The sequence below is a fragment of the Punica granatum genome, chromosome 1 (assembly GCF_007655135.1).
Source record: "Punica granatum isolate Tunisia-2019 chromosome 1, ASM765513v2, whole genome shotgun sequence".
NCBI classification, from domain to species: domain Eukaryota; kingdom Viridiplantae; phylum Streptophyta; class Magnoliopsida; order Myrtales; family Lythraceae; genus Punica; species Punica granatum.
In genome coordinates this window covers 10975852-11047940 of record NC_045127.1, presented here as the reverse complement: position 1 = coordinate 11047940, position 72089 = coordinate 10975852, and the positions used below count along the sequence as shown (strand labels likewise).

Below are 72089 nucleotides of genomic sequence, written 5' to 3'. Positions count from 1 at the left end.
ATGAAAAAACCAACAAAAAAGGAGCAAAAGCCACGAAAGGTCGGTTTTTGTATGCGGGAGGTAGGACAATCAGAGTGATGGCGCGATCGTGTGTCGTGGTGGGCGAGGATACTATTGTAGAGAGGAGACCGAGAGGCTGAGGGAACAATCAGTCACCAGAGGGAGGGGGAGAAGCCGATTGGTTAGGGAGATCGGGTTGGAGGAAGGCGCAGGCACTGTGCTCTTGCTGCCGCCACCGAAATGGGATAAGACAGAGCATATCAAGACTGCCAGTTTGGGCCGGTTGTGGCCAAGCGGGGTGCAAGGCCGCTGCCGCTATCGCTATCTTACCATTAATTTGACCAAAGAGGGAGAGGGCTTGATCACCGAAGGAAATGGGGAGACCGCCACTACATGAACCTTGCCAAAGACGAAAAGGAAGAGAAGAAAGGCTATTGCAACCTCCGAGACACCGTTAAACACTGTCTCCACCACTGATCAAGGGCAGAGATGTCAAAGACACAAAGGGAATGGCCATAGCCACGGGGATGACCCGATCATCGAGGAGCTTCGGGTTTGACAAGAACAGGGGTAATCACAATGACCTCAGCCACGATATTGACTTTAGAGAGGATGATTCGGCCGTCGTGGATCCAACGTGGTGCCGCCATCACTCGATTGAAAAGGAAGAGGAAGGAGAATAGAGGAGAAAGGAGAGGGTCGAAGGAAGTCATCACCACCGAGTCTAAAGGTGTGTTTGGTTTTATAGTTGAGTTGAGTTTTGGTTTTAATTGGATTGTAATGATTATTTTGTTGAATTATAAGAAAAAGTGTGAAAAAATAATGAATAGTTGAGAGAATTTAGTATTAAAAATTGAATTGAGTATAATGGAGGTGTATATTAATTTATGTATGGGTCTCACTTTTTTTACTTTGAAGAGTTGATTTTTGTTGTGTAGTGAATAAAGTTAAAGTTAGAGTTAAAATTTTAAAATTTGATTGCGAAATCAAACAGAGAGTAAGCTATCCACTAGTGGTGGCAGAGACGCTCGACGCACCTGATTGGAGCCGGACGCATCAGTGAGAGGGTCAGGACTTAGGATTTTACTGTCAGGGGCGGAGCTTTCTACCTAATTAGTTATTTTACTATTTTTATTATTTAAATTATTTTGTGAAAAAGTAACTTATTAAAGGGATTATATATGTGTTTTCACCCAAAAAATGTATTATACATATACTTTTATCAACGTTAATTGAATTGAATATAAAACAGATTAATAATTAAATTGTAGAATTCATGTATTAAATTTATAAATTAATAAAATTTTATTGATTAAAAACTCCTGCACGTACTGCGAGCACACGTCTAGAATATATACATATATATTTCTGTTACAAGGAATGCTCATGAAACTAATACAATAAAATATAAATTCTAAAAGTTGATAAAATGGCACAGTAATCTCACCTAAATTGAACCTCAACCTCTTGGTTAATAATCGAGGATGTGTATTACTGTGCCATAGTATCTTTCTCGAACTTGTGTTTAAAATAATAACCATGCGAATTGCACTAAAAAATAAAAAATATGTTACATTAACCATGTGAAAAGCACCACACACATATATGTGCCATTTGATCGGGACAGAGAATATTTAGATTAGATTGATATAGTCTATGGAGGAAGAATGCGCTCTTAAGGGGACTGAAGTTTGGATTTTAGGGTTTTAGGATTTTATTCACCAAAAATCGTCATTTCCTCATTTTCTCATGATTTGTTTGATATAGTTGTCCTGATCCTGTTTGGGCTGCATGACATTGACAGGGCACTGATTCTCCATTCCTTGTGCTTTCGAGGTTAAAACTGTGGATAATGGTGCGTAATGCCGAAGACAACACAATTCCATGTATCGGATTTTAGGGGAAAAAAAAAAGAGTGGTTTTTGGGCCTCAATTTGTCATATCATGAGTTTCGACTATAAAAAATTCTCCTTTTTTTTCAATTATAAGAAATATTTTATAGATTAATACAATGAAATAATTAATAAATTACATGAATAGTCCCACTATAAAAATCGAACTTGAAATATCTTAGTTACAAAATAACAACATATACTAAAATTCACCTTTTTCCTCTCTTGTCCTTGCATGACTGTTAAATCCGCATTAGGAGTGGGAATCAGTGTTGACTTGATAGCCAAGAGAATCAAAGGAATAACCCCCGTGTTAAATAAAGAACGATGAAAATTTTACAAAAGTTTGTTGTTACTCAATGTATATCAAGTAATTAAGTAGTCAAGTATATATAATTGCATAATAATATACAAAATATTTCCTTCTAAAATTAGACCTCTATCCACATAGCAATGGCCAAAGATAGACAATACAATAGCTAAAATTGACCAAAGACACAATCACACAAACTCAAATGTCAACATCGATCTCTCAACATCGATGGCGTGATCAGAGCCAAAATGAGGATTATATCTCTTCTTGTCCATAGGGAAATTACATTCATCAATGTAGTCCACAGCTTCAGGGATGTACTGGACCAATCATAACACGTGTAAAAATGTCGATCATTGATAATGAAAAAAAAATTAATCGGTACTGAGTATGTTTATCAGCCAACAATTGATGTAAGTCATCATTATATATTGGACTGAGTTTATGTAATAATTTTTCAGACCCATACCTAAAACCAGCTTCAGCTGACAGCAATAGGACTCTCTCCCTTAATTTATATGCAGAATATGAGGAATGGGCAATTTCCTTGGACATGATGAATAATGAAATCTCAGATGTATATGTACAAATATATATGTATTAATGAAATTCGACTTCTTCCCCACTATTTTTTTTAATTATGAGCGACATTATTATCAAAATTCTAACAAATTAAGTATTAAAGATTATTTTCCTCCTAATAAGTTTGTTTTCCGAGCTCAGACTTACATCATCCTCCTTACGGGAGTTGAAATTACTTACCACTCAACCAATATTTTGTCGTTTCTTTCCTCACTGGTGTTGATGGGCTCAAACTGCCACTTAAGCACGTGTTGTTGATAAGACACTCGCCCATGCATATGGCTGGACTTGAATGCACGCGATATGCATCTTATATGGAAAAACTTAAGAATTGTATAATATATATTACCATATATATATATACACACACCAATATCCTAATATTAATATATTAAAAACACAGCTCATTAACTCCCTTGTAATCGGAAAAAAAAAATTGTAATGTCGCTGAAAATTTGCAAAGTAAATAATCGAAGGGTAAATTACTGTGCTACGAATATCATCTTAGTGGAGGACTTTGCAAACTCTGCAAATGAACAAGTACTTTAAGATGCAAACCAGAAGACTCAGGGGCGGCCCAAGAAAGTTAGAGGCCTAAAACCAAAACTTTAACATGAATTTTTTAATTCATTTAATAAAATTAACTTGATTTTTTTTGTTTGTTTTCCCTTTTAGAGATGCGAAATTACTTATTAAATTTTTTTAAGTTAATATATTAAAATTATTATGAAAAATAACATAATATATATATATACAAGTTAAAAAATGTAAATTAAATTCAACCAAAAAAGATGTAAAAATTAAGACAATAGAAGAATCGAATAACGCAATATGAATATGAAAGTTGATTCACTTAATTGCAGAAGAGTACGAGTTCACTTTTATGTCAATGCTTCGAAGGAAATTTTATTGCTTGAATACTGTAAGTAAAAAATGGAATGGTTTTGCTTTCTTTATACTTATAACAATCAACAAAATAAGAGTTCAAATGATTAAAATATACTTATATTTTAAAGAAAAAGTAGTCGAACTTTTTAGATAAAATGAAAATTAAAGAGTGTCATCGGCAAGGAGAATAAAATTAGTCGCTATGGTGGGAATAAGAAGTAAATATGATGGTAGGCAAAGAGGAAAATAAGAACTCGGATTGTGGGAATGGTGGGAAATAAATTAGCTTTGTCTATAGAAAAAAAAATGGAGATTGTGGATAAGTAAGCAGAATGAGGTGAGCAATTGATAAAAAGGAGAAGAATGAGATTCTAATTAATGATTAAATTAGAAAAATTAATATTTGAGGACTTAACTTATTACATGATAATATAACAATTATATTAGTTATTATTATGATATGATATATAGTTAATTCTAGGACAACTAATTATGGCGCCTACAGCAAGGGCATTAGCCTTGCCCAAGGGCCTCCCCTGAAGACTCGGCAGATGAGACTAAAGATAGACTATTATGCATATGGGGAAGGGGTTTATTACAATGGTATAAGTTGCTGACTCGGAACTAAAAAGTCTAAATCTGATTGCTTACTCATGAGACTTCAATGGCCCTTTGTTTCACTTTTTTTTTTTACTTATCCTAAGAAAGAAAAAGAAAATCTATTGTACATGTGTTTCAGTCACATTCTTATGGATAAAACATGGTTTATGATCTCTGATCGTCCGGACAATCCAAAATCCTCGAGCTAGTGTAAACTTTGGGGATCTCTGATATCCGAAAACCTTACGGCCTCGACTAATTCAACTCGAGCCAAGTTAGCCTACTAAGGGATAAAAATCTCTCAATTAAGGATTTTCACCGTTCACAAAATACTCAAACTCGAAACCTTAATTAAGGGGAACAAGTGTTGAACCTTTTGAACTTATCCTTATTGATAAATGATTTTGGACATAATACATAGTGTTAAGATTAAGGATTTCTAAAAATGTATCCGAAGGTTACATATCATTCTAGAGTCTTATTTGGAGAGTCTAAAGTAGGCAAGAATCGAGATCTCGACCCGACATCTAGGTCTGGATCTGCTAACAATCGATCGAACTCTAGATCTGCTAACTCTTTTTTTTTTTGGGTAAGGTAGACCTGCTAACTTCTTGAGTTCCTGTCGGAGAGAATGCGATTATGTTTCCCATCTTATACCCTATCCACACAACATGATGACTCCCCAGACTCCAGGAAGGACCACAACGGAAGAAAACAAGTCATAGGAATATTAAATCGAATCAAGAAAAAGTATAATGCATTAGCGCACCTCTCGTCTGGTGACCAAGATGTCCAGATTCGATACTCACTGGGACTGCTCGTGCCCATTTATTAAATATTTAGGATTTATATTTCAATTTACTCGCCCCATGCACCTCCATTGTAATCGAAAAGAACAAATAGTGAAAAGAATAGCAATAAAACCCCGATAAAAGGGATAGTATAGATTCCGTAAAAATTGGATAGACCTGAACTTTCTATGGTGCCATTCACGCCTCTAATGTTGGATTGTCTTCCTTTCTCATAGATTTTTTTTTTTTAAATGGTCCTTGATTTGAAGGTTTTATCTTTTAATGGATCAACCAATGCTCGAACTGATTAGTCGGGGATTTAGTTGAGTTTTCGAATACCAGAATTCACACGGAAAAAACAGTGCCTTGATGACACTATAGAAAGTATAGAAATTTTTCCAAAAGACCGGGATTGACGATGTCGGGAAAGAAAAGAAATGTGCAGAGTCGATGGTTGAGAATCCTCATGAAAGACAAACCCCCAAGAATTTAAAGATGAAATTTTTTTATGGATGATCAGTCGCCCATCCACTCGTAGATGTGACTAGCTGAATAACAAACTGACTTGTCAACCGGACCCCATTTTAAATCCTATATTGGTTAGGCACAGTCACGACAGTGGATCCAGAAATTCGGTTGTCATGACAGCAAAATCGTACTATTATATATCAGAGGATGCCAAATACAAACTTGATAAATTCAAAGGAAATTTCGATTGATTTCGCTCGTAAACATACTTGTCAAAGGATTTTCACATAAACAATGAAAAGATAAAATAGAAGAGAAGATCATATAGCACATTGGTTATATCCACGTGAAAAAAGATCGACCGGATTTCTTATTACAGTTATAGTCGTTCTCTCTTTTCTCTTTCCAAAAAAAATTATATTTCAAGATCCCAAAAATATAGATCAAATCCAGCCAAATCCGAGCGATAAGTTAGGATTTATGTATAAAGTATACACAGAGTTCGAGTCCTACATCTTGGACATGTATTCTGAGCCACTCTCAACTATATCGAAAGAGGAAGATCTTATCAAAAGATTATAGGATTTACTACAAGAGGTTCCAAATTCAATTCTCATCCAAGGAGCTTTCAATGTTCTTTTATCTTGCTTTATTCTATGTTTCTTTTACTGAACTCGATTCTCTGTTGCAACCCGGAAAGGGAACCATCCCATCAGGAATGGTGAACTCACATCCACCGTCAACAACGTGATGTCATATGTTTTCATTTCATAATCACAAACCATTGCAGTAATTTACAGATAAACGATGACGACAATCATCAATAATGCATGCATGCAAAAATCTCTTTCTCAATCTCCACAAACCCCTAACATTAATTAAACTGAACTAAAACATGCAAGAATTCAAACTAATTAGCCACACACCAAGTCGATCATCAATGGAGATCAGAGACACACACATCAATCTTCCAGACAGAAACATCCAAACTTGGAACTCTGGTGATTCACATATCCCGGACTTCGAAGATGTTGCGGTTCTTCACGACGATGTCATACATGTGCATGGACTTCAACTTGTGGAACTCCTTCGGGAGAGAGATGAGGTGGACGGTGGATCTCTTGTGGAACTGGAGCAGACCCGGGTCGTCGTAGTACCTCTCCCACCCGAGCGAGTAGAGCATCCTCTCGAGTTCTGCATACGATGTGATAACCTCGTTGGTCGGGGTGTGGACTAAGACCTTCCGCTTCCCGCTTCCACCGTGCGGCTCAGCCCCGGGATTCTCCACGAGCCGCATCACTCCGTTGTTGTTGAAAACCCACACGCCCGACATTATTGATTAATTTTCCGGTGTGGTATCAATGAAAACCGGGGAAGATCAACCGGGGAAGATCAATGAAGAAGAGTTGTGTTCTTGGGAGAATGGGTATTGTTTGAGTGAAGATGGTGCTATGTGGGATTTGGCTTTGGCATTGAATATATATATAGGCAAATTTTGGGAGCTGCAAAGTTTCATAAAAGCCTTCTACGAAAAAAAAAGAAAAAAAAAAGAGTTTCATAAAAGCCAACTTTGGTAGAATATGGTAAATTGTTCGGGTATAGGTTTGGCTAACGTAGGACCCATGCATCTTAGGATAGGACAGGAAAAAAAAAGAAAAAAGGAAAAATCTCGGCTTATGTTGATTTCGTATGCGCCGCGCATCGGATTCAGTCGAGTTCAGATGGACTAAGAAATGTAGGATTGAATAGCTTGCAAGAGAATGTATGCATTGAGATTAATAATTTCTTACTTTAAACTCTTAATCACTTCAAAATGATGCATACCGATATAGTTATACAAAGCGGACTAGCCAATCGAAATTATAAACCGTGACTGGCTATAGTGGGCATGATAAGATTGAGGAGAATCCTGATTCTTGCCACACGGGGAATCTAAGTTGTTCCATGTAAACAAATAAAAAAATTGCTCAGATATTATTCTAGCATTAAAAAATCCAAAAAAGAAAAAAAGAGAGAGTAAAAGGAGAAGGGGTTCAAGAAAATGAATTTCGTGAGTATCTATATTACAAATATATCACCTTATTATTATGGTCTTAAATGTTTATATATATATATATATATATATATATATATTGTATTAGATGGGATGGTAAAGAAAAATTCGAATAAACATTCTGTTGTGGAAGTAATGGGTTGGATACAGAGATGGGGCATAAACATTGTATATATGATCTTTACAAATAATACATGCATACATGATTTCCTTTTGTAGAAAAGTAAATATTCTCGTTTATAGCATAATATATCATATATAAATATAATTAGAAAAGGTTCGATACTAGGGTTCAAGTCTCGTGAATAGAAAAATTTCATGAGTGGAAGAATTTTACTTTTTAGTGTATCGATCTATTCCGAACTGAATTAGTTAAAACCACTTGAATTTTTAGATATTATGATACGCACCGAAAAAGAGAAAAGAGAAGATCAATATATCTAGAATATTTTGGTGCATGGCTGGGGTCGAAAAATTGGAAGAGAGATTCTGATTTCTGGAATTTCTTTTTCCCTTTTCTCGCAGCAGGTTCATGGATGATAACTTGAGGCATTCATTAATTAATTACTTAATCAAATATCTATTCACGCTCTTGCCTAACTCATGTTGACTTTCCATCGGCCTAATTCCTTGTAGTTCGTTCTGATTTTAATTTAGAAATTTTTTACATAAATAAATGAAAAGAAGAGGAAAAAGATGACAACCTAGTAGAAGCACCTTTCATAATTTCTCCCTGGATTTTTTTAAGTGCCAATTACTTTGCTCATTCATCCAAAAACAAAAAAATAGCACCGACATTCACAAGAAGAATTATATAGAGAAATGTTTTCCATTCACGAAGGGAATGGCCACAATTTCAGTACATATTGGGAGAGGACGTCTAGGAAAAGGAATCAGTCATGAGCTGCTCCGAGAAATTTCTAAGACTATCTTACTTCATTCGGTTCTGTTGAATCGAGGCAAATATCACCTTACAGCATTTCGTGCGTTTTTAGTGCAATGATACTTGTTCTCGACTTAAATCAGGAGAGGTTCTCGATTAATTCATACTATTATATTTATATTAGTTTATAGATGTAAACTTTTGTTGGAATTATAAGCGACTGAGTCATTTTTCAACTAAAAAGCTCGAGTTAATAAGTGGCGGCAACCAAACCTTATATTAACCTATAGATTTTTCATTTTGTAATCGACGTGGGATTGTATTTATTTTTTTTATGTATGTATTGACTCTCAACACCCACTCTCAGGTGCAATGTGTGGCCTTTTTCTCTTTCATTTGCTTACACATTGTCACATGCCATCAAATACCCTCCCTCAACAACTAATCTCAAGCCAGGCTAGTGCTCGGACGGGGGGACCCTACACGAGGCGCACTCTTGGCTGCTCTCGGATATACTAGGCTTGGCATGATACGAGAGCACGGATGCGTGAAACCGTGGCTCTAACAGCATGTAAAATTCCGCTATGCCTATAATCGACTGGGCGAATCTCTAACCCAGAAACTCGAGCTGATAGGTTGTGAAACCCAATCACTTGTAAACTTACGGTCTACTATTTAATTTTTCCGAGTGAGACAATTCTTAACTCTCGACATTAGTTTAAATTGCTATGAAAATGATATCAGGTATCACTCAATGGTTTAAGCTATTTTGGTGAGGGTTTTCTCCCAAGACTTACTTTGAAAGCTCTTTCTGTCTCTATATAATGTAACGGTTCCTTCTAGGATAAGTCGAAATCATATTATTAGTTTTAGTTTAAGTGTTTAATATTTTAGTTTAAGTGTTTATTACTTTTAGTACTTGTAATTAGTACAAGTATTTATTGCTTTTATTTTCAGTTAAAGTATTTAGTATTTTAGTTCAAATATCTAGTATTTGGTAAAATTAATCAGAAATAGTAAAAATACTAAATACTTGAACTGAAATACTAAACATTTGAACTGATGTATTACATGTCACCATGACTCGAAGTCACGTTAGAATTCCCTATAATGTAAGAATTCACGTCATACGCTAACTCCCAAATCAACTTCCATCAAAATACGTCTATACACATTAGGCATTGCATCTTTGCTGCAACAGATGATTAGATATAACCATATTAAATACTGTGTATTTATCATTTTCTTGGACCACTATGAACCCGTCAAGGTTAGATTTCAGACAAAGGAGTTCAACAATTGTTATGGGAGTCCCATGTCTATCCAATGTGAGAACTCGTTCCGCTTACTCTACCAGCCACACGCAATCTAGACTTCACCATGAGGGCACATATTAGTCGGAACAATCCATTTAGAATCGCCTCGGATATCACTTATATCGATAAACTCTGTTCTAAATATATTGTTACCATATTACAGAAAGAATCATTCCTGCTGTGTATGGTCCCCGAACTTTCACCAATCCGAGGTCCTCGACACCAATAACTTGGAAATGGATAAAAAAGATGGACAAAGATTCGGAACTGGAGTGGGTATGTAGGCTTAAAGAGGCTGCAATACTTCTTGTTAGGGCTTTTATTGGTTATGTCTTTCTTCTTCTTCATGACCTTCCTCGTGACACACTGGTCCCTCCATGTCTTTGTATGGTCTGAGCCTGCTCTCTATATCCAAGCCGAAGGTAAGAGAGAGGTTGGGCCCTACCTCTCACTTCTGATCACGACAAAGATTTTGTGTGCTCTTATCATCATCTCCCTATCATTTTGTCACCTTCTACTAAAGATTCTTCTTAATCTTCGCAAAGGGTCGACCACCCAATTTTAGAATCTCCCCCTCGCGCTAGATATTTCTTTGCGTTCTCCATGAAACGTGACGCATAATATTTCTGAGTCAAAATCGAGTCAACTCTTGCTTTGTTGTGGAAAACATAATTTCCAGTTTCTTATACTCTTTATCCACACGAAACAAATTCTTATCCTCCTTTAGATCGCGATCGATTCTGCCCATTGTTGCCATGTGGCACAATGTATTTATTGATCGACAGGTTTTCTTAGACAGATTGATTGTCAAGTGAAGTAACATGATTCTAGAACTTCTTTTGGAAATCATTCTCTAGTACAGGATAGAGAGATTAGAATCAAATCGAAATCGAAATCGAACCGAGTAGAATATATTATGTGTGTTATACAGAGTACATGTACATGTTCTCACGGCAAGAATATTAATGTTGACTAAAAACTCTTGAATTTTCATGCTGATGTAACATGGTAACTATGTAATGACATCTTGGAATCGGTTTTGATGAACTTATATTCCGTTTTTCTGTTCTCAAGATGTCCTTATCTTATCAATGTTATTTAGGAAGGATGATAGTGAACTAATAAACTTTTGGCCGAACAACGTACGCGTTTCAACTTCTAAGAGCACACGTTTTTTAACATTAATTAGCGAATATATTGCCAAACCACATCCCAGATATTTTAAGAAAAAAGCAAGCGTCTTTTGCAGTCAGAATACTGTAGAGAACTAGAACTAATTAGAAGCTAAAACTACTTTTAGATATCAAACAATGTTGTTTCCATGATCATTAAGGCGTAACATTTTATGACATTAATGAAATATCTGTTGGTCCTTTTTAGGGTTAGGTTATCCTATGAAATTCCTAAACCGAGAATGGATTGATTCAGCCCGGTAATGTGTGGATCAGTCAAAAGTGTGTACAAACTGAACAACGAAGACATTAATTATCTAACAATCCAATAAAAACAATATTTCTTTATAGGTATGGTCTATCATTTATCAAATTGATCTGATTTGAAGGATGAAATACTTATATTGACACAACATGGGATCTTGAGGCCACTTCAACTTTTGCAGCCGAAGGGGATTGCTATATCCCTTCTGTTGGGGTTAGAAAGGCGAAAAGCAAAGGAAGGGAACCTATTTGTTAGGGCACAGCTTGCAATATCTCTTCTCATTCTTTAATCATCCAGATTTTGATTTCTGGTCCCAAAAATAAAGCAAGACCTTGTGACATTCACCTGAAAGTGGCGATGAAATGTGAAAGGATCCTACCATATACAATTCTAATTCCAACAAGCCCACGTGAGAGTGTCCCTTAAATAAGGCAATATTGCAGCTGCCTCAGCGCACCCACTTTGCCTCATTTCTTTAGGGGCATATTCCCTTTTCACGTTGGCCTCTTCTTTTCTTTAAAGGAATTACTAAAAGGATAAAACAAAAAGAAAAGAAAGAGGAAAAACAAAAATATGAAAAGAAAATGCTATACAATGACCCGTCGGGCCATATCGCATTCCTAATTAGACTTTTCTTTGTTCTGCTTTGCCCAAAAAGACCAAACTTCCTTTGGGGTGAATCCGACCAGAGGGATGTACCTAGCTAGGGAATTCCCTTTTGCTTCGTGTAATTGAGTTTCCGGACATTTTCGACCAAAGTATATATTCTTGTCATAATTCTATTGCCGAAATCCATATGTTTCAGCATTTGATTGCAGCGTGAGAATATATTTTTTTTCCTTACGATCATAGATTGACGTCAGTTATTGATGTGCCGAGGACATAATACATGGGTCGTAACTGCCCTTCATGTGCTACTGCATACTTTAGATGCTCTTCAGAAAGAACAATGTACATGCCCTAATGGAATGTGACTCCGTTCCATGGGTGGCTTCAATCGGACCTTTGATCATAAACATGCTTATTATATGAAATGAGTATTCATTTCGAGGATTAACTTAATTACTCTACATTCCTTCTTTTTCATTGGGTGCAGGAACAGACTCAGGATTTGAACTGAGGGAGGCGGGTTATCTAAGAGGGCGAATAGGAATTTCATTGTAATATAATTACACATCATTGATGTGCATTGAAGGTTTAAGGTCCGAAAATAATATCTAAAATGCATTTCGAAAGAGTATAATAGACCCTCATTTATACTCACTTTCATCTTCTCTACGTTAATCTTTTTCCTCTGTCTACAATCGAAATAGAGAAGAATGCAGCTCCTCCTACAAACTGAATCAAATGGAACACCAATGTAGCTTCACTAAACCGGCCAGTCCCTCGAGCATTGGGGTTATTCTTAGAAATTCTAATGGTTGTATTATCTGGATTCGTCTTTGGGCATAATTGATTGAATTAAGCAGAATTGCTAGCAATGAGAAAGCTCTTCAAATTTCATCATCAAGTCCTTCACTCTTTGGCTCTTCTCTCATCATTGAATTTGATTCTTAAAATGTGTTTTTTGTCAAAAATTTTATATCCCATATTGAATATATACAAAGATAATCTTGGATTTATAAGATGACTGAGTTCACAATCCTATTAGCTTCACCTTGCTCAAATTTGGTACTAGCACTCTCACAAAATTCAAATACCTTCACGGACTGTTTTGCTAAATCAAGGGTGGATTTCATTGCCTGGATATAACTCGACTCTTATTTTTTAGTATAATCCTCTGAGATTTTCTGATCTCCGCTTGTACTCTACGACTTTTCAAAATTGAGAAAAGGATAATGGTACCCCACCATTAACTACTTCATTTATGAATTTCATAGTAATAGAAATACATGTCCTACCAAAACAGCATTTGTTACTTGCTATCCTCTTGTCTAGCAGGCAAAGATTTACTGTGGACTTTCCATGAATTATTAAAAGAAAAAAATATATAGTCAGGATTATGATTTATAATGACGAATATTGGTGCTAGTTAGAGATGTTATGTGGATATTGTTCATTGCCATTAAGTTTTACCCTTCGTTAAGAATTTGGATCGAGAAAAACGAAAGGAAATGGAGGGAAGGACAGGAAAAATCTTATGGGAAGGAGAATTTTCCCTCCCCTCCCGTCTATTTTCCTCCATTTTCTTTCTACCCAAATAAGTTATTTAGTAATTTCTAGATACTTTTTCAATTAGATATGTTCATGTTTAAGGTTTTCCAAATATTTTTATCAAAGTTTCATCATTAATATCTAGCTTAATGAATGTGTCTACGAGTGTGTGTATATATGTATATATATATCATGAGATCTGAAATTTACTATTCTCAAATGATTGAAAATAATTAGCATGAGCTCTGGAATTTACGTGCCTCCATCAGAACTATTATATGCCCTAAATTAGTTGGCGTATTCACCCACTAATATCATGAGAATGTACCAAATTGTGTACAAAGAAAGTTCTCCAGGAAAGGTTTTATCGGAGAGCATTCAATTATATATAAATAAAACAACGATTTACAAATCAGAGAGAACTCTATTTTAAAAGTTACTTTCCCATAAGATTTTTTATTCTTTTATTTAATCCTAGATTTGTTTACTTAGCTTAATTGGGTACGGCTCCTCCTCTTCTTGTGAAAGCCATGATTGAATATATTCTCCAATATAATTATCTGCTAAATATATTTAAAACACAAATATTTATTCCATTGAGTTTTAAGAATTCTTAAATAGCGGGTAGGATGAAAAATGGGAATAATTTTCATATAGGGAAAATTGATTGTGGAGAGAATATCATTAATTTTTTATTCGGTTGTAGGGAAGGTTTTATTGCCCTGGATAGAAATGGGGAAGTGGAAATAAAGTAAACGCAGGGATGAATGGAGGGTGTTGTCGTTGCTCTTAAGATTTTTTTAGGTTTTAAGAAAGAAAGTTTGCGCATTATTTAAATTTTGATAAAATTCCTTATGACCCCTTTAATTCTAAAAAAGGTTATCAATCCCTTCAAAGACCTCATGGCCAAGTTCAAGTTTTGGATTCGTCGTTATTGTGTATGAGAAATTCCACTAATGAGAATCAGATACAAAACCTCTCTTTTATAAATAAGAGCATGTGTCGTTGTATTGCATCACCTCTTTCTTTCTTTTTTTTGGGCAAGCCTGGGTGTTTCTATGAACCCCCAATGACACACGTAGTAAGTAATCATTCCAAAGGTGTTTCGGTGGCTCCAACGGGTTCTGAACTCGAGTCGAGTTGATACTTGAGCTCATATCTTAACCGCTAAGTCAACCCCTTAGAGTTTAGTGCATCCTCTCTTCAGTATATTATTATTATTTGTAATAATATAATTAATGATATAAGAAACAATTTTTTTAGTAATTTAATCACTAAGAATAACATTGCTTTTGTTGGGTGAATAAGAATAACATTGCTTTGTACGTGGATATTATTTAGGTGCTTAACTTTGAGCTCTTTAAAAATTGAAAGAAAATAAGAGAAAAAGTTGAGAAAGGAATTTTCGTCGATAATGGGAATAAAGTAATGAAAAATATGGACTGAATAGGGTCAGTTCTTTCTTAAATTTAGAAACAGAAATTCGGGATTACATAAGAATATATGAAAATTCTGATTAAACATTTATTCTAAATGTCTCACTGAAAAGAGATCATTCATCGAATCAAAGGGAAGATGGGGACACAAAAAGAAAAAGGATGGGATACGTAAGACTCACGACGATCCAATCATTGAAAATGTTTCCTCTGCATTGAATCACATCACACACTATTTCTTTTTTTTTTATCTAGCAAAAAAAATGAAAATAATAATACGATAAATGAAATCTTCCCCATCATTTGGCTCTTTGTCTTTGGTGGAGCATTTTTCTAATACTTATTTATTCAAAAGCAATACGCATCAAAATCAAAAGCAGTCGCCATTCCTAAAATGTCATGTTTACGTATTATCCTTCGATTCTCGATAAAATTACATAAATCCGTTTTCTCTAATTATTCGAAAACTTCATACTCCTATATACCTTCTTAAATCCCCCAGTTCCAAATTCTACGACCATTTCTGACTGCATGCACTGTTAACATAGATATATCCAGCCAGCTAGATCACAAGACTTCATCTCACATTTCACGTAGTCATCATCACCGAAACATACTTCATTTGTATTCTAGATGAGTCAATCCATATCCATTTTATAACGATAAGTTTCATGACCTAGTTGTCTGGGTGGTTTGATTACCGTTACCTTATCGAAATGTTCGGTGGCTTGGTTACTATAACTCAAAGTTCCATCAATACTATCTGAGGCCCCGGCAACATGATCGAGATGTCCGGTGGCTTGATTAACATTACCACACTATGGGAGGCGATGGGCGTCTTAAAATAAATAAATAAATTTTTTTAAAAAAAAGTAGGGCATGAGAAATGTGACGAAATCTTTTACGTTTAGAATTGCTATTGACCAAACGACATAGCAACAAGCGCATCTGGTGTAGTGGTATCATAGTACCCTCCCACGGTACTGACCGGGGTTCGATTCCCCGGATGCGCATTTGTCATTTCCATATTCTTTTTCTTTCCCAAAATCTGATTTTTATTGTTATTAACAAAATGAAAATTAGCACTGCTATGTTCACTTCACTTCTTCAGGATCAAAAAAGGCTGATTCAGATAGTATGAAAGCTTTTTGTTTTTTTGCTAAGTAAAATGCAAGCTATCATCGAATCATGCGGGATCTCCTTCCTGCCTCGAGTTCAAGCCTCTTAATTTGATTTCGCTAAATTGTTGAAGCAAGGATAGCATTGGACGACACCCCATGTAGGACCATCTCTGATAGAGACCGACTTTCTGGTTGAAAGACAGCACGGGCCATATAATGCGCCGAAGTGGGAAAGGTCATACATTTCTCCGAGTCCGAGATTTTAGCTCGTTATGTCAACTGAATCCATTTCGATAATATTCATATTCGTTTCTTATAGTATGGAATAAGAATTGTTGCTGCAGAAAGCACCGTTGCTGTCCGGTTATGGACGGGGCTGCTGAACTGAAGCTGCGGCAAGGCCCACTAAGGCCCTGAATACTTCTCTTCTGCAAGCTCTTTATGCATCTTCAGGATTCGGGTGAAGGAATTCTTGAGTCTATTTTCGACATGGTTCGGTAATTTAAATGTAAGGAGCCAAAGTCAAGTCACAATTTAGTGACCGAACATGGCAGAATCAATTTCCTGCATTCTACTATCGTGGAAAGTCTGATTCGGCAAAAGAAGCAAATAATGCCAGACCAAACTTGAAAGAGCAACTTTTCCCGGTTTGTTTACTTCGGTTAGATATGAATAACTGCTACTCCATATCCTTGACAACAGCAACTGTAGTCTCGTCCCGTTCGATGAGACAGAAATACAGACTTCGCTTCTGCGATATTAAAGCTTCCACGGCATTGAGAACTCAATAGATGCCATCAAGCATTATCGAAACCAAAGGTTATTGATCATTCTTGGCAAGAGAATAGGAATCACCTCAATGTAAATAGGAGAGAAAAAATGCAATCAGATCTAACGTCATGTCCGATATTAAGGACTGGAAACGAATTTGAGAGTTCAGCAATGTATTGAAGAACTCTTGTTTTCCAGGATCAATTCCCCCCACAATTCCCTCCTCATTCCATTGTCCCCAATGTGACCCAAGAAACTGATTGTCCGATTGGTAAGGGCAAGTGAAACGAGGATGGAATTGGCTAACGTAAATATCATATTGTCTAATTGCATTTCTTTCGCAGTTCAGCAGTTCAGCGCATCAAACAAATCATAAAGCTTTACATGATTGACTTAACAGTAAATGCCAATGCAGTTGCACGCCAAGAAAGTACCCACTCGATTGCAGAAAGAAACAACATATTGGCAAAACAGGCAATGGCAAGATCAATTTGAATTGAATCAGAAACATATTCTTATATCTCGAGGTTTATAGTTTAAACAAGAGAAGACCCACTTACAAAACTGAATTCCACCAACATGAGGCCAATGGATCTAGTCCAGATCGTCTGGTAATTAATTTCGGCTCAACTTAAAGCTCATCTTCCATTCTCAAGTACTCTCCGATATCTGCCAGATGCAACACTACATTCGCATTTGGATCGACCTTCCTGCAATCCTGGGTAGATCTTGCAGCAATTCCAAAACCCAAGGGCACATCAGACATCGAGAAAACTACAACTCCATCCCCTGCACGTGAATTAACATCCACTCCATCAATTTACAAACTAAACAACTGAATGAACAGAGAATCAAAATAAAGTTTTTACATTTTAACCTCAAATCATTTACTAAGCACATGACACGAGGAATTACTGCGAAGCTAGATCAACAACCTGAGACCGGTAACTACACATCTTACAAACATTATTCCCAGCTTTGCCCTTCCAAGCTACATGATGTGGAAGCCCCAACAACATGAGACAGTACTTGTGACTGCTTTTGTGCAGCACGTAAGGGCATGTGAGAGATTTGCTCCTACTATTCTGATCATTTGGACAAGTTACTCATGATTTTGATCTTTAATTACACTCCCCAGCACTGTGAGAGCTTCCGAGGACAACCGGCCTCCTATATCACACTTAGCCCTCCCTCTATCATATCGTAAAGCAGACTATTGACACATCAAACATCATCCATCCACTTCCAAACAACAACACAACATATGAACGATCCAAAAGAATCGCACTTCATAATGGTTCTCAATCTGGGACAATTGCTTCACACTCATTCTCAGCCCAAGAAATCAACTTTACACGGCATATGACGTAAACCCGACATAGAAAAAAAATCCTAACAAATTAACGAGAATTTTCGGATTCACCTGGATTGATGCTATCGGTGATCCTCCCGACGCCGCCCTTGAGGACATGATTGCCGTACAGGAATGACATCTCCGAGGTGGGCTTGAGCCAAACCTTGTGCTTGGCGTTCCCCGCCAAGATGCCGAGGGCCTGGATGATGAGGTGGAATTTGCCGCTCTGGGTGAACTTGCCAATGCAGGTGCCGAGGGAGACAAGGTTCTCGCGGCCGACGTTGGTGGCGCGGCGGACGAGGGACTCGCTGACGTAGTAGACCCGGTTCTTGTTGAGGCGGAAGCAATAGCGGCCAGGCTCCCGGTCCGGGCCCTCGTGGGAGGGGCTCTCGACTATGTTCTTGAGGTTGTTGCCGGTGAACTTGAACAGCTTCTCGAACACCAGCGTCGTCTCGTTCTCGTCTAGGGTCCGCATCGTGAACTCGTTGGCGTGTCGGAGCTCTCTCTCTCTCTCGCTCGGGTCTGCTCTGTGCTTGCTCTGCTTCTCCTCTAGGGTTCCATGCTCTTAAAGACGCTGACTTTCGCAGGTTTTTCTTAAAGAGTAAATAGGCAATTTGGTCCCTGATTTTTACATGTCACGTCAATTGGGTCCCTAATTTATTTTTTACATCAATTTGGTCCTTATATTTGTTAATTTGCATCAATTTGGTCCTTCTACATCAATTACATCATCCATTAAAGAAAATTACATCCTCCGCTAAAAGAAATTACATCAATTAAATTATCGTACATCAATTGTGCCCTTTTTTACACAAAATACATAAAGAACTTCTTTTAATACATCAATTAGGTCCTTCCATCAGCATGGTGTTAAATATGACGTTAATTATGGAGCATGTTACATCGTTTAGGTCATTTATTTGTTTTTTTAAAAAAAATTCCTTCATTCCAGTCTAATTGAAAAAATTAAGAAAAAATGAAAAACGAGGGCTTCAGAAAGACGATAAAATGGCATCATTTTGATGAATGGACCCAAAACAACGTCGTTTTGTAGCTTTAAAAAGGTCGAAAATGATGTCATTTTGAGTCCATTACTTAAAATGATGTTGTTTCTTCATCTTTTTTTAATAAAATAAAAATTAAAGGGAGCCCTCACCAAAGCTCACCCTTGTTCCCTCTGTATTTTGAAATAGAGGAAAAACAGAAGGAACATAGGGGAAAGCTTCGGCGGGGTCTCTCTCACCAGCAACCTACTCATTGGGTACTAGACCCACCGATGACTTCCCCCTAGGACGAGGTCGCCAGCGGGGAGCCCCTATTAACCCCCACTGTTTTTTTCTGTTATAAAAAGAAGAAAAAAGATAATGGAAAAAAAAACAAAGTAAGGATCTAAACGATATAATATACTCCTTAGTTAACACTATCGAATGAATTTTAATGGAAGCACCTAATATATGTACCACAAAGGACCTACTTGATGTATATTACGTCATAAAGGACCCAACCTATTTAGTGGATGATGTAATTGATGTAACTTCCTTCAGCTGAGGATGTAATTGATGTAATTTCATTTAATGGAGGATGTAATTGATGTAAAAAGGACCTATTTGATGTAAATTGGAAAAGTAAGGGATCAAATTAATGCAAATCGACAAACTCAAGGACCAAATTGCTGTAAAAAAAATAAGTCAGCGATCCAATTGATGAACCTACGAAAGACACAACGTTGGTGGCGTGGCGGATGAAGGACTCGCTGATGCAATAAACCCAGTTCTTATTAAGGTGGAAGCAATAACGGCTAGGCTCCGAGTCCAGGCCCTCGTGGGAGGGGCTCTCGAAGATGTTCTTGAGGTTGTTGCCGGTGAACTTGAGCAGCTTCTCGAACACCAACGTCGTCTCGTTCTCGTTTAAGATCCCATCGTGAACCCATTGGCGTGTCAGAGCTCTCTCTCTCTCTCTGTGGCTCGAGTCTACTCTGTCCTTGCTCTGCTTCTCGTCTAGGGTTTTAGTGGGTTTTGTGTTCGATTGAATAAAACGAAAGGGTAAGAGTTGATTGCACCTAGTGCACATAGTGCTCTTGCCTACAATAGCTTTTCTTTCCTTCAGTATTTTCTTGGATAAATAAAATGCCCTCCATATTCTCGACGTTTTCTTAAAGAGTAAATACGCAATTTGGTCCTTGACTTTCGCAAGTTACACCAATCGGGTCCCTGATTTATTTTTTGCATCAATTTAGTCCTTTAGTTTGTCAATTTCCATCAATTTGGTCCTTATACATCAATTACATCCTTCATTGAAGTAAATTACATCAATTACATCTTCCACTAAAAGAAATTACATCAGTTAAGTTATCGTACATCAATTGTGCCCTCTTTTACACAAACTACATAAAGAGCTTCTTTTGGTACATCAATTAGGTCATTCCGTCATCATGGTGTTAAATATGACGTTAACTGTAGAGCATGTTACATCGTTTAGGTCATTTATTTATTTTTTAAATTTTCCTTTATTCCAGTATAATAGAAAACAAACTAAGAAAAAAAATGAAAGATGAGGGCTTTAGAAAGATGACAAAATAGCGTTATTTTGAAGGATAGACCCAAAACGATGTCGTTTTGTTGTTTTAAAAAGGTTGAAAAGACATCGTATTGAGTCCACCACTTAAAAATGATATCGTTTCGTCGTCTCTTTAAAAAAAAATTGAAAAGAGCTCTCACCAGAGCGAGCCCTTGTTACTTATGTTTTTCAAAATAGAGGAAAAACAGAGGGAACAGAAGGGAGAGCTTCATTAGGGTCTCCCTCGCCGACAACCTGCTCGTTGGGTAATGGACCCTCCGGTGACCTCCCCCTAGAGCGAGGTCGCCAACGAGGGAGCCTCTACCGGTCTCCATTGTTTCTTTTTTAATCTTCTATTGTAAAAAGAAGAAAAAATAATAATAAAAAAAAAACAAAGAATGATCTAAATGATGTAACATACTCCTTTGTTAACACTGTCGGACAAATTTTAATGGAAGCACCTAATATATGTACCACAAAGGATCGGCTTGATGTATATTGCGTCATAAAAGACCCAACTTATTTAGTAAATGATATAATTGATGTGACTTCCTTCAACTGAAGATGTAGTTGATGTAATTTCATTTAGTGGATGATGTAATTGATGTAATTTCATTCAATGGAGGATGTAATTAATGTAAAAATGACCTATTCGATGTAAATTAGAAAAGTAGGGGATCAAATTGATGCAAATCGACAAATTCAAGGACTAAATTGATGCAAAAAATAAGTCAGGGATCAGATTGACGAACCCACGAAAGGCACGACGGTGGTAGCGCGGGGGACGAGGGACTCACTGACGTAGTAGACCCGATTCTTGTTGAGGCGGAAGCAATAGTGACTAGGCTCCAGGTCCAAGCCCTCATGGGAGGGGCTCTCGATGATGTTCTTGAGGTTGTTGCAGATGAACTTGAACAACTTCTCAAGCACCAGCGTCGTCTCGTTCTCGTTTAGGGTCTCATCGTGAACTCGTTGGCGTGTCGGAGCTCTCTCTCTCTCTCTCTCTCTGTGGCTCGGGTCTGCTCTGTCCTTGCTCTGCTTCTCGTATAGGATTTTGGTTGGTTTTGTGTTCAATTGAATAGAACGGAAGGGTAAGAGTTGACTGTACCCGGTACACGAAGTGACCTTGCCTATAGTATCTTTTATTTCCTTCATTATTTTCTTGGATAAATAAAATGCCTCCATTCTCTCGACGTTTTTTTAAATGACGGTCGATACCAAAGTCGATCAAACTTGACATTGGCTCTAGTTGATCGAGTTGACTAACAAAACTGCTAATTGGGCTAACCAAAAAAGGTCTTTAACTATTCTTCCATACCTTGATAAATACAAAACATTCAAGAATTCAAAACCAAAATTGAGATAAGAATAATATATTAATAAATAAAATAAAATATTCAGGATTTATCTAGAAAATTCAAGAGTAAACTAGCAAATTGGTCCCTGAAATACGCAAATTGCATTAATCGAGTTTGTTGAACGAAATATATATCAACTTGGTCCTTGGTAATAATAAATTGGTCTGTCGGAACATCAAACTGCTCCCTCGTAATATGAAATTAGTCTCTCATAACATCAAATCAGTATTCACGACATCAATTTGATCTTTTATAACATTAATTGAATCCCCCACTTATTTCTATATAGTCCCTCCGTAAAAGGTTATTAGAGTTAACGGAAAATCAAGGTAACATCAAAATAGTCCTTTGACCCATTTTCCTTCCTAAATTTCTTATTTTGCCTGTTATTTTCTCTTTCCTTTTTGTTTTTTTTTACTTTTCTTAAATTTTTCCTTTCTTTTTTATTTTTCTCTCTTCTTTTTCTTCTCCCTCTTCCTCTCTCTCTCTATCTCCTCCGCAACCCGTCCTCTCTAACAACCTCTCCCCCTTTGGCTATCCTCACCTCTAATGACCCACCTTCTCCATTGACCTCACCATAGGATATTAGCCAATGAGCAACCGCGGCTACCGATTCATTTGAGAGAGAAAGAGAGAGCACGAAGAGAGAGAAAGAGAAAGAGCTTAGCTCAAATAAACCGAGTTGATTGAGGAAGAAAGCTAAGAAGGAGGGAAAATGAAGATGGCGAATCAATTACCTAGTGTAGCAGAGCCACGAAATGCCCTCGGAATCAGAGATTCCGAGAAACCCATCGTTGGACCAAATCAAGGAATGGGGGGAGTGTTCAATTGACGAAGAATTGAGAGAGAGAGGAGACACTGAGAGAAAAGGAAGGAAGGAAGGAAGGGGGATGATAAAGTTAGAGGCTGCTCAACTATTTTTATGGCGTGAGGTGAAGTCAATGTGATGATGGATTCCGATCCTTCCCTGGTCTAGGGTCTTGTTTGTTTTTATTTTTTCCCCAATTTTTTGTTGGAAAATTAATTACAACCCGTCCTCTCTGACAACCTCCCCCGATCTGGCTATTCTCACCTCTACTCAAATAACCCACCTTCTCCTCCGGTCTCACCAGAGGGTAGCAGCCAATGAGCAATCACAGCTACTAATTCATTTGAAGGAGAAAGCAAAAGCACGAAGAGAGAAAAAGAGAGAGAGAGAAAGAGCGCGAGGTGGCGTTCCAGTCCTTCCCTGCTCGTCATGGTGGCGTCGCTAATTGCTACCACTCACACCTGTGTGGTCTGATCGTAGTCTTTTCACGAAGAGATGGCTGCGGATGAGATTATTGTTTTATGTTTTTCCTTTTTTATGTAATTAAAATTTTAATTTTTAATTTTAAAGAAGAATTTCAACAAAAAAGGTAAGGAATGACGAAATTGATAATGATAAGTTTTTTTACTATTAATGGAGTTAGCTCCGTAAGGACCATTCTAATGTTATTGTGTGTTGGTTAAGGACATTCTGTATGGGGTACCAAATTGATGTTATTAAGGACTAATATGATGTTACAATGATCAATTTGATATTACAAAGGACCAATCCAATGTTATAAGGGACCAATTTGATGTTATAATTGTAAGACGTAAATTTAATTAGCCTTAATAAGTCATAAAATTGAACGATAATTCAAATAGCTATTCGGACAAATAGAATACTATCAAATTAACTTAATTTCATTAGTATAGGAACTTGGAAATTTAAACCGAAACAAAGGCGAAACCGAAAGATACGAGAGAGAGCCGAGTCCTGTGTTAGACACAAACCCCTTGAAACAGAATTGTCCCCTCCTGGGTGCTTGAGGTTACGTGGACAATCGTTTCCCAGGATAAAACGGCAACAAGCGAAGCAGCAGCACAAACAGCAACGCTTCCGCGAACTCGAAGAGAAGCGTGAACACTTTTAAGGTCGAATTTTCTTCTTGTTTTTCAATCGGCTATAGGAAGCAATGGAAGGCAGGAGACTTTTTCTCTTGTTTTCTCTTTCCTTTTTGCCGTGTGCCCCCTTTTATAGACTATGGGTTCCATCCGTTATATGACTCTTCCTATTCTCCATTTATGGGGAATAATTCACATATATTCAATATACATGTTAATGACATTTGATTATTCATGAATGCAATCCATTCATTTCTTGTAACCGCCAAGAAAATCAAGAGTCATTAGCTCGTGAGCAATTTCCTCATTCACCCATTAGCCATAATTTCCAACAATAATTTAATGTTATTAGGGACCAACTTGATACGGATTTCGTCCAACGAACTCAATTGATACAAATTGACTATCTGAGGGACCAACTTGCTAGTTTATTCAAAACTCAAAAGAATATTATGTTGCATTAACGTCTTATCTTAAAATATTTGTTTAATTTTAAATTTTAAAACCTCAAAATTTATTAATACTTTGTAACTAGCAACATCTCATCTGAGCATTAAAGTCTTCATGTAAAATACTTATCTAAAATAATTGTGAATTTATTAAAGTTATTGTTAAAAAACAAAAAACAATTAAAAGTTCGAGAAAACTACATTACATAATCTAAGTTGAGGCCATTATACCATACCTACTTCAGCTCGACTTATTTTATCTTATACTATCATTTAAGTGAAACTTTGATTTTGTGATTACCTTTTTATTTATTTATAGGATGTGATTAAAAAGTTAAAAGTATCACTTATTCTTAATTTAAAATGTGTTACGATTTAAAATAATGGAAAGAAGGTGAAGAATAATGTTGTGCCCTTAATATTGTTCTCCCCTCTCTTTCCTTCTGCGTGTTGACCTCATCTTATTTTCTTTCTCCTCTCAACTTCTCAATCACATATTTATCACATTATTTTTTCAAAATCCATCTCCAATTCTTACTTTTTATTTTTTTCACTCTTTATTTTTTTTCTTTGTCTTCCAATTAATTCATCCATGAGCGAATTACGAAAAATCATTATGGCTGAACTGCGGTATGTACGGATTGGGCCTTGCTATATGCATGGATAAATTTCTAGTGCATTTGAAGATAATGATCAAAGTTGTCTTGTCTTCATTCTTGATCATATAACCAAAATTTCAAAATATTCAAATAAATATTGAAATATTAACACATATTCAGTAGATAAATATATGATCATATTTCAAAAAATATCTGTAAATTATCACATCTAATCAATTCTATTTTTATAAGATTGAAACTAATAAAATTAAAGAATTAAAAAAATATTCGTTTGGATAAATATTGTTTAATAGTATTTAGACTCTGACCGGCCCGGCCCAGTTTCTTGATTCTATCTGATATTTGCCCGGCCCATGGGCTTGAGATGAAATTAAGCTGTAAGCTTATTAATGGACTTGGAAGTTGCAAATGATGAAAAATCACAGTGATGAGAATAAAATCCCAAAACGTCTTAATATAAATTTAGGGCGAATATCACTGTAATATATTTATTTAGTCGGGTTTATTCTGAAAAAGAAAAACCTATTGTTGTCTCTCATAATCAGAAACCATATCTTCGCTCTAATTTTTGCCTACGACACAGAGCTCAAGCTGGCATCATGCTTTCGATGACTTTCAAGGTCGCAGGTCGGGACGAGATATCTTCCCACCAGGCCTTCACCCTGGGTCGGGAGTTCACGATAATCGCCCGGTCGGTCCTCATCATGTACACCAGGTATGGGATGTGGTTAAGGTCAGCCATGGTGTAGTTCTCACCGGCCAGGTATTTGTGAGTGCCCAGCCTCTCCTCGTAAACGTCTAGGACCTTCCCTAGGTTCTGGGCTGCGGCTTCGACGACCTCCTCGACAATGGGCAGGCCATAAATAGGGTTCACGATCATCTGGCGGATGATCTTGTAGATCGGGCCGTTAAACTGGTGGGCTTCAACTTCCATCCATGTATCCACTACAGCAGACTCCACGAGGCTTCCCGATCGGAGGAGGTCTGTCCCGGCGGCCTCATATTTCCGCGCTAAGTAGCGGTTGATCGCCCTCGATTCTGGCCAGAATTGATTGAACATTACCACATCAGGTCCAAAGACTAAATAGCACCATCAATCTTCTGAAAATTGTTTACCTATGATCAAATTTAGCTTAACAATAAACTCATGCAAATAATATGATGATTAGAAGATCTCACCAAAGAGAGTGACATTTCCATCTTCGAACGCCGGGATCTGTCCAAACGGCTGTTAAATATAATTTGAGATCGAGTTAGATTCATAGGAGCATATGTAAAAAGAATGAAGTTTATATCTTGTTTGGTTTGGAAGGCTGAAATCAACTAAGACCCAAAAGGTTGTAGTTGTACAATGAAACCATCTTTAAACACACACATACGTTGAGGGAGAGATGAGGTTGTTGTTTGTGAGCCCCTGCGGTCAAATCGAGTGGGACGACCTCATAGTCGAGACCCTTCTCTTCTAGGCATAGCAGGACACGTGCGCAGCACGTGGACATCCCCATCCCATGGACCTTGATTTCCATGGCTTCCCCAAAGCCTAGACCCCCACTCAATAGAAAGCAAGCAAAGGCTAAACAAGAAAGAAATTTGTACACGGTGCTATCTCTCTCTCTCTCTCTCTCTCTCAGTGAATGATAAGAGAATGAACTAAGCTGAAGATATATTGTGTACGTATATATACAACATAGGTTGTGTCGTGTGTATTAATATTGTATATCCATAGGCCGGTGGCAAATTCTTTTTGGAGACACGTCCCATAGTTTTGCATTTGATCAACTCTGCATCTTGAGATTTACATGTCACCATTTTATGCTAAGAAGTTCTGTATCCAGTTCAGTTGTGTCCTAAAATTTTACTCTCTGCTAGTTTCTTGCCTAGTTTTGCAACACTTAAGATCAACCTTGGAGGTTTACTCAAACGGCTGTGGTGATCACTTTTGCAAATTTTTATTACTAAAGAGCACATTCGGGACTGAAATTTTGTTATTGATTTGTATCACTTCATTTTTTACAGTGTAAAGAAGCAAAATTTTTCACAAAGTCATAAGAATATTGCTGCTGGACCGTGGTTCTCATTTTGAGTTTTCGTAAACCATGAAAATCTCCAACGAAGTGAGTTCGACTAAAACATCGAAACAAGTCGGCGATGCGTAAACTTGAGGGCATCAACCATGCTGGTTGTGAAATTATGGGGTGGAAAAGGAAGATCTGTGAAATTTGGAGTCCGATCTGGATCATTAACAAAAAAACTCAGGGACGCAAAATGCAATTATCACTTGACGGAGTGAAGTCCAATGGCTGCGTGCATCGGTGTTATCTCTGACCCAGGGCTCTTGATTGTTCCATTCGTTATTACTGCACTATGCCGGCCATATTTTAACGTGTCATGTCATCTGTTTGAAAAGTTGATTGAGACACCGGATTAATCACAGTAATTTATCTTCGATAATTCAATTTAATATATTCGTGGTTCTCATTAATACTCTTCGAGAATCGTTGATCGACTAGTATTTGATCTTCAAACATTGTCCCTGTGGTTGCAAAACTACAGTGAAGGTGATGCGAACCCCACGAGACCTGCCGCAAGACCTGACAACAAAGACTGAAAATTGAACTCGGATCGCCAATAGAGATTAAGAGGGATGGAATACTGACCCGATAGTTATAGAAAACCAAGAACCAATATTATAAGTAGCCGAGAATTACAAGCATCAAAGCTTACAATCTCGGAAGGTTGCCGAAGAACAACTTAGAGGAAAATTCTCACCAGCGTAGTCTGAAAAGTCCCCCTAATCAACTATTCAACCTCCTTTATATAAGTCTAGGAGAATCTGAAAACTAATAAACTTGGCAACTGGAATATCTTTAGTTTCTTAAAACCGGAATTAATAGAGGAAACTAAATAAAGGCCCCCCCCTAGAATATTTGGCAGTCTTTTTATTCCTTCTTCAGCATCTCTTGGCTTTCCTTATGCGTCTACTCTAATCTTGGATGGGCTATTGACCATCTCAAGACAAGTTAATTGGGTAAGGCCTTTTAGGGACTCAATCGAATTAGTCTCCTCTTGGCCCAAAAAACCCGCAAACGAGCTCTCCACAGCTTGCTGGATTTGTCTTGCCTTCCCCCGTGTGATTGGTCCACTCGGAACATGCAAGCCTCCAAAATCTTGTGCATCAGCTCCCTCTTCACGAATCCAACTTCCGAGCTCGTGTACTTCAACCACATCATCGTGCCCACGATCCTCATCACGAAGTCCTTCCGACCTAAGCTCGTTGGTTTGACCCAGAGTCGTATTAGAAGGCATATGTAAAATGTTCGTGTTGGACATAACTTCTAACATGCATGGCCTGTTCTGTGGCCTTTCAACCAGCCGGTACGTAGCATGACAACTAACAGAAACCTAATGAAAGTCAAAAAGTGGATGTATAAAAGTTGCACTCACAAAAGATTGACTATTTCAATTTTTCCAATTAAAAAAAAAATCTACCATTAATAATTTTATTCTTTACTGAGACGATTTAATTGGAATTGAATTCGTTAAAACCAATTCAATTTTCGAATATTTTTGTACATACCGAAAAAATATTTTTCCTATTGAAGAATTCTCTGAATTTCGCACAACAAATGTTCCTTTTTATGTATTCTCCTCTTTTAGTTTGAACTAGAAAAGAAATTGTGCCTGTTGTCACATATTAATTTCATGATAAAATAATATCACAAACTCATTAATTATATTAAATTTGAAATTATTTTAACTTTCTTAAATATGTAATATTTGGTTATTCCTAATATGTTCTCCACTAATATTCCTCCAAAATTCAAATTACCGAATATGTGAAATGTATTATGGAAATCAAGGATTAAATGATGTTTCATGAATTAAAAGTAATTTTAAAAATAGATAGAAATTTAAAGAAAATATGGAAACAAAGAGCATTTAAGTTAATTTAGATGATACTTGTATAAAACTATAAGAATTGTTGAGTAAAATATTAAAATAGGTTCTTTTTTCATATTAATGGAGTTATGGGGAGATTTTTTGAAAGGAAAAATATTTGTTTGAAAGTTAGAAGAACTTATATGAGGATGAACAATGGGGAAGTTTTTGAAGAAAATAAAGGAAGAAATTGAACTAAATAATGATTTATTGACACATGTCAAGCAAATGACAATTGCCCCTTAAAGCATCAACAATAGTTGATTCCAAGTCCCATTTACTTACCCACCATGGTGCCACATAGGATAGAGCTAGGACCATCATCGTCCTCAAATAGGACTCACTCTCACAATGACTGGTCCCAATTCTCATCCCAATTGTGGCTTCATAATCTTATTTTCATATTAAAAAATGAAATTGATATATTTATTAAATATGTTAAGAATATTATTAATTATGCATTATTATTTTCGGTTCGATAAAAAATAATGTTTAATTTTTCTATTTATTTGTATCGAAAATAAATTTTAAAAATTAAGATTGCAAACATTATTTTGATTCCGATAAAAAATTAATATTTTAATTTTTGAATTATTTTAATTGAAAATTAAATCATTAATTGGATAAAAATATAGTAATATAAATTTTTGAGTTAAATTACAAAAATTAAAATAGTGTTGAGTTGAACAAAAATATTATCTTTATCGATTAACAACAACATTGCATAAACTTAAACATTACATTAGAAAATACTTGGCCAACAATATTGAATAATTGTAACATTACATAACTGTAATCGATAATCTTTGCGGAGGAATGTTGAAATTTTATATGTATTTGAGAAAATCTATAACATTAAATTGATTGATATCCATATTTTGAGTGGAAGAAGGGAAGAGAATGCTTGTAAGATTTCAATTGGAATAGAGGTGGAGTGGAATTTGTGTGAGAAATATGTTGAATTTTGGATGATATTTATTTATATAGTTTAATTAAAATTTTAAAATTTTTAAAAATATATAACTTTGTTCATTTCGGGACAGTCGTTGCTACCCCATGGGCTTTTTATAAAAAAAATAAAAAGAAAAAGAGGGAGAGTGTGGCAAGCGTGGGCCACACCTGTCACGCGCCGCTCCATCATTGGAGGGTCGGGATGGTTCCGGTTAGGGGTGTGGTCGGGATGGTTCAAGTTAGGGGTGTGTACATATACCGGGTATACCTGGAACCAGTCGGAACCTAGCCATTACGGTATGGTCCGGGTAGCTCGTATTAAAAATAAGGTAGGGTTCAAGTATTAAAATCAGTTCCTGATTGGTGTTACATGTTCCGGTTCCTACCACCATGGTACAAAACCGAAAAGGATGATACTTACTAATTAAAAAAAAAAGAGTAAAGTTGCATAGCAAAATGGATGAACCTTCAGTCTCAACTCTATTACTCTTAGTTTGAAACAATGTAAAATTTGAAATCTCTATTCTCCTTCCTCTAGCTAGGGAAAGCTTTGAGAGACAAAAATTTATAGGTTCTGTGCGCACCAGAATTTCATCTCGTCGGGGCACGCGTGCGCGCGCTTAAGCAATGCGGCTTGGGAGTGTCCACCTTCCCGGGGACGCGCGACGGACGCACGTGAGAAGGAGTTGCCACTTGCCATTTTACGACCCGAAGGTCGAGGGCCGGCAAGTTACCCGGGTCTAGGGGTACGGGGTACACCTAATTGCTAAGGCATATGGTCTGCGAAACCCGAGGTTCCGAATTCGGGGGTTCTGTTACATGCGAGCCTATATCTCGCATGCCCTATCGGTACTCTAGCTTGTCTAGACTTGCCATTTTAATTTAATTACCGCTTAATTAAGTTCCGCTCATCTTACGCGTTTTGACACCATAAATTCGAAGGAACACTCCGACCGTCCACTCTCAAACCGGGATTCTTACATGAATAAATGTACAACATAAATCCTTACATTGTTCTCTCAAATAAATAAAATACAAATTACAACAACTGAATCCCGGTCGGTTCGCGTTCGGTTATTATTCCGCTCGTGCTCACCGTGCGGTTTGAAAAGACCGAAATTGAAATTAAGATGCGCGCTCAGTGTTAGGGGAATTGGACCCCGTGATCTACGATTGGGGCGTTGGACCCCCTATGAATCGTGCCCTAAGGGATTGGGCTTGATCCGCATAACAAACAAGTACAAGAATGTTAACAAGCGGACATAAATAAACAAACAATGGGGTTTTGTTATTGCCGAATTTACGTGAATTAACCAATTATTAACCGGAGTATCTTGGTATACAAATCCTACCCTAAAGAAAACAAAGTGGGTACAAGGTGTGAATCGATCAAGGATCGCCTCGGGAAGGTATTTTGCATTTGGCATTATTTTACGACGACTTGACGCACGTGACGTCTGTTATCAAGTCTTGTGTTTGTGGGTTATTTTTAGGATTGTTCTATGTTGTGACACTACGGTTGTTACAGGTTATTACCGAATATTGATTCCGCTTGTACATCCTAGAACCTAGTGCCTATCCCGCTATTACCCATTTTTGTCATAGCCAAGTACACAATTAGTCCGGTATTTGTATTTTAAGCCAATCCACCCGAACTAACTACCCAAGACTATGCTAGAATAACAAAAACTTATCGATCGGATAGAGCGGGCTATGCAGATGAAGCTGCGCCTAGACAGGTAGCCCATCCCTACCCTGATACCGTAGTGTTTCTATTATTCTAACCCTAGGAGTGTCGCTAAGTTGCAAATAGACGATTTTGCCCTTGAGGTGGAAATTATTTTCGGAAAAGAGAGATTACGCGGTGCGGGCCGCCTCAGCCTGTGACCGGCGCTAACCGATCCCCTGGACCTTCCAGGGTTGTTAAGAACCCCAGAAAGCCAAAAGATCGGTTAATCTATTCGGAAGTGATCTAAGAAGAACTTCCACGTCCCGACCTGAGTTTCCTGAAATCAGGTGAGGCCTCGAGTCAAGACGCGCAAGTCCTTCCTAGACATCCATGTCACATCGAACTACGTGTCTCGGGTTTTATAAAATTTGCAAGTTTTGAGAAGGGCACCAACGCATGTTCGCAACCTTATCGACGCATGTTACCGATTTATTACCAATTCGTACAAAATTATTTGGGCCAAGTGAATTAATTAATCGCATCAACGTCCAATTACCCCGTTAGTGAAATTATTAATTAAATTAATTAATATTTTGCCAAATGCTCTAAATATTCGGGTTTCAGACCATCGAGTCGATCATTGATGGACCGTCCGATGGGAATCTTAATTCTCGATCACCTTAGGATTCAAAAATTAATTTTAGGTCGAGTTTGCATGATTAATCCGATTCGTGTGAGGTTTCGATTAAAATGAGAATAAAGCATTTTAAGCACGGATCAAGAGCATATTACCACATCAAGCATGACGAAATACAAATTTATATAACCGGTGCCGCCATGATCATGATAAACACATACAAACATACACACAAACACGATATCAACGAAATCGATAAAACGACACCGATTCATGGAAAGCGGAAAATCATGCAAAAGCACACACGTTGTCATGCCGTACACATAAAATTACAGGAATAAAATATTTAAACATGGCACATACGTTGTCGGTCGGTGATCCAAGTAGGAAAGGGCTGGATATCTTAAAAATGTCCAGGGACTGATTTGAAAATTCGGATAAAGTTTCGAGGACTGATTTGGATATTCTGAAAAATTGGGGACTGTGTAAGAATTATTGAAAATGTCCCAGGACTCCTTTGGAACGAATTTGAAAGTTCGGACTGATTTGAAAAGTAAAAAAATTCCCCAAGGACTGAACTGAAATGACACGAAAAGTTCCGGAACTGATTTAGAAAATTCTGAAAATTTCAAGGACTGATAAGGAAATATTAAAATGGCCGGGACTTGAGCAGAAATAATTTTAAAATTCGGGGCGGATCTGAAAAAGGCGAAAATGCCCCCGGGACTAAATTGAAACAACTCGAAAAGTTCCTTGGTACGATCAGCTGCACAAGGGAATAAAAGAGTCCCAAAAATCAAAAGTAAAACTGCATGACACAAATTCTTTTGGAAAAGATCCCCTTGGACCACGCGTGCTTGTGAATCGATAAAACGGAGTAGTGTCGCAGTTATTATCTCTGTACCGCCGGAATATGCGAGTTCGACCTACAGCGAAGACCTTTGCACCCCGAGTAGGCGCGAAACTAGTACTGGTCGAGTAGTTTGGAAATCAGGCTCCATAATTCCGTGAGTGATTGTGGTCCGGCCGATGAGGGTCCTATATTCCTCAATAGTGGGCGCGAGCTCAGTGCCCTGGATGTTGAAGACGGCGTGTGCTGGATCCCAAAACGTTACGGCAGCTCCGAGAAAATTCCAGTCTACCCGACGAGCGGACAATAGAGGCACATCTCCGACAAAGGTGGTGATGTAGTCCTGATCAATTCGGCGCAGACTTATCCATACGCGGTTGATTTCGTCCAGTGGCGGTGTGACCCTGTCGAGGCGCGGGAAGGAGGCCGGGCGCGACATCCCTTACCAAGATGAAAGGAAAATCAACTTAGGACTTATCAACGCGAATGACAACCTAATTTTGAAAGTTATATGATGCATGCATGCGGAAATGTAAATGCCCATGACTTAATTGAATTACAAGGTGTATGTACATGTCTCTCGAAATTGGAAAAGACTCAAATGGCGCGCAGGCCGACTCAATGGACTGTCGTTGAAGCCGAGTTGAAGGCTAGCATGGAGGTTCAGCACGATACATGGTTTCGGTAATACAAGGACCGTGTTATCTAGGGATGGGGGTTCCCGATTCAAGGGTGTCAATTCCTTGAAATCGAGCGGGATTCTTTTCAAAGCCTAAGCGGCAGTCGAACTGCGCGCCGTACCCCTACTTCGAACCCCTATCTAACCTATGCTCCTAATACCGGTCGTGGGACGCGACCCATAGGTACCTAGAAGCTAGTATGATATGCAATGCGTGTGCGGGAAATAAAAATGCGTAAAGTAGATAAACGGAAAATTGCGGAAAGTAGTAAATAAATAAGCAAACAAAGCAAGCGAGAACGAGCCCGAACCCTCTAAGTGTCCCCAGTAGAGTCGCCAAGCTGTGCGCACCCGAATTTCATCTCGTCGGGGCACGCGTGCGCGTGCCTAAGCAACGCGGCTTGGGAGTGTCCACCTTCCCGGGGATGCGCGACGGACGCACGTGAGAAGGAGTCGCCACTTGCCATTTTACGACCCGAAGGTCGAGGGCCGGCAAGTTACCCGAGTCTAGGGGTACGGGGTACACGTAATTGCTAATGCATATGGTCTGCGAAACCCGAGGTTCCGAATTCGGGGGTTCTATTACATGCGAGCCTATATCTCGCATGCCCTATCGGTACTCTAGCTTGTCTAGACTTGCCATTTTAATTTAATTACCGCTTAATTAAGTTCCGCTCATCTTACGCGTTTTGACACCGTAAATTCGAAGGAACACTCCGACCGTCCACTCTCAAACCGGGATTCTTACATGAATAAATGTACAACATAAATCCTTACATTGTTCTCTCAAATAAATAAAATACAAATTATAACAACTGAATCCCGGTCGGTTCCCGTTCGGTTATTATTCCGCTCGTGCTCACCGTGCGGTTTGAAAAGACCGAAATTGAAATTAAGATGCGTGCTCAGTGTTAGGGGAATTGGACCCCGTGATCTACGATTGGGGCGTTGGACCCCCTATGAATCGTGCCCTAAGGGATCGGGCTTGATCCGCATAACAAACAAGTACAAGAATGTTAACAAGCGAACATAAATAAACAAACAATGGGATTTTGTTATTGCCGAATTTACGTGAATTAACCAATTATTAACCGAGGTATCTTGGTATACAAATCCTACCCTAAAGAAAACAAAGTGGGTACAAGGTGTGAATCGATCAAGGATCGCCTCGGGAAGGTATTTTGCATTTGGCATTATTTTACGACGACTTGACGTACGTGACGTCTGTTGTCAAGTCTTGTGTTTGTGGGTTATTTTTAGGATTGTTCTATGTTGTGACACTACCGTTGTTACAGGTTATTACAGAATATTGATTCCGCTTGTACATCCTAGAACCTAGTGCCTATCCCGCTATTGCCCATTTTTGTCTTAGCCAAGTACACAATTAGTCCGGTATTTGTATTTTGAGCCAATCCACCCGAACTAACTACCCGAGACTATGCTAGAATAACAAAAACTCATCGATCGGATAGAGCGGGCTATGCAGATGAAGCTGCGCCTAGACAGGTAGCCCATCCCTACCCTGATACCGTAGTGTTTCTATTATTCTAACCCTAGGAGTGTCGCTAAGTTGCAAATAGATGATTTTGCCCTTGAGGTGGAAATTATTTTCGGAAAAGAGAGATTACGCGGTGCGGGCCGCCTCAGCCTGTGACCGGCGCTAACCGTTCCCCTGGACCTTCCAGGGTTGTCAAGAACCCCAGAAAGCCAAAAGATCGGTTAATCTATCCGGAAGTGATCTAAGAAGAACTTTCATGTCCCGACCTGAGTTTCCTGAAATCAGGTGAGGTCTCGAGTCAAGACGCGCAAGTCCTTCCTAGACATCCATGTCACATCGAACTACGTGTCTTGGGTTTTATAAAATTTGCAAGTTTTGAGAAGGGCACCAACGCATGTTCGCAACCTTATCGACGCGTGTTACCGGTTTATTACCAATTCGTACAAAATTATTAGGGCCAAGTGAATTAATTAATCGCATGAACGTCCAATTACCCCGTTAGTGAAATTATTAATTAAATTAATTAATGTTTTGCCAAATGCTCTAAATATTCGGGTTTCAGACCATCGAGTCGATCATTGATGGACCGTCCGATGGGAATCTTAATTCTCGATCACCTTAGGATTCAAAAATTAATTTTAGGTCGAGTTTGCATGATTAATCCGATTCGTGTGAGGTTTCGATTAAAATGAGAATAAAGCATTTTAAGCACGGATCAAGAGCATATTACCACATCAAGCATGGCGAACATACAAATTTATATAACCGGTGCCGCCATGATCATGATAAACACATACAAACATACACACAAACACGATATCAATGAAATCGATAAAACGACACCGATTCATGGAAAGCGGAAAATCATGCAAAAGAACACACGTTGTCATGCCGTACACATATAATTACAGGAATAAAATATTTAAACATGGCACATACGTTGTCGGTCGGTGATCCAAGTAGGAAAGGGCTGGATATCTTAAAAATGTCCAGGGACTGATTTGAAAATTCGGATAAAGTTTCGAGGACTGATTTGGAAATTCTGAAAAATTGGGGACTGTGTAAGAATTATTGAAAATGTCCCAGGACTCCTTTGGAACGAATTTGAAAGTTTGGACTGATCTGAAAAGTAAAAAAATTCCCCAAGGACTGAACTGAAATGACACGAAAAGTTCCGGAACTGATTTAGAAAATTCTGAAAATTTCAAGGACTGATCAGGAAATATTAAAATGGCCGGGACTTGAGCAGAAATAATTTTAAAATTCGGGGCGGATCTGAAAAGGCGAAAATGCCCCCGGGACTAAACTGAAACAACTCGAAAAGTTCCTTGGGATGTTTGAAAAATTATGAAAAATTCAAGGACTGATTGGAAAATGATAAAAATGGCTGGGACTTGGCTGAAATGAATTTTAAAATTCGGGAAAGATCTGAAAAAATAAAAATGCATCCTCAGGACTGAAATGAGACAAGATAGAAAGTTCGTAAAATCGAGTTCGGGACAAATCCGATCACCCACGCAACCTTATAACGCTCATTTCACCTCATATTCATGCAAGCAAACATAAGAATTCAAAAATGGAGCCCTAAACATGCCGCTAAATCGAGGATTTACCTAATTCGGGAAGTTGAGGGGTGATTCTGTAAATAAGAAAAACAATGAAGAAAAAATTAAAAATCCCTGCCGGACGAATTGGGCCGGGCCGTGACAGGTGGACTGGGCCGAGTGGGCCGAACGGGCTGCTGTTGGGCCGAGCGAATGGGTTGCGAACTGGGCCGGACAGGGCCAACGCGAGCTGGGCCGATTGGGTTGGGTTGCGCTGGGCTGCTGCTGACCACGGGCTGGGCTTCTGGACGTGGACCGACACGAACTTTGCCCCTGCGACCCGGAAGAAAAATAAACCGACCCGGTTAATGTCAAACGGGGAAAACCGAGGAGAAGCAAATGCGGTTCGGGTGTGAGGTCGAGCTGCGGGTCTCTGGAGTTCGGGCTGACTAAAGGGGAGAGCGGCCGTCTGTCCGGAGATGCGTGAGCCGAGAGGGGAGAGAGAACTGGGGGTGAGTTGCGGGTCGAGCTGAGGGAGCCCAGAGGACCCGAAAAAGAAACCGAGCTGCGGGCCGGGTCTGTGGAGGCGAGCTGCGGGCGAGAAGTGGCCGTCCGAGCTGAGGGTCTCGGTCCGGGTTCGAGCTCCGGGTTTCCGAAGGCGTGTGAGCTGAGAGTTTTTCCTTCGAGCTTTCTCCGTTCAAGATTCGAGCTGAGGATTTCTTTTTCTTTTTTCGAGAGGATAGGCGAACTCCCAGATCTTTTCGTCTGTGAGCTCTGAGAATTTTTTTCATCCTCCCCGTTCCCGTCCGAGAGGAAGAGAGAGAGAGAGAGAGAGAGAGAGAGATCGCGTGTCCGGAATCGTTGGCGTGTCGGGCGACGTTGCGTGTGCAGAGGAATTGGCGTGTGCAGCGGCGGGTCAGGAGGTGCGGCAGGCTTGGGTCGGATCGTGCAGCAGGGAGGAAGAGCAGCAGAAGAAGAAAAAAGAAAAAAAGAAAAGAAGAGGAAAGCTAAAAGTAAAAGGAAAGCTAAAAGGAAGAAGAAGAACATGGGCGGTCAGAAGTCAGCAGTCTGACTTCTGACCGGAATTAAATTTTTTTTTTTTCGAATTCAACGCGCGTACAAATTGAAAATTTTGTCTTTTTGATCGGACGTCAGAAAAATAATTCGAGACTGCCATCGTGTTCTGAAAAATTCATTGATCGATATTATGCGAAAAAAATTATTTTCAATCTCGAATTTTGTCCTATATTTTGAAAATTGACGTTGATGTACGCAAAATCCGAAAATGTTTCAAATAGTATTATTTTTGAAAAAAAATCATAAAATTGGTGTTAGCTTAGGAAAATGTGCTATCTCCGAAAGGTCGTGAATACTTGAGTAATTAATCGAAAATACTTCCCTCACGGGTGGCAAAATGACGACTTTGCCTCTCTGGAGTCGATGGGCCAAAATTGGGTGCTGACAGGTTCCAACATGGTACTAGTAACCTGTGATATAATACAGGTTCTGGGTATGTTTCAATTTCAGGATTAAACGGGGTAGGGTTCGATTTTAAAATTTTAGAACATGTCCCTTACAAGGTAAGGTCCAGATATCGTGAAAAAAAAGGGTACCTGAAACCGATCACTTCTAGTCCTAGTTGCCACGTCTACGTGGAGGCAAAAGGTGTTTGTAAACCGAGCACGTGCGCAGCGGAAAAGTTAATTACGGTAAAAATCAAAATTTTATCGCGTGCTCGTTTTAATCGAAAACTTCTAGATCATATCTTGACATAAGAATCGCCTTCTAAACGAATAGACAATATCACATATCGAATCTACAAGAAAAGTTTAGACTTTTATACTAACCTTGTTGATTCGAGTCGATCAAACTAACCGTCCAAGTGTCCGGTCTCTAGTTCGTTCACACGAGCACATCTCCACCGAGATTAGACTCGTCTCGACCCGTACACTCCGATCTAGGTCATCGATCTCGAACGGAATCGTCACGGAATGAAAGGATCTCTTCAAGGATGTCAAAGACAACACCAAAGCGCCGAACCGGAATAGAAAAAACTCCGATCAGCCTTAGGATTTGTGCGACTGAGTTGCTTGTTGATTGCCTCAGTCGAAACCTTCTCTCTTTCTCTCTAATATCGGTTGATGATTGATTGCATTGTTAGGGTTATCTGTAAGAACATATCTAATGAAATTATTAATTAATCCACATTAATTAATAAATCACAAATGAGTCATCACACTTAAGTCATCCAATGACTTGCCCTTGTTGAAAGAAAGAAAGATAAAACAAGTCCTTGACACGAATTTCCATCAATAGACAATCTATTTATAAAAACTCTCCAAATAAGGAAACTATAGTATTTCCTTAATTAGATTTATCATTGATATTGAACTCGGCTTCAGGATGTGCTAGCACCCTTGCAACCACATTGCAAGCCTCGTTCGATAATTAATTCCTAATTAACTTCCTTAATTAAAATTAATTCTTTTCTCGGTTTAAACACGCTCAATGTGTGTGACTAACTAGGTTCATCATCAAATGGCAATGGGATTATAGTATCAACTCATTTGACACTACTAGAAACTCTTTATGTAACAAAAAGCATAATTCCCAAAATGCCATTGGTTCCCAAAGTTCACGAGTGACACCTAGTAGTATATCGTAACAATCCAAATGATGACGAATGTATAATTGAAACATTCTGATGAACCTCTGACAGTATATGTCATGCATTGAATCCCTTCACTACAAGATCCCGATCTAGCCAGAGCTACGGTAAATACCAAACTATATAGCTGATTATATGGACTCTCTAATTTCATTCTTAGATTTGTAGTACTTGAACATAAATTCTTTTCTATTCGAGTCTATCTACCCGGGCCGAAGATTTCTTGATCCAGAACAAAACTCATATCCATAGGACATTTTCCCTGTTTACTCAGGTTAGCGAATCTCCTCTTGATCGGACACCTAACTTCAAGTATAACTAACTAGGACCACTATCTGTCGAATATTAGCAGTAGCAAATCCTAATTACCTATATTTGAGATAGCATTCCATCTCAGGTCTAAGGACTATATGCACTAATACAATCAAGATAACATTCATTGACATTAGTAAATTATCGTGTAAATATTATCTGCACGTCACGTTCGACTACTTATCATATAAGTATTCACATATCTGTCATGATAACAGTTATCAGATAGCATGAGATTCACTACTCCATCTTCATTAGTATCTGTATACTAATCATAGAAACAGACAAAGGTGACGATTTATCTGGAGAAATAATATCCAGTTAAATCTCCTACGATCGTGAATAGTTTAAAAATATTCTTATTGAATTACTTCGTCACTCATATTCTTAACTCTTAAGAATGAAGCATTCAAAATATTTTAATGACTTTATTCTAATAAACATAGACAATATACAAATAATAGAATAAACTTTATTGCCATAAAAGAAATTATCCAAATACATAAATCAGGTTCTAGGGCATATCACTAACAAAAAGGAACCAAATTTAGGCCTATTGTGGGTGCTTTTAGAACTCTTTTTTTCAGCTTATGATTAGTATATATATAGATATAGTTGAGCGATGCATGCATATGTATAATCTAGCGTCCCGATGATGTACCATGCTGACGTATGATCAAATTCTTTGAAGGGAATTTATGACACATTTGACTTTGTCGATAAGTTAATTTTGACAAATTTTATATCGATGAGGAAGGGATATGATAAGCTTACGAACTAGAACTTGATAAGGAAGCAGGGTGGAGGGTAGAACCAACAAAACTCACTCGATAAGATAACTCATCGCGAGTAAGAAAAGTCGGGTTGATTCGCCACACTCAAGGATGAACGATAAGAATCGGGGTTTTCGCCACTGAACAAGGGACTTGTTTAGATAAGAAAAATAGAGGAAACACTCTAGACAATTTCATTCAAATATTCATCAAAGTCTGTCTTCTATCTTCTCTTACAATAGGTGCATATTTATATAGATGAAAGACACCTCGCTTGACTCTAAATTAGGAAACTGACATCTAATATTCTCTAGATTATTTTCCTAAAATATAATAAGGAAACAATCTGAAATAGGAAACTTAAAATTACTGACTCAAGCTAACATAGGAAATAATATCTAATTAAGGGAAACTATATCATAGCAATATAGGAAACTCAATAGCTAATTAAGCTGAATTCTTGTTCTGGAGTCTTCTAGAATGCGTGTCTGGTCCCAAAAATTCGAATACATGTTGAGCTGCAATCTGAAGCACATCATCTCCTCTCGGTTGGAAAAAGACTCGACCTCGAGTCTTCGTCGATGTTCTCCTGGTCTTGATTTGTGCGTTTCGTCGCTTCTTAACTTGCCACTTCAACAACATCTTTTTTTTTAGAACTCTTTCCAGTAATTCTTCATAAATTGACCGCTTTGTTTTTCCACGCCAGCCAACTCGTTGCCTGAACTGTTGCTTCCTCGGTGGAGTCGTATATGCTTTGGCAAATTTTGCCTCGATTGGATGAAACACCATCGACGAATCTTTAATAGCAATTACTTCTTGAAGTTCCACTTGGCCTGGATCTAATAACAGTTCAGCCTGGACTTTCTCTTCAGAGTTTGAAGTTAGTTCCTCCTGAAAAATCTTGCCAATTGCTAAATCCTTATAGACCGGAACATTATTATCTTGTGACGCTTGAGCTGCTTCATTCTTGGACTCCACTTCTTCTTCTTTAAATTTGTCACCTTTCATAGAATCTTCTTCAAGTTGTGCTTTTTCCTCAACATCAACAATCGTCATAGGAAAAGCATTTGTTTTTCCATGCTTAAGAGGATAGGTAGACTTCATGCAACCGTCTTCAGATTCATAGAGGCGTTCATCGTATCCCAAAGGAAAGAATCTGACCTTTAAGAGTTGTTTCATGCGCCTCCACGTAAATACCTGATTCCTTCCATCTTGAAGACGATTATTTTCCAATTTATCCCACCAAATAGACGCTTTGCCCCTTAACCGATAAACAATTCTAACAACTCGACTTCCATCATCGGGGATGCCGTAGTAGTCGAAGAATCGGTCCACATCCGAAATCCACGCCAAGTATTCCTCAGCGCTCATGCTTCCGTTGAAAGTCGGGATTCTCTTTGGGGGATAATCCTTATGCACCCATTAGTGTCTTCTTATTTCATTGGAACTCGCAAGGGCTTGGATAGCTCGCTCAAGCCGTGCTAAACTCTCTTCTGTTCGTTGGAATGTGGGGAGCAGGTCTTGGTCGAAGGTAAGCCCTCTTGGATCTCGTTCTGAGTGGTCTTTAGCCATTATCTCCCCATATTTAGCAAAATACACTCAATCACACATGTTTCACTCGGCCAACAAGGATAGAACCTTCGCTTTGATACCAAATGATAAGCTCACGAACTAGAACTTGATAAGGAAGAAGGGTGGATGGTAGCACCAACAAAACTCACTCGATAAGATAACTCGTCACGAGTAAGAAAAGTCGGGTTGATTCGCCACGTTCAAGAATGAACGATAAGAATCGGGGTTTTCGCCACTAAACAAGGGACTTGTTTAGATAAGAAAAATAGAGGAAACGCTCTAAGCAATTTCATTCAAATATTCATCAAAATCTGTCTTCTATCTTCTCTTACAAAAGGTGCATATTTATATAGAGGGAAGACACATCGCTTGACTTTAAATTAGGAAACTGACATCAAATATTCTCCAGATTACTTTCCTAAAATATAATAAGGAAACAATATGAAATAAGAAACTTAAAATTACTGACTTAAGCTAACATATGAAATAATATCTAATTAAGGGAAACTATATCATAGCAATATAGGAAATTCAATATCTAATTAAGCTAAATTTTTGTTCTGGAGTCTTCTAGAATGCGTGTCTGGTCCCGAAAATTTGAATACATGTTGGGCTGCAATCTGAAGCACATCAGGATAGATAAGACTATCTGTGGTGGCTCGTAGATCGAACTCACGGACGACTTAACAATTTATGGTGAGAAATATAAATAAACAAAAAAATCTAATCGATAATACTTCTGATCAATATGGTTCTGATATGAAACCAAATACAAATAAATTCCTAAAATTTTTACGCTATCATAATCATTCGTTTATTAAATACGAGTTTTGTTAATTACTTAAAACATGATGTATAATGAAATGGGAAAATTCATTGATTTGATGCTATCAACCAATTAGGTGTTGATGCAGTAAGCAAACTTACGGTATTAGTGGGGTAAATCAGACGATATTAGGGTAGATTTGGCCATTGTAAGGCTAGATTGGACTTCACCAACTCGAGTATAATCGAGAGAGATTAGTGATTTCACTTTGAGGTGGATGTGCAATGATAATAACCTCGGAGGAGAGGAAGCAGAGTCACAAAGATTCTGAAAATATAACAAATGTAGTTGCGAGCATATTCGTAATTTGAATTCCTATTACGCTTGAGTCATTCGGATAGGGAGTGTGGCATGGGGATTTGGCCTCGATTTATGCATGTGCAGTCCACGGATGGAAAAAAAAACAAAAAACAAAAAGTAATTTGAATTATACACATGCTATTGGCAAAATTTCGTAATCAACCAAACTCAATTTTATTCTTCATAAATTCAACAATACAATTATTATTTTTTATTTTTTTTTATCTAATTTAATAATAAATTATCTCACATACTTTTTTCTATAATCATTTTTATAATTAATTTTTTAATAATAAAATTTTCATATACTTTCATTTCTATATATACATGATAATTTTTTAATAATAAATTTTTCATTCACTTTCACGTCTATATATAGATATCGGGGCATACCTTTTCACGTCTATATATGTGATTTGGTAACTCCAAATTCCAAGTTCAAATCCCCTATTTTACATTTATAAAAAACAATTGCCAGTTGTGTGCTTTTTGACTTGGGATTGGAGGATATCGGTTTTTGTAAACTATACTAGGTTTTTGGTGGTGCTACGTTGACGGTACTAATTTTTGTGCTAGTTATTCAGTTTGTCTGATATGTTTACAGTTGAACACAAAAGTTTAGACATTGTGTAGCAGAGGCGATAATGTCGCTATTACTGTTGCTCATCATTTACTAAAAAGAAAAAGAAAAAAAAAAGAAAAGGTTTTAGAATGGACCTTGGATGGGATTGGATTGGATGAAGCATCATTGACGGTGGTGGAGAATATTTGACAATCTTGGAGGATGGTGGATAATAGAACTTAGATGATGTATCCCTGATAGTGGAAATTGACCTTTTCTTTTATCAGTCTTCGTATCATGTTTAAGTATCAAATATTCTATCAGCAAACATTGACTTCATTGATCATAAATCTCGACAAGACATGATGAAGACCTCATTTTCTTCTTCTTCTTATGTCTTATTATTATTATTTTTTCTAGTCGTAACTATTATCCACAAGTTGTAAATTCTAGAATTAGTGCAAAAGATCGCACCACTTTGAGGTTATTAAAATATATATAGCCGTTGGACAAAACGAATGTTGGACAAATAATACATGAACGTTGCAGAGATAAACTAGCACGTAAAGACTCTGTGGAAATGCCAATCAATTAATGATGCTAAGTTTGGTCGAGCGAAAATGATAGAATATAGGAAGATTGGAGATGATTCAAAAACTAAGGATTAAAATTATCCTAATCAAAGGTTTGGTGCTTGTGGAGGTTTAGGATTAGGGTATTAAGGTGAAATTACATGCTCTAATTTTTTTTTCCTTTAATTTTGAAATAAATATATAATGATATTTTGAAATTAAATTAAATTTAAAAATAACAAAAATTAAATAGAAAAAGCAGAATGTAACAGTGAACAGAGGGGCGGCGGGCCTCCGACGTCGAGTCGAGGCCGCCGGTGTGCCAAGAGCTGCCCTGTGAGCTCACCTCGAAGAGCAAGCAACAGCCGAACGTGAGCAAACAAATCAAGAGGAAAGAAGCAGCTGAACGAGAGAGAGAGGGAGAGGAGACGATGGGCAGGGAGGAAGAACGAAGTTGTTGTGGGAGCTTCCTTCAGCTTCCTTCGTTGGTTAGGGTTGGGGGGTTGATGTTGATGGCAATTTTTGAAAATTTGAAGAGAAGGTAAGGATGTTTTCGTCTTTTTAGATATTTTGAAATCTTTATCCGGGCCTAACCCACCCCTGGGCCGAATTTGGGTTTTAATAAATAATTCTGTCCATTCATTCTTCATTTCCCATTCTAGTCGTCACCAAACACCGGATAAAGATTTTAAAAATCCTATCCGATGTTATATCCGGTCGATCACACGTGGCCTAAAAGAACAAATCCCATTTCAGACAATGGAAACCGTACAGGTCTCAAAGGATCTTCTCTGAATATGCATATGAGCATTATGCTTTATTGAATACTAGCACCCTTTGCTCAAGTTCAGTGCCGGCACTCTCTTAGGGAATCAAGCACATTGACAAACTGAATAGCTAAATCGAAGATCGATAGAGTATCGGATTTCATTGCTTGTTTGTAGAGCTACGCTTCATTTTTCCTTGCACTTACTTTCCTATTGTTATTTATGTGTGTACTATGTAGACTATTTGAATTCCTGCAGTTTAAAAATTGAGAAACATTACTTTTGCGATTCTAAGAGATCGAGTATAAGCGATTCTCCCTCCCAATAAGTATAAGTGCGTTTCTCGAATTCGAACTTGTATTCTTATCCTTATGAAGTTAGAACTGCTTATCACTCAACCAATACTTTATAGTTATACTGTGTAACTTTGATTCGATTGTGCTCTGTATCCCTTTTATAATCAAGACTTCCTACGAGTTATAAAAAAATGCTACTCGATTCATGTAACATATAAACATGATGGGGGCATTATCGAGCCAAACCGTATCGAACCAAGCCATGCCGCTGGCCACCACAAGCCTTTTTTGCAAGGATTTTTTTTTTGTTTTGCCTTTTCCTCTTTCCAATTTTCAGTAACATGTAATAATTTAAAAAAAATGAAAAATGTTCTTGAGGCAATTTTAATGGGAAAAACAAAAAACAAAAAACAAAAAACAATAAGACCTTGAAAAGACGAAGAACGGATGTAGAGATAAATTGAAACATGCGATTTGATTTTGACTCGGAACAAAATCATTTCCGTCAAATTTGATTGCCTCCAAAATTCCCATAGTCCCCCTTCTTCCTTTTAAGACATCCGTCTCCATCTCCATCCCTCTCTCTCTCTCTCTCTCTCTCTCTAACCCCGTGATCCTCCGGCCCGGCCGCCTCCACCGACCCCGCCTCCGCCGCCGGCTGATCAATCCTTCCCTTCCCTCCTCGACCTTTGTGCTCCTCCGTACGTCCCGCCGTGGTATTTATCTCAATGGCGGCTCTCCTATCCGTCTCCCCCTTCGGCTTCTTCAGGTACTTTTTCCTTTCATTTGCTGTGTCTATCCATTGCTATATTTCTTTTTGGGGAGGATTTTGAGCTGCCGGTGCCTGAAAGTTTCCTTCTTGAAGATGAGGGATGCTGTATTTGCATTTCCAAGCCAAAACCCTAAGTTCCTCGACCAATTTCCTCGTCTGATAGGTTTGTCTTGTTTTGTTGAAATTACTGGTGCGTGAATTGATAGTTTATAGTGGTGAAGTGAGGGGCCGGGGCTTCTTTTTTAATGGAAGAGCCAGGACAGATAAAGCGAGCGCTCATCGAAGCCACGGCCGGGGCAATTGCTGGCGGCATTTCTCGGACAGTGACTTCGCCTCTTGATGTTATCAAGATTAGATTTCAGGTGACTCTCTTTTTCTGCATCATTGAGATTTACGAGAAATTTGGTTTTTGCTTTATTGCTTTGTGACGTCTTCGTCATGTACGACTTCTTTGGTCTTCTGAACCTGCTAGCATTGGCAATGATCTTGTAATGTTCAATTGGGTTTTTTTGCAGGTTCAACTGGAGCCCACGACGTCATGGGCTTTGGTTCAGAATAATTTATATGCAAGATCAAAATATACTGGAATGCTTCAGGCAACGAAGAATATATTTAGGGAAGAAGGTTTGCCGGTACGATGGCTTCTCTCTTAGGCGATGCTTGTTCCCGTTTATGATTTCCGAGTTTTTGCAATTGAATTGCATATGTCCTGTAGTTTTAGAGACTGCTTATTACATAGGCACCTTGAGTTTGAATTCTTTTGCTTCCTTCTATAATGGATCATTGGTAGATTGAAATGCACAACATTAATGACCTGCATCGTGCACTGATCCTCATTAATGAATAGGGGAGTGCACCTATAAGTTTAATCTTTTAGTCTAGTACTGCTACCAGAAGAGCGATTATGCAATTGAGAGATTGGTTTAAAAGAAACACCAATGAAGCTTTTTGACATGTAAAGCCCGGAATCTTGGACTAAGCTATCCTCTTAGAGATTTTAATGAATAGAGAAATAAGCTCCGTATGGCTTCCTTTAATAAGTTAAGTTTCTGCATCTATTCTTCTTAGGGTTATGTTGCATAAGCTTTTTCAGTTTTTCTATTATATTAAGATATCAGTCTATCACAGGGTTTCTGGCGAGGCAACGTCCCAGCTTTGCTTATGGTTGTGCCATATACATCTATACAGTTTACAGTCTTACACAAAATTAAAACTGTCGCAGCTGGTTCTTCCAAAACAGGTATGTTGACAACTCCTGGAGGTTGTTTTTGTTGATAATTAGATGCTCATTTTGTCAAAGACAATCGCCTTAAAAAATGGGCCTGCCTCTTGATGCAGAGGACCATATGCAATTGAGTCCCTATTTGTCATATATAAGTGGGGCATTAGCAGGGTGTGCAGCTACTGTTGGATCATATCCGTTTGATCTACTACGGACGATATTAGCTTCTCAAGGTGAACCTAAGGTATTACATTGATCAGTTATTGACATGAAACCAAATTTTCCCATTTTAGAACATTTTCGGATGTGCAATTGTTTAAGAAACTTTTTCCCTTTTGGAACGAGAAATAGGATATTGTTGATGAATCTAAAGTTTGTTGTTGCTGTTGTAGAAAGTCTACATTTCTCTGTGCTGCTCATTTAATGGTTTATGACTACAGTTTTCAGCATAGTATATACGGTTGGTTCTCTCTGTATATAATTTCCATGCTAAAGACCATCGAACAAATACTGAGAGCGTTTCACTGAATTTTCCATCTCTTCTTCATATTGTTTCATCTGGAGGTATTATTGATAGCATGCACACTTATTTATTCTCTTCATTTCTGGATGGAGTAGAGGTCATCAGTTTAGAAGATGACAAGTCTCAGATGGCAATGGATTAGTGAAAGGGTTTATTCTTTATTAACCAAAAAAGGGAAAAATATGAAGAGTCTTGTACAATTGGGTGCATGATTTGTTGCCCCAAGATTCCAGAATTTCAATCTCCATATGAAGATTTGACTCTTGTCCACATTCTAGGTCTACCCCACAATGAGGTCTGCTTTTGTCGATATAGTCAGAACACGAGGTTTTCGAGGATTATATGCAGGATTATCCCCAACGCTTGTTGAGATTGTTCCTTATGCAGGCCTGCAGTTTGGTACATATGATACTTTTAAGCGCTGGACAATGGTAAGTGCCTCTCTCAGTATGACGAGATGTTTAATTTGAGTAATCTTTCATGCTGAAAGATTCAATGGTAGTCTTAACTTATTCTTGTAGTGTACACTATTGCCTATGAAGCTTATCTTGTATTTTGTTCACTTTTCAGTTTCCCTCCATTGTACTTTTTCCAGTTATAGTTGGAATTCAGGGAAAGTGGAAGGTTACTTTGTGTATAGTTAATCTGTATAAAGTTCCCTTTGCTAAATAAATGATCCGCCTAATCTGGTCCCGGGAACTTTATTTCGAGAGTTCGCAGTATTGTGCATGCCACTTTAAGCAACTGGTCCCGGAAAAAGATTTACAAATATTTGCAAATGAGTCATAACCTCCTCTAAAGGTGTTGAATCATCAAGTTGGAAAGTTGACAATATTCAGGCAAACTTAAGAATTCGCTGGGAAATCATGCGTCTGTTCTTTTCTTCTTTAGCTTACCACAAGATGACACAACATAATTCTTTCCGTGTAGACATGGAACCACTATAGATCTTCAAAGATGGGCCAATCCACAGATGACGGGCTTTCGAGCTTTCAGCTTTTTATTTGCGGGTTAGCAGCTGGTACTTGCGCCAAACTTGTCTGTCATCCTCTAGATGTTGTGAAGAAAAGATTCCAGGTAAAATTTTCTTTTAACCCTTCCAAGTATATAGTTATGTTATATCAGGTAATGAGTTATTAGTCAAACTGGATGACCTTTCTGATTACACTGAGTTGCCTATTCATCTGGCTTCATTGGTGCTATCCGTGTGCGTATTGGGACAATTTCTAGATAAGGCTGCATGTGGTAATGAGTCCAATGATGTAAAGTTAACGAAATGTATGAGGAATCCTCCTGTGGAATACTTAAATCGAAGTTTTCAGTGGTAAGTATTTGTATTAGAATTTTATCAGGTATTCAGAAGCTATTGGGACTTGATTCCGGTCATGATGATGATCTGCATGGCTTACCCTTCAGAACCAAAGGAAGCGACCTATTCATTAGTTTTTTGTTGCAATTTAACTGTCATCTATTCCGATCATTTTGCAGATCGAGGGTTTAGAGAGGCACCCTAAGTATGGTGCCCGGGTCGAGAGGAGCGCGTACAAGAACATGTTTGATGCCATATGCAGAATACTGCAGGCGGAGGGCTGGCACGGGCTTTACAAGGGCATAGTCCCGTCGACCGTGAAGGCAGCACCTGCTGGTGCGGTAACATTTGTGACCTATGAGTTCGCTTCGGATTGGTTAGAGTCTATTCTAACATGATTCGAACCCTCACATTTTTCTCCTTCCTTTCTCCTTTCACATCTACTAATTCTATTTGTTGGTTTTATTTACAAAATGTAACTGATAGAAATCAATTTTAGGCTTGATTAGATTATTTGATTTCACTCGAGCTGTATAAGAAAAGGGAAGATCCCTAGCATATACTTTTTTTACAATTGTCTTAATATCCTTAGAACGGTCGATTTATGTTTCAGTTTGGTGTCTTTCCTTTTGTTCTTTTTACGTGCTTCTGCATTGGAATTTAGAGAGATCTCAAAAAAATTGCATCCCCAGAGAAAATAAAAAGACGACGGGCGGCACTTATGAACATCGAGTTTTAAGAATGTTACTGAGAGCAATGTGAATCAGTTTGCATGGCTGATAAGTTATGCAGACTGCGTGTGGAATCTTGCTACATTGGATCACATCTTTCTCAACATATCAAATATCATATGAAAAGAAATTTGATCGTGTCACGTTTTTGAAGTTGTATTGTGCCAAAAAATCATTAAAAAGGAAAAAAGCTCTTTTTTTGGCGACATCAAGTTTATGGAAATGTAATGAGCCTACCAAAAATTTTCCATCAACGACAATACATATTTTACATGAGTTCTCATGGGATGTAACAGAACTACCACTAGCTAATTTTATATCAGTCTTCAGCTTCAAGTCTCAGTGATATCCTTTATTCGAAGGAAAATCCTGTCAAAGCAATAGATTCCCGGACGTCTTTTACGGTTCGTTCTGTTCCTTCTTTTCATTCTCAGGAGGTAGAGAGATGAACTTGAGAATTCTCTCGATCTCGGTGACCTCAACCCGAAACTTCTCGGCAATCTGGCGTGCGTCCATGGGGCCCGTGTGGTCCTCTGCCTTCCCCTGGTGGAGGAGGATGATGTGGCGCAGCTGGGCCACGTTTAAGGTTCCAGCGGGGACAGGCCTCTCTTCGAACCTGCCCGAATCTGGTCTCGTGTTTCGTAGTTTGGGCAAGGGCCTGTTGTATTTCTCAGCTACGTGTGCCTGCAAGACATTGCGGAACCTCAAATCACAAATCGTCACATCGGGCAATCTAAAGACTGCAATATTAAATATACAGTCATTCTGTAAACTCCGGGAAGGCATGTATTGCTTCAGCTCTTCATCAGAACTAAGTAGAAGTTGATAAGATGTGTAGAACTACAGAATGTTAGTAACAGACGAAACAGACCCGTAAAATGATTTGGAAGCCCAGGGGCTGCTCTGAATTAATTTGAGAAGTAGTTTTCGAACTCCATCTTAGAAATTTGTCTTCTACTGCTTTGAACTGGCAGTGAGTTTCGAAACATCTTTTCCTAATAGTTCCTAAGCCGATACCGACTACAAGTTTGCAACCAACGTCTAGAAATACTTATCAATCGAAAACAGTACACCAAGAAAGAAACTACAGTAGTCAAATATAAGGCAAGAAGAAAGCACTTAGCCCGAACTAAAATCATACCATAGAAAAGGATGAGTTGGTTTTAGGTGATTGGAGATGTACATTGATGCCGAAATGAATTAAGCTATAGCAAAAGGTGCTTGTGCAGCAGCAGCTATCGGCCCAAAGAAAATGTAATCTTTGTGTACAGCACGTTTAAATTCTAGCGAAGCATGTTCGCATCATTTGACGGAAACTCTCATTAATTGTTTACTCACCTCGCCCATCTCGAGTTTTCCCCCAGGCTTCGATCTGATTCTGCCAACCATCTGACCTAGCATGGCATCAAACTGCGGATCTCTTTCTTCAAGTACATTATCGGCATTAACCTGAGACTTGCCATCTACAACCAAAAAGAAGAGAATGTGCCGGTTATAATACACATTGCAAAAACTACTGGACATAGTTCCCATCCAATAAACATCATATTCGAATTCTCCCGGTTTTTCGCTTACGAAGATCTCGAGATACCACTAATAAGGCCGATATGCACAAGGCAATGTCATTGCATAGAAGTCAAAAATCTTGATAAATAGTCAGCATTATCTCATCATTAGCTCAAGCTTATAGAACCAACAAGCGACTGAAACTACGACGATCAGTTCAAGAAGGCCAAATTTTCTGGAAATCAGATTAGCAATCAAATTCTGTCTATGAAACCAAACCATCCCCATCATACAAAATCAATCCCAGCTGAGCCACAAAATTTGAAGAGAAGAAACTGAGACTGCAGGGTTATGGGCAGTGTACCGGGATCCATGGCCCTCTGCTCGGCCTGCCTCGGCGGGTCGACTCTCCGGTCGGCGACGGGCTTCGTTTTTGGGGCGTCGAAGTGGGACGGGGCTTTGACCCTGCCAGCTGCTCGACGAAACGCTTGGCCCATTGTTGCTCCCTTCTGCGTGCAGTGATGAACTCAAGTTAATACATTCATTCACAAGTGCAACTTCGTCGCGGCAAGCAAATCTGTTGGTTTCATCAATTTCTTGATATTGATTGATCGACACAGACGCGAAGACGAAGAGGGACAGAGAGAGAGAGAGAGAGAGAGAGAACTCCGGGCGTTGGGGCGGTACGTGGCTTGTGCTGGAGTGGAGGCGGTTGAGAAGTGGGCCGTATTGGGCCGGTCGGAAGTGGATCCGGCTAGGCCCAAAACCCTTTTTGCCTTTTCACTTTTGTTTCCCGTCTGCCCAACTTGGTATTAAAAGTTCAATGGGTCTTGAAAGTCAAGGTTTGAGCCGAATCAACATCAAATGTGGTAGTCTAGTAGTTCCAAACTTATTCTCATGTGCTTTGGTAACCCTAAGGTGCCAAGTTCGATTTCCCTCTTTACATTTGTGTCGAAATATTTGTTAGAAGTGTGCTTTTTGCCTAGTTTGTGGAACACCGGCTTCCATGAACCAATTTCAATAATTTTTGATGAAATGATCCAATCACTTCGATGGAAGATTTACCAATAATATTAATCGATGTAAATAAATTAAGAAAAATGTATGTTTAATAATATTAATCCGGTTGCTATTTATATTTATCTTTATAAGAATATTTTATATTACGTTTGTTTCATCATACTGAAAATTATCAATATAAAATACTTTTATATTAATTAATTGAATAGATCCTTACAATCCCAGTTATTGTAGTTAACATATTTATAATTAATTGTGTACTTATTGAAAATGATGCAATTATGATTTTATGAATTAATTATATAAATATTTATATTAAATTAATTTCAAACATTTCATAATTTGTCTATAATATATTACTTATTTTGCGATTCTACCCCAATTTATTAGCTCGTACTCAAGTTTATATATACAGAGAGAGAGAGAGAGAGATGATAATCATGGACATAGAAGAATGAGATCGGTGGTTTTTAACTTTCTTAAGTGTTAAACCATTCATATCATAATCATCATCATAAATAATAAATAATAATAATATAGATAAATAAATAATAATAATAATTATTATTAATTATTAACTAATATTAATTAATAATAAAAAGACAATTAAAGCTGGTCTATTGGAATGAGAGGGAGAGTAGGGATGTACCCACGGTGCCCAGCCCCCCTCTCTCTTTAATTTTATTCTAAAATATTTTACCTTTTTTAAAATTTTTAAATCAAATTTTTTTTACCTTTTTTTAATTTTCAAATTTATATTTAATTATACACACCGGTGTGCACTACTTCATATTCGAAAAACCCAATGAATCTGATTAATCTAGGTATGGGCGAGGTCACCCACTAAGTGATACAACTCACATATCATGATTTTTTTCTACTTATGAAACTCACCCCTAAGATATTGCTTAAAGATAATAAGTATTGAATTAACTAAAACCATTCTATATTAGTAAAAAACATATTTTAATTTATCACTAGTTTAATTAGTTTCTTTTTATTTGTGACGTTAGAATTATCCTTATTTTTTTTGGGGTAAAATGCAAGGTTATATTAGCATATTAAGTGAGACTATTTTTTGTTTGGTTATGGTGGTGATCACAATATGCTTTTAATAAATTTCAAACGTCCATTTAAAATTAGTAGACCTTAAGGACTATTATATCGCAGTCATTATTTTCTAATTAGAAATATTAAAGATTCATATTAAAATTAACTTATAAAGGTATATTTGCCTTTATATCTATGAAAATTAATTAGTACAATCTTTTGAAAAATCTGAATTATCTATTATCAATGGAGAGTTCGCAATTTTTACACATTAACAGTTAGTTTTATCATTAATTTTAGTTATACTCTATATTAGCTATCATATAAACTACTATGATGAATCAAAAAACTGAAGAAAATTTTTTCCTTCCTATCGCATTGCTCGGGTGTCTAGCCTAATAAATAAATAAAAACCGGTCCATCTTCCCATAGGGAGAGTGGATTACTTTTTATACTCTCAAGTTATTTTTTTTTAGTTCTTACCTATTAATATAATATAATATATATTTATTTAAATTTTCTATTTTTTTCCCGATCTCCATCCTAATATTCGGAAGTCCAATCATTCTCGGCTAATTAAGTTTGAGTCATCTTGGCACACTTAGGGATAAAATTCACCCGATCATGAATTTTCTCGATTCATAATACTCGAATTTGTTCTATTGCAATTTTGAGTTTTTTCACGAAAAAATTCATGAAATGACCACAAAATTATATATATATTTGAATTGGCCCCTAATCTTTATTTCGAAACTTAATATTAGAGGAGTGAAAGTGCATTTTTCATATCAGAGTACACATCAAAAAAAGAATGGACATCTTTTGTACTCGAGTGTTTTTCTCTTTTTATTTTATCTTAATTTAATACTATTTATTTATTTACATTTTCTAATTTTTTAGTCTCCACCTGATATTTGGAAGTTCAACGAATTTCGACTAATTCAGTTCGAGTCGGGTAAACCAAATAAGGGATAAATCTCTCCAAATCGTGAATTTCTCCATTCACGATATTCGAATTCGAGCCTTTACTTAAGAGGAATAGCGTTGAATCACCTAAACCAACCCATATTTGTTACACATTTCTAATTATGTTCCCTTACTTTAAAATTCTTTCAAAAAAAAAACATAAAAAGATCTTAAAATAATATTTTTTAAAATTAGCCCCCGATCTTTATTTTGTCAAATCTGGCTCTTAAGTGATAAAAGATATAAGAACTCATTTTCTTTCTTTTTTGATTACCTTCCTCGCTTATTTATAAGACCAAATCCATTCGATTTCTAAAAATATGTTGGACCAGAAAATCCGCCTTATTTACCGAGTCGGGTCCAGCTCGATCTTCTCCGTTTTGGTAATATCTTTCCACTAAAAAAAATCCATATGTTGATATATTCTATGTTATCTAATAATATTCTATTGATATCTCCGTGAGATATTATATTATCTCTAATGATATATTTGGTATATAAATCTAAATGTTATTAATAATCAAATATATTGTGTAAATTGCAATATTCTGATACCAATATATTAGGACTCTTATAAATACCTTTTCAGGTATGCCTAAAGCCTAAATTCAATTTTCTATTCTTTCTGGTACACACTCTCATTTAAGCATTGGAGGGAGAAATTGAGATTCCCTCTTGATCTCCCATTTTGTAGGTTGATCGTACGGGATTCTTGAAAGCTCGAGGCTCGTGGCTTGCGCGTGATCTATTTTTTCTCGACCTCAACATTAGTGCAGTCTGTGGGAAGCGACACAAAAAGTCATATGCATCGGCTGTTTTTCACCACGAAGAAGAAATTATTGATCCGACCAAAAGTGCAGTACACTCCTAAGCCAGGATCAGCAAGTCTTGGGGGGCTCCTGACCTTTCGCAGTAGGTTACAAGAAACAATCAAATGTAGTAGACTCATCTAAATCCATCACCGCCATAGCACGACCTGAATGTGGTTCGATTGGATCAGCTAACACCAAATGTTTGAGTAGAGGTGGAGGCAATCATCACGACCTCTTAAACCCCTCAAGTTAACTTGAAAGATCGTGTCGTGATGAACCGAGTTGAAGATGATGCTGGCTCCTCTAAGCGTTGGCCTAAATCTCCTTACGAAAAAGACTCTAAGAAGCTGCCCGGTGACATGCCTTCGCTAATAACAATTCCTCCTGGATCAACTGTAGCGCTTTCTCTGAAGGATATCCAGCGTTTGGTGGCAGAACAGGTAATTAGGGAGTTGCAGACTGTAGAGTGGCAATAACAGGGGCTTTCCCTTATTGAAGATGATTTTGAGTCGCCCCTCTGCAAGGAGATTCTTCACGCCAAAGTGCCCCACAAGTTTACTCCTCCTCAGATTGCTTTGTATGATGGGAAGATGCTAGTTCCACGGGGCTAACGGAAGCGGAAAAAGAAACAGAAATTCAAAATTTCCTACCCGTGAAACTAATTCCAAGACCTACTAGAAGAATAAGAGTAAATAAAAGCGTACCTGGAATATTTAAAATTGTTAACCGAGCGTCCCACGCGTGACGCCTCCACTGGTATCCACACCAACTTTGTCGACGAGTTTTCGAGATTGGCGGTGCTAGCAGCCAATACTCGAAAGAAACACCGATGCAACACCCGAAATTTTAAGACTAATGGACCTAATTTTAAGTTGAACAATTCAACCCAAATTATATATATATTTTATATGCATACACATATATGCACGCACACATATATGTATCAGCACATATATATATATATATGTGTGTGTGTGCTTTTATATATATAAAAGTATATGCATATACACACATACAAGCTTTGTAAGGATGCTTACTGCCCCCTTTTTATAAGTAATTGGGAGGGGTGAAGATGAAATCCCAACCGATGTGGGATTTAGGGAATTAAGGTTCCCTTATGACATGTGTCCTTACACATGTTCATCCACATAAAAGCCATGTGTCACCGTATTAATCGTGCATCAATTTGGTCCATTTAATCTAATAAATCTAGTCTAATTAATCGACAAATTTAATCTCATTAAATATCCGATTAATTAGTCACACCATAAATCATCTAATCTCTATCAGACGATTTTATTGTTTCAAAATATCTCGTCAATTTAGTCGTAGTGTGTGACCCTGTAGGTTCCCAATTACGTTGATAGTAATATTGAAATCTCTATTTCAATATTACAAACAGTGAGCGGTATCTAGCAATGCATCACTGTTACTCAAGTAATCGAAAAGTCAATTTCTCGACGAACCTCGTGACCTATATTACCATGTAATATAATCCCTTTGTCCTCTATATATCTCTATTGAGCCCAAGGCATGGTCGATGACATCCTTGTATGGCTCAATATCTCTTTTTCTTGGTTTACCGGGTAAGTCTATCAGAACAAATGAGCTCGATATCATTATATCGACTCATTTGGGTATGCATACACTTTTACACTTAACCACCAAGTGGCCGTGAGATATCGCTCCCGTTTCGTAGGAGGGACAAATCCTATCTTGGTCACTCACATTCTTTTCCATGCTTTGTGGCATACCCAATAACTATCTTTATAACCAGCCTGTTACGGTGGCGTTTGACAGTATCAAAATATACGACATTACACGTAGGAATCCATGGTGACCTCAAGTGAAAGGACCATTACACTATAGTCACTTTGAGATATGCTAATGACAGTCACGTAACAACCCATGTAGCAATCTCATGGCGGATCAGTCCAATACACATTACTCTTAATGTATACATGTGGTGTGATTTGATATCTCCATATTCATGACCTATGAGACTTGGTCATCAATCAACACCCACACTAGTCTAACCGTATTATCGTTGTCCTAATTAACGATAATACTTTGACTATGGACATTTAGGAATAATGTTCGGTAATTATAGGATCTCACAATCGAGTCACACTTGATGCCTATTGAACATACTATTCCAAGTACATTATTGTGTAAAATCATATTTAGCGCAATCTACACAATAACAGAAATGCCTCGTATTATAATGAAATAGATATCATATTACAGAATTGATGATAGATTGCCTCTAGGGCATACACCAATTCCCAACAAGATAGTCCTAGTAAACCATGCTCGCTGCCACACAGCTTCGCTCTTGGGAAGGGAAGTGTCATAACAAATGCAATACCTCCTGTTAGCAGGAACTCTTACTGGAGCCGCAACAGATTGGTTCCACTCTTTGCAACCTAGCTCTATAACAAGTTTCAAGTAGCTAAAGGAGTTGCTCCTGCAAAGGTTCTCGAGCATGCGACAGGCGAAAAGGAGTATTGTTGAGTTGTTTTCAATGGAGCAAAAAAGAAAGAATCCCTTCGCGACTAGCCTGATCAATTTTTCAAGGCTTCGACTGAGGTGGAAGGATTAACACAGCGCAAGGTAATGGCTGCTTTCCAAAAGGCTTAAGGAATGAGGACCTTGCCAAGAGCTTGGTCATCACACCACCAAGCAGTTTCGCTGATATCTCTACTTGTGCATGGAAGTTCATGACCGTCGAGGAGTCCATCGACATGGAAAAAGAAGGAGCACGTGAGTGCAAAATGCAAGGAGTCTCATGACAACAGGTCTAGTGAAAATTGAATACTTTTCCATTTTGATACGCTAACACCCCTCATTGCACCTAAGGCAGTTATCCTCCAAGAGATGGAGCGACTTGGTCTACCGAAGCCCCTTCCGCCGAAAAAAGATAAGTCTTTGGGTAAGAATTTAGATCAATATTTCAGGTTTCACAAGCCATGTGGACATGACACTGAGCGTTGTCACGCACTCAAGTTTGATATTTTGAAGTTGGTCTAGCAAGGACACCTGAAGTCATTTGTCCAAAGTGAAGGACCCATTCATGATCATGGGCAGAGGAACACTCGCGAAGATGCTTTGCAACGAGTGATTAATTAAAGCTATTAAGCTATTATCACTGTCTACTATCTTTTCCTTTTTACTTATTAGGAATATTTTGGGATGAATATCTTATGGTTGTTAATTTGTTTTGATTGATGAATACTTATTTGAATTATGAGGCTCGTGCTGTGGTCCGCTAACTCTTTATGGACAGAAAAGCGACGCACTTGAAGATCTCCTTACATTGGGGGGCTACATTTCTAGTAATGATCGCTGAGAGCTACGCTCCTAACAATGATTACGCTAGATAACCAAGGACCAAACCCAATAACCAAGGGTCTCGATTGAGTCCGATAACCAAGGACTATATCGCGATAACCAAGGGATGAATAACATATGATAATCAAGGATGGAGCGATGCCTGATAACCAAAGGCTAAGTCTGATAACCAATGACCATGTCCTGATAACCAAGGGACCAACGCTCGATAACCAAGAGCGGAGTCTACCCTCGCGAAAGCGAAAACGCTCGATAACCAAGAGCGAGGCTTTCCTTTGTGGGATCAATAACGTTCGATAACCAGGAATGGAGTCTTCATTTGCAGAAGAGACAACATCCTATAATCAAGGGCATATTTTCTTTTCATAGGATTGAACAAGCGATACAAAGGCTACCTTCACGCTAAGACGTCGTTCACGATGCAATAGCACAGTCATGAACTGATCCATTCTTGTGACCTCTAGAGCTCATGATAGTGGGGTGTTATGTTAGGAACTAGAAAATCGGTCCTATTTATCGGGTCGGGTCCACTCGATCTTCTCCGTTTTGGTAATATCTTATCGCTCAAGAAATCCATACGTGGATATATTCAATGTTTTCTAACAATATTCTATTGATATCTCTGTGGGATATTATATTATCTCTAATAATATATTTGGTATATGAACCTATATGTTATTGGTAACCAAATATATTGTGTAGATTGCAATATCCCGATGCCGATATCTCAAGAATCTTATAAATACCCTTTAAGGTATGCCTAAAGCCTAAGTTCAATTTTCTAATCTTTCTGGTACACACTCTTATTTAAGCATCGGAGATGGAAATTGAGATTCCCTCTTGATCTCTCCTTTGGCAGGTTGATCGTGTGGGATTTGTGGAAGCTCAAGGCTAGTGGCTTGCGCATGCAGAAGCTCCGATTTTTATCGACCCCAACATATTATTAATTCTTAAATTTTCAAGTAATCCTTCATCAGTGGTTGTGAACGGCTGTTTTTTTCAATCCTTTTTACCTTTGTTCCGCAAGAGCATATCGTCACTATCATCAATAAGAAAACCTTTCAAGCATCGTTCATATTAGATTGCATATTTCGCATCTCTTTTAACAAAATCAATTAAATAAATAAATAAAAGATTGCAAAATTTTAATTGATTTTTGCCTTTCCCTATTAATTTATTGTTTATTTATTTTTTGAGTTGTTATTTCTATTATTTAAAAAAAATTAAAGGCTTTCAAGAAAAATTTCTATGAAATGACCACAAAGAAATATTTTTTTCATTGGTTCTTAATTTAATATTACCAAATTTTAATACCAGAGGAGTGAAAAAGTGTATCTTTAATAACAAAAATTAATTAAATAAATTAATAAAAAATAGCAAAACAGTAAATATGTACTTCACATGATTTTCGAGAGTCAATATGATATTTCAGAAGATTAGATAAAATGTTGGTAGACAAATTGAAATATAAAAATTATAAAATGTAGCGAATTATGATATGATTGTCGCGGAAATTTTTTCTCACAGCATTGCCCATAACTAGTATGCTATGAAAGTGAAAACAACTTGAACTACGATCGTATATGCACAACATAGACTCTGTAAACACCCCCCAATCTTCAATAGTTAACATGAAAATCATGATATAACAAAATGCTCCGCTAATTTTGAGAAATCAAATTGAGGTAGAAATATGAGAAGTAATGTTATAATAGAATGGTGGTGCAGCGTTAACATATACCTAAAACTAAATACAATGGCTTTTATTTATTTATTTTTTTCGGTGATATACAATGGCTTTTATTTGATTATATAGTTAACCATTTTCAAAATCAATGAAGTTCAAAACTAATAAAATTAATTTTTTTGGGTTATAAGGAGAGCTCATAGGTTTAGTACAGTCAAATAAAAGTCATAATAGCTAAAAAAGATTCACGGTAGTCTCACTAAGTATCTGTAACAACCCGACTCAATTTACAGGACCAATCTAATAATTTGTCAAGGAGCCCAATTACCGACCCAAAAGCTTAAGCTCAAATTGTTAGAAATCCCAAAGGTTGGTTCTTATTAACAGTATTAGTCCCTTTTCCCATCAATGTGGGATTGGGTTGGGGTGTTACAATATCCCCCACTCAAAGGCTTGACGTCCCATTACCCAAGATACTTCACCTGGTAAGTAGGATTCTAGAAGTGGCTCCCACCTAGTCTATTGGACGTAGTACTTTGTTAGCATAACACTTAGTTCCTATGCTTTCGACTGGTGCATTGCTCTAATAGCACTGTAATGACCCAACCCAATCGACGAATTAGCCTAGCAAGTTGTCAAGGAGCCCAACCATCGGTCCAAAAGCTTAAGCCCAAGTTGCTAATAATCCCATAGGTTGGTTCTAATTAACTACTCACTAATCTCTTTTTCCATCAATATGAGATTGGGTTAGGATATTACAGTATCGAATCCGAAACTTCTTGGTTACCAGACATGCCACTACGCTCCATTCTCTTTCATAATAAAATTAAAATTAAAATTAATTAATAATTTGAATCATACTGTCATCGCTTTAAAGTCCATTAGATCGCCCTAAAAATATGTTTCTTCTACAAAAGCCTTGGTGTCTTTACCTTCTTTGTCATCTTCAATTTGTTTATTTTCGAAAGATAAATTCTAGAGAGATTGTTCCCTTTATCGGTTTAAAAGTGCATATGTTCAATGGTGAAATTCTTAGAGAGTTGTTATGAAGCTATTTTTATATATTCATCTCACTTCAGGATTTGGACGAGTGAATGACTTCGGAATTTTCTCAAGTGGACTTTTGACTTCCATATACGAGCGGTCACTACAATATTTAGCCATTTGTGAATTTGCCATTTTTGAGAATTCAAAAGTCACCCAACGTTGGCCTACTGTGTCTTCCAGAGCATTGCTCATGCTTTCATTATTGTAAGATATATAGATACTTTACGTATTCATAAAAGTAAAACACTCTCAAAGAAAAATAACAGAAAAAGAACTCACTTTTTATTGATTTATCTTGTTACTAGCTCATTTAAAAAGACAATTATTCTTCTAAACTGATACTCAGAACGCTGGTATAAAATTATCTTGTTGATTTATCATGTTAATAGCTCATTTAAAAAGAAATTATTCACGTAGTACAAAAATTATTGAATACCCGAACCATGTTATCTCCTCCTTTCTTATTCTCCATTAGATATCTTTATCAATAACTGTATCTACATCCATATTTATATCAATATTTCTATTATATCTATAGACTATATATAACTATATGAGCAAGTTAACCCATACATACACAGATCACCCTTTTGTTTTTATCCCGCTAATTTACTTGTGAAAAATTTTCATTGTTATATTTAAGAATTCTAAAAGATATTTGTTCCTATTATAAAAATGTACCCACTCCCTATATCTTTGTTTTTTTTTGGTAGGATTGATCTCTTTGTTTTTACTATATGATATAGCAGAGAAAGAATAATTTTAACAAAATAAAATACAAAATTGATTGAAAATAGCAACAACCAAATTAATAATGAAAATAATATCAAAGGTAAAAGAAAATTTCTCTTGAGATCATAAAATAATGCATGTAAAGAGGAATGGTTACGATCTCGGTAAATTACCAAGATGAGAAGGAGAAGTTTTTGCAAAAATACAAAACTGAAGAATTTACGGAAATACAAGAATGAAAAAAAAGAAAAAGAAAGAAGAACACACGAGGCAAAAGAAATAGACGTATTCATCGGTTTCTGCCTTTTGTATATTTTGATGCGGAGGCTGATGAGAGGATCCGAACACAAAAAAGGGAATAACGGGAAATTTTTTTTATGAACTAAATAACTTATTTGTTTTTAATTTTAAGTTGTCTAATAAATGAAAGTACGTATACAAACAGTTTCTTTCTCTTCTTTTTTTTAAAAAAATTAGATAAATATTTGAGAGTATATTTTAATGTTATTAAATTAACATTGAATTAAGAGATTGTGAGAGTATGAAAATTTTCTATATTTCCTTCAAAATGCTCAAAATGATAAAAATTTATATAGTATTTATGTAGGAGATATGAAGATTTATACAGATGATTTATGTTGAAGATTGGAAGAAGCTCAAGTGGTCCACGAGGCTTTTCGAGATTCGTTTGTTTTTTCTTCTTCTTTTGATTTTTTTTTTAAAAAATAAGCTTGGAGGGAACAAACAAGGGACGAAAATACTTTCCTTCTTTAAGTAGAAAAAAAGGGACGTGATTAGGATCTGCGTGCCAGAGTCTGGTAAGACTGAATTCATTCCAAATTCAAACCATTTACAAAGGCCTGTCTCTAAACTATCCCCAAATCTGTTAATAATTTGTAAAAATCTCAAATCCTATTCACTAAATTAACAGTCCACTAGAAATCCGTCTATACCATTAATGCACTCATATCTATTATAACATGTAAAAGCCGATAAGTGGAAAGAGAATGCACCATGTAACTCAAATATGAAACCCTTAACTCCACGTTGAATTGACTTTTCAATTCCCATTCAATGAATATTTACAATATTTTGTTTCCTTACAATATTTTGTTTCCGGCGTATTCAATGTACTTTGGTTATTTGTCCACATTATATGCATGTAATAATATATAATTAATTTTTTTGAAAAATTATTAATTTTCTCGATAATTGAAAAGATCTTTTCAAAATAGATGATTTTTTTTAATTCAATGGACCAAATACCCTATAAATGCAAGACCTCAAAATTTGTTTCTTTCCATCATGTTTTTACTCATTATAATTTTCCAATTCTATAACTCCTGCACAATGTCTCACTTTTAATTCGTAGTGCTAATTATGTTTACTTGGTCAAAATATATGATTTATATTTAATATATCTTTTCTTTCTATCTGTATATATTTATATGTCATATCTGTTAAGTATTTAATTTTGGTGGTCATGCGAAAATTGACAAAAATTTTCCATGCGGGGCGCACGTATCGATCAACTAGTTCATTATAAAGGAACATGAACAGAAGGGTAGCAGTGTGCTAGTGTGATAGCTTGAAAGATCGGTGCTTGACTGACAGGAGAGGCCGTAATAGAAGGATAACGGTGAGCGTGACGCGTGAGTGCGGAGAGGACAAATGAGACAAAGGAGTAGAGAGAAAGGTAGGGGGACAAAGGAGCAATGATTAGAATGATGAGTGATGCGTGAACTCTTAATTGAAGAGTATTTTGTAAAATTAACAAATGAATATGGGTATTTTAAATTTTAAACTTAACGGTTTTAGGACGCATTCTGATGCCAAATATGATACCCTTCCTAAACCCTACAGGGTTTTGATGAAAAATTCATAAACCCTTTACACAACTCGATGGGCAAAACATGTTAAGGTCCGGGCAAGGTCAAAACCCATTTACATAAACTCATTATTAAAATCCCTAACAAGATCCTCACCAATATGATATAACCAAAATTATTCATCCCTTACAAATTTTCATTTTGCCCTCCATCCCCCATTATAAACTGAGAATAAACTTAACTTCAAACTTAAATTGACTTTGTTTTTCATTTTGTGTTTCTTTTCTTGTCTCTTTTCAGAAAATATGATATTTGCTCAAATAGTTGATTTTTTTTATATAGAAAATATGATATTGTTTGCAGTGAAATCATCACGAAAAATAGAATTTTTCAGTCTTTTGGTCAGATGGAAAGGAGATTATCATAATTATTATTACCGCTTCGCTAGCCGTTTTCTGAAACAAGATGAGATACTTCCTTAAATTTATGTGACCAAACCGCCATTCGTTTCATAATCTATATATATATATATATATTGTATCCACCCTAATAAATAGGGGGAAAAAGGTAAATGTCTCAATAAATTAATATGCAATATAGATTTTAAATCACAATAATAATAGTAATAATTATAAAGAAATAAATATATCCAACAGTAAATGTCTTAACAAATTAATATACAATAAAAATTAAATAATAATTATTATTGCCCATAATGAAATGAATATATTCAATGAAATATATTAATCACTTTCCATTATTTCATAATTTTAAGGAGATCATTAGTAAATAATTATTCATAACATTAAGGAAATTAAAAATTATTTAAAATATAAAAATAAATTGTAAAAATCGTTATTAGCTTTATAAAAGTTGAATCAAGAAATGTCATATCGAACCATTTTATCGGAAATTGTTCAAATTCACGAAACTTAATATGTGAAATGTGATTGAGAATAAAAATCAGCGTAATACTAACTTTAAGAATTTATAGATTTTATGATTATTTTTCATTCATTAATCAAAGCTACGGAATTTAAATTTGAGGATTTTAAAAATATTTTTCTATAAATTAGATTAATGATTGTGATCATGTATATGAAATTTTTTACATGAATTATTTGCTCGAACTCTTCAATTAATATTATTTAGCGCGTGGATTTGAAATTTACCCTATTGAAGTTTATATAGTATAAAAATAAATTTTCTATACACTAATGTAAATTATTAAATGATAGCAATTAGTGTATTCATATTTAAATTCTTATAATAAAACTTTCTTTATAAAATAACGCATGGATTCAATAACCTAGTTAAAAATAACAAGCACAGTCCTTTAACTACATCCAGCAAGCTCTCAGAAACTTCACCGCACTCCAGATGAGAGAGCTAAGAATTCCATCCAAAAAATTGATCTGAAGTCGCATATATCTTAGACTCGGATGATTTAGGATAAGCTTCGCAAGCACACAACATTCAATTTGTCCCTGTGACAAAAATCTAAGGTTAAGAAATAGAAGCCATTAAATAGGACAGTTGGGAACTTTTAATCGACGTGATTATGCGAGTACCCTCCCTAGATTTACTTGCATACAAGTGGGAAGATTGTTCGTTCAGTAAGTTTGCACGAAAAGCGCAAATTATTAGGCCATAGCATCGGACCAGTTTGTGGCGCCTAAAGCATAAGATCCATGTATATGGCATAGCTTCTGCTGCTTCTGCACGGATTCATTTTGCTGCTTTCTCTTGTGTAAATATGTCTGCAATGACGGGCCAACATCAGGTACTCTCAATAATCTGATCACATAAAGCAGATAGCTCGTCGGTTAGAAGATGCTGCATTGCATGTCCTACGTGAACGCACAGCACATAGCAATGCAAGGAAAATGAGATTTCCCGGTGCACATACATATGTCTGCCTTTTGTTGAATACAAAAATCAAACAAGCAGTTCAAAGGCTGCTCGAGTTAGTTCTTAATCATTTTTGCATGGAAAAGAAAAATGAGCATTGCCCGTTTATTCATAGCACGTTCATGAACCATTCGAACATGTGCTGTCTTGCAGGTTAGTCGTGTCCCACCTCCTCCTGTTCAGCGATGTCAGTGGTTTCGGGAAATGAAATTCGCACTCGTGGAGCTCTCGGCGTGAACAGAACTTGCCATTATGCTGGCCCTGGAACAAAAACCTACTGTCTATACATGGAAAAATTCTGCGTTTAAGATTTCATGCGAATGGAGAATAATCAGCTGTCACTTGTTATACTGTCGTAGAGAAAATTTTAAATGATCCTACCTTATAATGATACGGTAAGGAAGAACCAATAAGATTGCTTCAATTAAGAAAACTTATCACAATTAATAGAGTGATTAGTACTTATTATTTAGTTTATTGTAATTTAATTGGTGCTTACTCATGTCACGTGACGAGATAGGACCACCGAATAATCTCTCGTCTATACTGGAATGGAGTCTACATATTGCCCATTCGTTTTCGGTTAGGAAGAAAGCAACATCAAACTAAACCGGGCGGATGCAACTGGAGACAGAATTTCCAATTTTGCCTTCATTAACAAAATGTTTTCGACTTCTGCCTGTTAAATCAACATCCTTTGTTGTACGGACAAGTCGACTGCAAGATCAAGAGCAAGAAACCCGATGACTTGTCAGCAGAAAGAATTTGGATGAAATTCCCAGTTCATATTGTATAAGCAGAACGAATTCCCCGTCAAATCATGTTATTTGTCCAGAGGCTCAAACTGCTGTTTCTTTCCTATCTTTGAAGAACTCTACTTCCTTTTGTCAACCTTTTCCACTTCACTCTATACAGAAGTCAATGGACTAATCACATCATCTTCAAGAATCAAACCCTCGCCAGTCAAATTTCTTCCCAACAAAGAAGGCTCCCATTAGCTTTAAGTTATCGTTTCTGTCTTGCCTCCATCGCCATTAGCCCAGAAGCAAGAGCTTCCACTGCTTTGGTGCTCATACATCGCTTCCTTCCGCTCTGTCTCCGGGAGTTTGTGGAGGGCTGCAGCTCGGAATTACTAGGGATAGGGTGGGGGTTGGCATTGGCAGCAACAGGAACACTATCTTGCTGGCTCAACTGATTGTGCTGTTCCATTGGCATTCCCACATTTCCTGCTTCAATCATCACGGAATCGGGCATGACCGGTGGCCAGTTCAAGTCAAACAACATCGAGGGTCGAGCTTTGTGATCGGTTTCATTTTCACCAACAACAACGGTACTTCCATTCTCTGTTATGTTGGTGCCTGAGCAAGAATCAGTTTCTTCCTTCACCCGCTCAATTTTCATCTCTTTACCAAAAGTGCTGCAGCTTCCCATCTGATTGTCAGAGGAAATTTTCATCTTCCGGCGTTTTCTTGCTTCAGGAGCTAGACGGTTCTTCTCATCGGGCTTCTTTCGAGGTACCGGTTGGCACTCAGTAGCGTTCTTTCCCTCATTATCATTAAACCCCTGCCTGTCACTCTGAAATGCCTCATTCAAAGAATCAATCAACATCGAGAATCGAGGTTTGCGATTGGTTTCATTTTCACCAGCAAAAGCCATATTTCCATTCTCTATTATGTCGATGCCTGAGTGAGGGTTAGTTTCTTCCTTCTCTCTCTCAGTTTTCATCTCTTTACCAACGGGGCTGCAGCTTCCCATCTGATTATCAGAGGAGAATTTTCTCTTCCGGCGTTTTCTCGCTTCAGGAGCTAAACAGTTCTTCTCATCGGGCTTCTTTCGAGGTTTCTGCTGGCACGTAATAGCGGGCTTTCCTTCGTTATCATTAAATTCCTGGCTGTTACTCTGAACCAACCCATTCAAAGAATCATTGACCACTTTATTATTTGTAGGTGATTCTTTCTTCTCAAAGCTAATGATCTGGACAGGATTGAATATATCAGCCTCAACCATATTGAAGCCCAAGTATTTAGATTCACCCGATGGATCCTGAGCATTTGTCTCCACTTCAATACTATTCCTTTCATCTCCCATCAGATGGCTTCCGAATAGGACAAAATTTGGTACGGCAGGTAAGGCTCTCATTTCCCTCAACCTGCGAGCTCCACCCGCAACTGTGGTATCAATAATGGTAAACTTCACATCTTCTTTTCCTGCATGACTCTGTGTTCTCGGCTTAAGGTAAGTCCGATGATCTCGATTGGGTGACTTTTCCCGGTCTGAATTCCCTTCTTCAACTCTATTTATTTCACTTGATTCACCAAGATCCAGAATTCTCGGTTCAGATGCGACTTTATTCATGACATCGCGAACACAGTCAAAGTAATGCTCCCCCTTCATGAGCTTTCTTCTTGAGAACTTCTTCACCCCAGGAACTAGAAATACCAAATAATCCTTGGAGAAAAGACCCTTTTTGGGCTCCTCAGAGTGCCATCCTTTTGCCAATAGGCGGGGCCAAACGGCTTCCCAAAAGAGGTCATTGGTCCGAGCTTTGCTTAGTCGGGCCCCACCCCGTAGAAAGTTGAGTATTTCTTCTGATGAAAGTGCAGAACAGGCTTTCCTTGTTGACCATCGTGGTTGGACATGAGCGGCTCGATTTGGCTTCTCCGAGGTCAGTCTTGTTAGATCCTGTTTTCCTTTACCAATTCCCACAGCCTCCACGAGATTGTTCAGCCCAACTATGTCTTTTACTGTCATTACGTACTCCTCCAGCAGCACTTTCCCCTCGCTGAACATCTTAGAAACCTGCCAGTACCTCTTTTAATTTAAATAACACGAAGAGAAATAGGATTCCAACAATCAAATCACATTAAAACATAGAAGGACTGAGAGAACTTCAAAATTATACCTCAAGCAGTTTATTCTTGCCTTCCACAGACAAATGGGGAAGCAAACGAGGCAGCAGTTCTTGCTGCCTTGAACCCATAAAAATTTTATGCCCACAAGCACATCTTCTACCCCTCTTCTTTCTGCACTCTAACCACCTATAGTACCTTTCAGACCTGTAAAACTTCCCATAATAGTATGCCAATATCTCCCCACTGATCTTAGATCCAACAAATTTCTTCACCTGCACAAAGTCTCTCCCGAAGATGTATAAACCAAGGAGGAAGATCTCCTCTTCTGTCTCGCTTAATGGCTCGTATGAAGAACCTGGTACTGGAATAGAGCCACTACTGTTGTTACCTTTCTCTTCAACTGCAGAGCTGACTTTTTCTTCTGAATCGACTGGTTCACGTATATGACAACCGGGTCGTGATTCTACCCACATGACAGATAGAGGTAATCCGCTGAGAATATCAATTGCAACTTCTTGATCCATCACTTCACTTCTAAGCCGCTTGACGTACTCTGACCGGGAAACCGGTTCTGGCAATAAAACCTGGTATTCCTCTCCAACTCGAGGAAGTACCTCAGGTTCCCCAAACACGTCGAACTCTTCCTTAGATTCGGATGAAAGAGTAGGTTCACAAGATGTGTCCTCACTGTGATCCCGGCCCAAAGATGGTACAATCGTGTCCATCTAATAATGTTAAAATTATCAAGGAAAAAATTCTGGTCAGGCTTATTGGTCTATACGACAGAAAAGATAATACTTAAAAGCCAAAATGCTAAACTTAGAGAAACAATGGCTATGAATCAAGTAGAACAAGAGTGAGATAGCTGTTCAGTGCCAACAGACCACTGCCCAAAACATCCATGTGAAATGCCTGAAGATATCGATTTCTGTGAATTTCTATTTGTTGAAGTTAATCTACGGAAAACTTATTGAAGAATCGTGTGATCTCTTGAACATGTTTTACTATCGAATTCCCAGTAACCAAATATCCATTCCTCACCATTGACTTACACATAAAAATTAATGAAATTTCCATTACATGGAGAAAAATTAAAGCCAATAATTGTATAATATCAAATGTTGGAACGTTATAGCAGAGAGAAACCATTTATTCAAGAACCTCACTGAAGGACTGTAATATATAAATATAAATATGTACATATGCGTGTAATAAACCTCAGAAATCTCAAACAGTGAAATACATATCAAAAGATAATAATCCCAAAAGAAAAAAAAACAGAAGAAAACAAAAATCTTAAATATTCTAGCAAAACAGTCAAAACCCACAAACGCAAAAAACTGAAATCCAGATCAAGATGACCGTATATATTAATCAAGATATATCTCGTGATGAATAGTTGAAGCAACACGCAGGCATTGATTCGAAGTACCAAGAAAGCAACCAACCTGAGCACAAACTCGGATTATACAGACGTGATCCGACGAAACCCAAACAAGAAAAGCTTCCAAAGCACTCACAGGACTCGGTCCAATTGCAGAACAGGCTGAAACTCAAGATTCTTATTTCGCCATGGTTATTATTATTATCGTGAAGCATGTATCTTTTTATCAGAGGAAAAATCAGGAGCAGAGCACGCCAAAGGCATAGAGCAAGTCTCCACATTTACATCGATTCACGGCCCGGAACCACAAACCATGAACAGAGCAGCGTTCAACAGAACACCACACACACACACACACACACACACACTGCGAGTTCTCCACCGGGACATATACATACATCCTATACGTACACGAAGAAGCATACCCAAAAGCAAACATACAGAGATTGTGTATAGAGACACACACAGAGAGAGAGAGAGAGAGAGAGAGAGAGAGAGAGAGACCTGGGCTATGGCACGAAGGTGTTGAAGAGCTCTCAGGGGAGGTTCGAATCGGGAGGAAGAGACGAAGAAGAAAATTATAGGAAATACATATATCTGTGTGTGTATATATATGAGAGGCCCAAGTCGTCGTCTTTTCTCTTCACATAGAGTTTTCACGCATAAGAGTTTTTTTTTTTTTTTTTTGGCTATTAAACTTTTTTTTTCTTTTTGTGAGAGGGAGACTTTTATTTTGTTTTCTTTTTCGGGATTTATTTTCTTATTTTTGGATGGATTGGCAACATTAGAAAAGAAGGTGGCCCACTCGACGGGGGCGGCGCGTGAGTGACGCCACATGTTCTTTCTGTTTTAGTTTCCTTTCATGTGAAACGACGACGGGTCGTTTCCTTATAACCATCGGCACCTGCTACATGCAGTGCCTGGGCTGTACGTAGGGGTGATCACGGTTCGAGTTGGATTGGTTTCGGGCTAAAATTTTGGGACACTACTTTCATCGGTTCAAGAATTTCAAAACCCGTCCTTGAGAATCGAAACAAACATAAATAACTGAACCTTACGGGTGCAATTTTTCACGGTTCGGTTCTCGGGTTACCCGAGAACCACGCACAACCAAAAATTAAAAAAATAAGTTATATATTCATTACACCACCATAATATGGCAATAGATTCATCTGATCAAAACATTTTGCAAGCGTCCATAACCATAGCCAACAAACAGTAACTTACTGCTCAAGAAAAGACACGTAAGGGTCATTAACATCGGGTTCTACTAAAATAAAAATGGTCCATAACCACGAGCAGTAAACTCGGTTCGGGTTGAGGTTATCGGAGACGTAATTTCTAAATCCGACCCCATAACCAAAACCGCCAAAAAAATTTAAAACCGCATGTAGAACCGAACCGCGTTCTAGAATATTCGAAAATTCAGGGCGGTTTGACTTGGTTCGGATCGGGTTTCGGGGTAGCTGGGTTATTTTGATCAGCCCTAGCTGTATGGGTCAGGTGAGCGTCACCTCTTTCCCCGGGGAATGGTGCAGGTCCTTCAGATCAAGGAATACGTGCCAGGCATGCCCAAGTGAAATGGCATAATCCTACTGCCGAGTGCACTAAATCTATGGATTACTGGGAAATTACTGGATTAGCAGGTGCGTTTGCAATTCAATTCACTAAATAGGTTATTCGGTGGGCGGAGCGCATTCCTTTTATTTCTTTTTTTCTTTTTTGCTTTTTTTTTTACTTGATTTGGATAGTTGATATGTATGTCGACGGTAGAAAAGTACCGTATTTTGCATGTACTTGACATAAAAGAAATATTTGTATACTCGCAAGTTTGTGGGACCTAAGCATAAGATACATCTTTGATGCAAAATTTCTCAATGGTCATATTTCATAATAATAACATGATTGAGAACAACGGCATTATCTAGAGTTAATCCAAATAATAAGTCCTAATATTTCTTATCTAGTGGGTCACTTGCATGCCCTAAAACTAGACTGATTTATTTTATGAATTTCA

General features: G+C 37.5%; 6 protein-coding genes and 1 non-coding gene across 8 annotated transcripts; 2 read left to right on the top strand and 5 right to left on the bottom strand.

Moving 5' to 3' along the window:
• Positions 1–6273: 6273 nt before the first annotated feature.
• On the bottom strand, positions 6274–7002 carry LOC116192045 (flowering-promoting factor 1-like protein 3). Its single transcript, XM_031520446.1, has one exon. The coding sequence runs from the start codon at positions 6865–6867 to the stop codon at positions 6541–6543; it is 327 nt and encodes a 108-aa protein (XP_031376306.1). The 5' UTR covers positions 6868–7002; the 3' UTR covers positions 6274–6540.
• Positions 7003–15755: 8753 nt separating this feature from the next.
• Positions 15756–15826, top strand: TRNAG-CCC. The gene has a single exon. It is a non-coding gene; the product is annotated as a tRNA-Gly (tRNA).
• A 1348-nt stretch (positions 15827–17174) lies between these two features.
• On the bottom strand, positions 17175–18617 carry LOC116199629 (60S ribosome subunit biogenesis protein NIP7 homolog). The gene is made up of 2 exons (XM_031530112.1): positions 18129–18617; positions 17175–17494 (listed from the first exon to the last, which is right to left on the bottom strand). The coding sequence occupies exons 1-2, from the start codon at positions 18532–18534 to the stop codon at positions 17337–17339; spliced, it is 564 nt and encodes a 187-aa protein (XP_031385972.1). The 5' UTR covers positions 18535–18617; the 3' UTR covers positions 17175–17336.
• Positions 18618–25374: 6757 nt separating this feature from the next.
• LOC116192548 (glutathione S-transferase F13-like) lies at positions 25375–26579 on the bottom strand. The gene is made up of 3 exons (XM_031521120.1): positions 26333–26579; positions 26133–26181; positions 25375–25991 (listed from the first exon to the last, which is right to left on the bottom strand). Exons 1-3 carry the CDS (start codon positions 26477–26479, stop codon positions 25540–25542), a joined length of 648 nt encoding a protein of 215 aa, XP_031376980.1. The 5' UTR covers positions 26480–26579; the 3' UTR covers positions 25375–25539.
• A 19276-nt stretch (positions 26580–45855) lies between these two features.
• LOC116188055 (mitochondrial thiamine diphosphate carrier 2-like) lies at positions 45856–49806 on the top strand. Of its 2 annotated transcripts, none has more exons than XM_031517179.1 (8): positions 45856–46137; positions 46362–46502; positions 46656–46772; positions 47269–47380; positions 47479–47606; positions 48164–48316; positions 48816–48962; positions 49374–49806. In XM_031517179.1, the coding sequence occupies exons 2-8, from the start codon at positions 46386–46388 to the stop codon at positions 49590–49592; spliced, it is 993 nt and encodes a 330-aa protein (XP_031373039.1). In that variant the 5' UTR covers positions 45856–46137; positions 46362–46385; the 3' UTR covers positions 49593–49806. The 2 variants fall into 2 exon arrangements, with proteins under 2 accessions (XP_031373039.1, XP_031373032.1); XM_031517172.1 differs by having other exon boundaries at positions 46347–46502.
• Positions 49807–50055: 249 nt separating this feature from the next.
• Positions 50056–52113, bottom strand: LOC116188067. The gene is made up of 3 exons (XM_031517193.1): positions 51796–52113; positions 51264–51388; positions 50056–50609 (listed from the first exon to the last, which is right to left on the bottom strand). The coding sequence occupies exons 1-3, from the start codon at positions 51926–51928 to the stop codon at positions 50325–50327; spliced, it is 543 nt and encodes a 180-aa protein (XP_031373053.1). The 5' UTR covers positions 51929–52113; the 3' UTR covers positions 50056–50324.
• Positions 52114–66355: 14242 nt separating this feature from the next.
• On the bottom strand, positions 66356–70715 carry LOC116193089. Its single transcript, XM_031521841.1, has 3 exons — positions 70577–70715; positions 68739–69413; positions 66356–68635 (listed from the first exon to the last, which is right to left on the bottom strand). The coding sequence occupies exons 2-3, from the start codon at positions 69411–69413 to the stop codon at positions 66842–66844; spliced, it is 2469 nt and encodes an 822-aa protein (XP_031377701.1). The 5' UTR covers positions 70577–70715; the 3' UTR covers positions 66356–66841.
• Between the last annotated feature and the right edge of the window lie 1374 nt (positions 70716–72089).

Bases quoted from the DNA above. Each gene is read 5' to 3' on its own strand.
- LOC116192045 (XM_031520446.1), bottom strand. From the start codon at position 6,867: ATGTCGGGCGTGTGGGTTTTCAACAACAACGGAGTGATGCGGCTCGTG.
- LOC116199629 (XM_031530112.1), bottom strand. From the start codon at position 18,534: ATGCGGACCCTAGACGAGAACGAGACGACGCTGGTGTTCGAGAAGCTG. The intron at 17,495-18,128 runs GTGAATCCGAAA...ATTCACGTGCAG, and splicing joins CACCGATAGCATCAATCCAG to GGGATGGAGTTGTAGTTTTC.
- LOC116192548 (XM_031521120.1), bottom strand. From the start codon at position 26,479: ATGGAAATCAAGGTCCATGGGATGGGGATGTCCACGTGCTGCGCACGT. The intron at 26,182-26,332 runs GTATGTGTGTGT...TATATTTAACAG, and splicing joins AACCTCATCTCTCCCTCAAC to CCGTTTGGACAGATCCCGGC. The intron at 25,992-26,132 runs GTGAGATCTTCT...AATTCTGGCCAG, and splicing joins TGGAAATGTCACTCTCTTTG to AATCGAGGGCGATCAACCGC.
- LOC116188055 (XM_031517179.1), top strand. From the start codon at position 46,386: ATGGAAGAGCCAGGACAGATAAAGCGAGCGCTCATCGAAGCCACGGCC. The intron at 47,607-48,163 runs GTATTACATTGA...TCCACATTCTAG, and splicing joins CTTCTCAAGGTGAACCTAAG to GTCTACCCCACAATGAGGTC. The intron at 48,317-48,815 runs GTAAGTGCCTCT...CTTTCCGTGTAG, and splicing joins CTTTTAAGCGCTGGACAATG to ACATGGAACCACTATAGATC.
- LOC116188067 (XM_031517193.1), bottom strand. From the start codon at position 51,928: ATGGGCCAAGCGTTTCGTCGAGCAGCTGGCAGGGTCAAAGCCCCGTCC. The intron at 51,389-51,795 runs GTACACTGCCCA...TTTTGGTTGTAG, and splicing joins GCAGAGGGCCATGGATCCCG to ATGGCAAGTCTCAGGTTAAT. The intron at 50,610-51,263 runs GTGAGTAAACAA...AATGTCTTGCAG, and splicing joins GAAAACTCGAGATGGGCGAG to GCACACGTAGCTGAGAAATA.
- LOC116193089 (XM_031521841.1), bottom strand. From the start codon at position 69,413: ATGGACACGATTGTACCATCTTTGGGCCGGGATCACAGTGAGGACACA. The intron at 68,636-68,738 runs GTATAATTTTGA...AGGTACTGGCAG, and splicing joins GCAAGAATAAACTGCTTGAG to GTTTCTAAGATGTTCAGCGA.